At 48.4% G+C, this 60,948-nt stretch overlaps 2 protein-coding genes across 2 annotated transcripts; both read left to right on the top strand.

The window, feature by feature from the left end:
- Positions 1 to 244: 244 nt before the first annotated feature.
- On the top strand, positions 245 to 27,367 carry sv2a (synaptic vesicle glycoprotein 2A). The gene is made up of 13 exons (XM_076043305.1): positions 245 to 369; positions 11,814 to 12,587; positions 19,442 to 19,622; positions 20,210 to 20,361; positions 21,503 to 21,636; positions 22,231 to 22,320; positions 22,837 to 22,944; positions 23,246 to 23,334; positions 23,923 to 24,087; positions 24,409 to 24,542; positions 25,522 to 25,728; positions 25,930 to 26,089; positions 26,781 to 27,367. The coding sequence occupies exons 2-13, from the start codon at positions 11,984 to 11,986 to the stop codon at positions 26,962 to 26,964; spliced, it is 2,208 nt and encodes a 735-aa protein (XP_075899420.1). The 5' UTR covers positions 245 to 369; positions 11,814 to 11,983; the 3' UTR covers positions 26,965 to 27,367.
- Positions 27,368 to 32,329: 4,962 nt separating this feature from the next.
- bola1 (bolA family member 1) lies at positions 32,330 to 34,031 on the top strand. Its single transcript, XM_076043306.1, has 2 exons — positions 32,330 to 32,485; positions 33,192 to 34,031. Exon 2 carries the CDS (start codon positions 33,208 to 33,210, stop codon positions 33,658 to 33,660), a length of 453 nt encoding a protein of 150 aa, XP_075899421.1. The 5' UTR covers positions 32,330 to 32,485; positions 33,192 to 33,207; the 3' UTR covers positions 33,661 to 34,031.
- Positions 34,032 to 60,948: the final 26,917 nt, after the last annotated feature.

Genomic DNA, 60,948 nt, shown 5'->3' with positions numbered 1-60,948 from the left:
GACCTGCAGGTGACTGTGTAAAAAAAAACAAAAAAAAACCCAAAGCGAGCGACATTTGTCTTCACTGCAACCCCCCCTCCCCCCTCCCAATGAGCCCCGCCCACTTCCATTTCAGCCACGGTTGTGTCTGCTGCAGGAAGAGGGGGAGGGGGAGGTGGGAAAGGGAGGGGGCGGAGTCTCCATCCTGGAGGGATGCTGTGTAGTAAGGAGGGAGGGGAGGGGAAGGAGGAGAGGGGAGGGCGCAGCGGCGACGTCAGCGCGCATCACACTGGACCTTCTCCGCTCCAGGTACTCGGGGTGACTCCCTGCACAAGAGGCGCGCCGTCCCGGTCACTTTAGAACCGGACCGAGCTTCCCGCCCGTTAGAAGGTAAGAACCGCCTGAAGGTCCGCCTGCTCCTTGGCTTTGATCCCAGCTCGCCCTTCAAACCGTTAACGTTTCAACCCCCCTCCCCCTCCCCCTTCCCCTTTCCCCCCCCCCCATCTATTTTTACAACCGGAAGATGCGCGTGCAGGATTTAAATCGACATTTTCCAAAGATTTGTTTTTCATTTCCTTGGGGTGGGAAAAAAAGAGAGGCGATTTTGCGCGCTGATGCCGATGCTGATGAGGCGATGACCCCTAAAGCGGCGCCGCAAGGGGGCAGTCTTAGGAAGGGGTCGGCTAATTAGTGGTGATTATTTATTTTTTTTTAAACCTTTTCTCCTGATAGTACTAATAACAGTAAGATGTGTGGCGACGTCGTCCGTTTGCGGATTATTTGGGCTTGGATGCGACCGCGCTGCGTCTTCCTGCGGGAAGGTCTTGTGCGTTCGGCACCATCATCGTCCTTCCAGCTGGAGAGGAGGAGAGGAGGGGGGGGGGGGGGAGGAGGAGGAGGAGGAGAACAGCTTACGAGTGTTTTAATGTCATTGAACGTGACACGATCGGCTGCCAGCCTGCTCGTCCAGTTTGTTACGTTTATGGACTCCAGCTTTTGTTGTTATTCTGTTGTGCAGGGGAGGTGAAGGATGTCCTTGCCCTTCTCAGCCAAAAGCTTCTCTCCAACCCCCCCCCATCTTTACATTACAACTGAACATCTCTCTGCTGTGCATGGTGTGTTTAAGGGGGGGGGGGGCAGAGCTCCTCTTCCTCATCCTCTTCCTCTTCCTACTCTTGCGTCGTGCACCAAAATGACCTTGTAGAAACCCAGCAGGGAGAGTGTGATGGAGGGGGAGTGATGATGGGCACCCCCCCCCCCCCACCTTCCCCCCTCGCCTCCTCCTCATCCTCCCTCTGTGTGGTGGTGCTTTGCGGTAGTTCATGTCACCACTTTGCCCGGAGAGTGAGAGTGATTACGCAACACACTCGGACCGTCCCGACACTGTTTTAGGAAGAGGAGAGTCCTGCTGATGGCCTCTCTCTCTCTCTCTCTCTCTCTCTCTCTCTCTCTCTCTCTCTCTCTCTCTCTCCTGTCTCTCTGTGTGTTAGAACTTGTGTCATGTCAAGTCATCTGGCTTTCGTCAAAACTCTTACCCAATCAGTGGCCCGCACGTTGCTACGTCACCCTCATGGTCTCAGCTCTGCTCGCTTCGAACCCCAACGAGGCAGCTACCAAAATCGTAGCCGAACCGTACCGTACCGAGATGTTACCTAGCGAGCCTAAGGAAAAACTCCTTTACACAGCTGTTAAAAGAGGTCCGGGTGAGACAGCAGCAGCAGCAGCAGCAGCAGCAGCAACAGTTCCAACCTGCAGGACAGCCTGATTTATGGTGTGATTTATTACCGGCCTCCAGGCGCCTAATTGGCCTGAATCAGGACACAACACGAGCACCTTGGCGAGAGGCCTCTTGAAGCACTTCCACCAACTCAGACGCTCCGGACCACTGACCTGAAAGGTTTTCCGTTTTCCGGCCAGTTCTCTGCTCTCTTTTTCGCGCCAAAACGCAAAGCTCTCAGTGATTTGATCATCCCTCAAAATATCTCCTCTGTCCAGATGTCCAGTAGGCGGCATAATGATTAGCCCTCTGCTTACGGCCTCCTGCTAAAACATCAAGGCGTCAGCACATGTCAGTGGGCGGAGCCAACGTTTGGCCGCTGCTGTCAGTGCCTCTTGTGACATCACAGATTTTCGGAGGTGCTCGCCTTGGCTTGGAGGCCCCTTGAAGCTGCAGGTTTAGCTTTTCTCTGTGGCGTCAAGCCTCTCTGTTGCCTCTGGGGCAATCACCCCTTCTCCTACTTAAAACATTTAAATGCTCAGAGAGTAAAGTGATGCATCGTATTACTTCTGCCTGCGTGTCACATGATAACCAGTGTCGTTGGGGTCAGTCCATAAAAGTAATCCAACTACTTACTTTAATTCAAAAGAAAGATAAAGTAACAGTTGCTCAGTGCTTTGGAGTGAACTTTATTAAAGTGCTAATTTTGCAATTCCAAATATTCTCGTCTTGTTTTTTTTTTTTTTCTCAATAAATTTGTAGCTTGCAAAAGATTTTGGAAATTTATAATTACCAGTTTTGCCACAGTGATCCCGTTACATTACTCCGTTACTAAAAAAAAAGAAGTTTAATTACAGTAGTGGATTACTTAGGAATAGATCACTCGCCAACACTGATGAGAACAGAGTGGAGGTCTTTCTTGGTCATGGATGTGTTAATGGTCGTTTTAAAGGTTGGACGGATGAAATCAGGACTCCCTGATTTCCACAGTTTATCTGATTGATCGATGGATTGATTGATTTTTATTTAGCCGGGGGTTCCAGAACGGGGCAAATGTCTGCAAATCACTGAGTTTGAGGGTTTCGAATGCAGGTGTTTTGGAAGCAGTTCTGCAGAACATTAAGAAGAAACTGGATGCTGTTGCATCTCAACACGTCACAGTGGTACCACACAGTTTGATATGAGTTTAAGCTCATTTAATGACCCGTCGCACTGTAACTTAACTTTCCTTCGTTGTGGCTGTGATCTTGGACCGAGTCTGGCTGTTGTACACGACGGGACTCCTATTCTTGGATCGTTAGCACGCTGGACACGCTCGGTTCAGCAGGTGGCCCTTAAGGCCGACCCAGCTGAGGCTGCTGCAGCTCCAGCGGAGAGGCAGGAGGCGCTGGGGAACCTGTTCTCATTTTCTGCCCGCTTGGCCCCTGCTGACTGGACCGAGCCGGAGTCGCTCCTCTGAGATTAGCTCCTCCCCACGGCTGTCACTCCATCCGACGGGCAGCTTGGGGAGAGGCGGCCGCAGCGTCCCGGGATACATCAGAGCTGCTTCTTAAATGAAAAAATAAAGAAAAAGGAAATTAAAGAGCTGAGAGGAGCAGAGCGCAGCCGTCCTGATCAGCTGTTAGCGCAGCTGTTCCAGCATTTAGCTCGAATTAGCCTGGCGCTGCAGCCAGGGTGCTTTATTTATCTATTTATTTATTTTTCTTTCTCCACACATCTGCACTTTTTGGCCGAGGATGTTGCCACTCAGGAAACGCTGCTGAAGATTCACGGCCGCGCTGAGGGAAAATCAATGGCCTCCTGTGTCGTCCCGCCACCGTGGCGGCGGCAGGGGGGGAGGGTGGGGGGGGTTGGCCGGAGTGGCAATTAGCATCGAGCTCATAACTCACTGCGCTAACAGAGCAGAGCGGTTTCTAACGGAGGAGACGTCTGCCCAACTGTGGCCTGTCTCTCTTTTAAAATAGACGCAGCTGATCAATATTCTGTGGCGCTTTTCTTCTGCACTGAGCGTTTGTGGCATCTGTCACTGTCAGACGGTCGGATTTCTAAAGCCTGCAGAGGTAGAAACCAGCTGATTTGTTTGTTAATCGTTTGTTGTTAGAGATGCAGAAAAATAACGACAGCAGAGACCAGGAAATGTAGATTTAGTGCAGTTTGAGGTTTTCTGTCGAGCAGCTTTAGTCGTTGTGGAGAGTCTGGCAGACCTTGAGACACTGCAGCTCTCACCTGCATGGAGCTCCGCCTCCTCCCGTTTCATCTTCAGAGATGCTGATTGGTCCGGTCAAACTCCTGCCATCGGAAAAAAGGCTTCGGATGTGGTTCTGCTGAGCTTTGAGCCTTGCCGACCTGTCAGCAGTCCGACGGTGCCGGGAGCATTACATTTGAAACGGTGGCGTGCAGTAATAGCATTTGGACATCTTTTGGAGTCTGGACAAAAAAACAAAAGACAAAACATCTGGAAGAGAAACAGCTCTGACTCTGTCAGGGATTTGTAGACGCCTGCAGCTCGGCTCCTGAAGCAATACAATAGAGATGAAAGGTCGTGCCCTTGTCATCCAAACTTGATCAATTTGCATCTAAATTAAATATGAATTGATGGAAATGTTTTGTGAATTCGATTTTTTTCTCAAGCTCGCAGTTGATTGCGGATGTAACGCTGCAAAATTTGCCAGATTGTGCAGGAAACACATGACGTCAAAAGACGCTGATTGTTGATGGCTGTCCTTGTGGTGTGAGACGTGGCTCGGCGCTGCAGACCTTTGACCCGCTCCCGTCTGGATCCTCCTCAGACCATTTTGCATCCAGAGCAGCCAAGATGGATGCAGGCAGCTGACGTCAGCCCTTGTTTGGCACCGTGTTGCCAGCCAGCCGGCCGCCTGGGTGCCACCAGGGCGATGGGCCGAGTCATGGCGGGGGGTGGGAGGGGAGGGGATGTGTGGAGTGGGGAGGAGTCACGGCCCGGGGAACCAATCGCCTCTCTGTGCTGTTCCAGCCGCTCGGCCTGAAGTCATGCAGCATCGTGCCGTCGCTCTGTGCTGATGTCACAGCGAGGTCGGTGCAGACGAGCTGCAGCGATGATGATGTTTTTATTTTAGCAGCAGCAGCAGCAGCAGCAGCAGCAGCAGCAGCAGCAGCAGCACCTCTGTCCTCGCAGCCAGAGAAAAACAAAGCGTGAATAATGGATGGATGGAAAATCTCCCCTCAGAGACTCAGACCAGAGTAGTCGAGAGATGATGGATGATGGAGGAAAGAGGGAGGAGGGGAAACTGCAGCTTGATGTGTTGTGGGGCAGGAGGAGGAGGAGCTGTACAGGGTCAGAATTGTGGCTCCGCCTCCTTCTCCTGGAAGGATGTTAATTGGTCGGGTCAATTAAGAGGCCTCGCTATGTGTCGCTGCTTCAGAATTACACTGCCGCTGACACAAATGTGTTTTACTCAAAACTCCAAGAGATCAATAAAATAAAATCAAAGTCTGACTTTAATTATCCGAACAACCCTAAAAACACAAAGTTCCCGAGACTCTGTTGCTGCGTCCTGTGACTAAATGAGTGCACAAATATTTTTTTCTTTGCTGACGTCGCACACTGGAGCTCAGTGAGGTGAAGACGAGGTTTCCTGGCTTGGTGGAAGTTTGGATCGGAACAAATTTGCAGCTAATCCGTCACAGACAAAAAGCAACGTTAATACTTCCCAGAACCAATCCAGACTTGTGGCCCCTGAGCCAGGCCCCCCCCGCCTCCCTCACCCACCCACCCACTCCCCCTCCTTGTGAACCCAGTGGTGATGCTGCAGAACTCAACATCTCCTGAGCTGCGTTGCTTTAACGACAGAGCTTTAATTAGCCTGTTATCACAGTGTTTCCAGTCTGCACCACCTCTGACGGTTGAGTGTGTGTGTGTGTGTGTGTGTGTGTGTGTGTGTGTGCATGTTTGTGTGCGTGCACGCCCTCATTTAAAAGGAACATATGGCCGGCAATGTAATCTTCTCCTCCTCCTCCTCCTCCTACTCCTCCTCCTCCTGGGCTCTGCGGCGCTCCTGCTTTTATCACCGGCGTTGCTGTTTGTTGACCCGGGTCTGCTGGGGAAAATTTTCAAGCGCGGCGTGCACGTGGGCGGGGCCGACAGGACCCACAATGCACTGCTCCCAGTGCACTCTTGTAAAAAAGCACTGAGATAACAGAGGGCCGCCCTCTTCTTTGTCCTTCTTCAGAGTCTTTGTTTGCATGCTTTGTGCCAGTTGGCGCCTCGTGTTTGTCAGGACTCCCCGCTGTCGGTTTGCACCTCAATACTTTCTTAATCCGCCGGCATCACGGTGGGAATTCCTGCTTATTTTAAGTTGCGGTCCGGTTGCTGTCACTTTTTCCAGCCCATTATTGTATCAGCCGCTGTTTTTGCTTCCGTTAGCATGTTGTGCTACTGCTTTCGAGACACGCCAGCAGTTTGTTTCAGAGGCGTCTAAATCATTTCTTGGTGACTTGTTTGCGTTTCTCACCTTTGACCTCTGGGGAAAACTTCATTCCTGTGCCAAATCATTTCCATCCGCTCTCATTAAACGTCTGTATGTTATTCAAGCAGCCTCCCAGTGTGTTCTTTGAGTCACCGGGACCCTCAGCCGCATGCCATTCATCAGCTGCCCAACTTTGCTGTGACTATTTCACAGTTTTTTTTTTTCCCCGTTGGGCCGACTCTGGGCAGAAATGTGTAACTGCTGAGCGCGCGTCACCAGCGGCTCGATCCGCGTTGGAAGTCAAAGACGGCGGCGGAGCGTCGAGGTGCAAACGCGTGAAAATGCTAATCTGCGACGCGACGAAAGCCCGGCGTTATATTTGGAGCCGTGAGTCATCGACGGCGGCTAACAGGCAGGCAGGCTGTTGATTGGATGCGACGGAATATTTTTTCCAGCCTGAACCCCGGATACTTTTTCCACCTTTCAGACACACAAAGAAGAGAGTGAGCTGGTTAACTTGTCTACGGCTGAGTTTTACTCACTCACTCTCTGTTCTAAAGCGGCTGTGATGCTGCTCTTTGATAAATCAATACAGTGTTGCGGCACAATGAAGCGTCTGTGCAGCCCAAACGCCTGCGTGATCTCAGTCCCCCGCTCTCTCTCCTCGTTCTCCTTCGGCTCGTTAGCCGTTGGTTTTTAGCCGCTGTCGCTACGAGGATGTCGCTCCGTCTCAGCTGTAAAAAGCTTTTCGACTCCAGAACTTCAGAGAACTCTTGGTGCTCCTCACAACAGCTGGACGAGACGTCTTTCGGCACCATCCTGCGAGATTTGGGATACCTGCGGCCTTTTTAGATCTTCTTTTTTTGACCCGCCGTGCAAGGAAACCAAAACCAGATAGAAATGATAACGGTACACAGAACTGAGTCGCGAACACGGAAACACGAGTCTGCCTTTTTTCTCTCTCTCTCCCCTGACAAACAATCTCAGCAGGACTGAGAGTGGAAACGGAGACGACAGAAGACCTCCCGCTGTCCGAAAGATGAGAATTCTGATCCAAGCAAATGGGTTTTAGTGTATTGAAGCCTTAAGGGTGATAAATGGACCGCCAGCTACCGCTGCGTCCTCCTCCTCTTCCTCCTCCTCCCCCCTTCCTCCGCCTCGTCCATCTCCTCAGACCTGGACGGTCGCTCCTCTCTCCGCCTGCCAAATCTGTCTTCGGCTTTAATGGACCTCTTGTTTCTTTTTTTTTTTTCCCAGTGCAAAAAAAAAGAGAAAAGTCCTGATGGAAAGATGGAAATCTATTTTTTTCTCACTGTAGCAGACGCTGTTAATGTTGTTGTTGGACGGTGCAGTTGTTGAAAATGGCTGTCAGTGAGGCCATCAGAGGGACTTTATTCTCTGGTGATGATGGAGGCTTCTTGTCACAGCAGGAATGATAATGTGGTTTAGTGTCTCCGGAGCCCTGCCAGACGGCCGCAGCACCGTGTTGTGTGCAAACACCACTGTACCCACTCTTCTCAACCTTCTCATTTAAAATTTAGATTTTTCTAGTATGAGTATGAGTATTTAATACATGAAAATTATTATAGGGACCAACAAAAACTGAAAAAAGCATTTCTTTTGACATATAAACTCATACATGTGAGTGTAATAGAATACAAAGGTTTACGTCAAATATATTCCAGCTCAGCTTTCTGCTAATCAGTCCATTAAGCTCACATCAGGACTTAGCATTAGCATGTCTTCCCGCGGCAGACTCGTCTGTTCCGCTAGGCCCTCTGCCGTTAGCGTGCCGCTAGCTGGCTAGCTGGACCTCACTTTGTGTGGACGCTGCCATTGTGGTAGTGCTGCTGCTGCTGCTGCTGCTGCTGCTGCTGCTAGCTGGTGATTGTGTGTTTTGCGTCTCCCCTGCTCGCTGGAGGAAAATGTGATTACATAATGAAGCTATTCATCAGCAGCACACAGCCGCCGTCTGGTGTGGGTTTTTTTTTTCTCTCTCTCCCTCCAGTCGACTGTTATTTTGTTATTAACTTGCTCTTGATTACAGAAGCCAGTTAGCAGAATCACTTCATTAGTCAACTAATAAACTTTTACGCCACAAGCTCGTCTGATTTTTCTCCTCCCTATTTCAACACTGCTGGGGCAGCGCTAGCGCCGCCGCTGTAGCAGCAGCAGCAGCTCCGTCGACCCCCGGTGAGGAGGTGTTTGTTATTCATAGGCAGAGAGAGAGAGAGAGAGAGAGAGAGAGAGAGAGAGAGAGAATGAGAGAGAGAGCGAGAGAGAGAGAGAAAGAATGAGAGAGAGAGAGAGAGAATGAGAGAGAGAATGAGAGAGAGAGAGAATGAGAGAGAGAGAGAGAGAGAGAGAATGAGAACGAGAGAGAGAGAGAGAATGAGAGAGAGAGAGAGAGAGAGAGAGAGAATGAGAGAGAGAGAGCGAGAGAGAGAGAGAGAGAGAAAGAGAGGGAGAGAGAGAGAGAGAGAATGAGAGAGAGAGTGTCGCTGGACAGCCACCCTCACTTCAGCCTCCTCCACCTGAGAAAGGCTAATCAGATGGTGATGGGAGGCCTCGCTGCATTCAGATGGGACCCGAGTGTCTCCTGTTATCTGGGCTGTGATGGCGGTCGGTGGGAGGGCGGGACAGAGCAATCAGCTCGTCGCCGTCAGAGGAAATGAAAAACGGCTGTGAGTCACAGGGCGGAGATGGACGAAAAGGAGACGCCAAGTAGTGCAAAATCTGAGAAGGATCAAATATTAACACTTTGCTGTATTCTAACAGCCTGTAGGACTGTTGGGAATGTTTCAACTGAATGTTTGTGTTCGTCTTAATATATCTTCACATGTTTGATGATAGCGTGCTTGCATGGCTGCAGGGGTGGAAAAGCGTCGCTGGAGTTGAATCCTAATGTTGCACAGCAGCTGCTTTAAAATTCCATTTAGAACCAACAGTATCCTACTTGCTGGCTAGCTGCTAGCTAGACTTGACGGACGATGTTTTAAAAAGTGAGTCTGGCGTTACTTTTGAAGTTAAAAGGGTGTCTTTGGGCCAATTTGAAAATTGCCTGCGGTTTTCACATCAGTAGAAAAAAAAAAAAAAAACAGCAAACAAATTGCTTGAAAGTGAGAGATCACAGGAGAAGATGAAGAAGAAATACAGGAAGTGGCTGCAAGCCGAGCTAACTAGCTTCTCCTGACTGGATACAGGCGTGGATTATGGGTAATGTTTTGTCTACCATGCCAGCCAGGTTAGTGTTAAAGCATTGCTTGGGTCAAATGCATTAGTTTATCATCCTTACACTTGAAAAAAAGGTTCCTTAGAGTTCAGAGTTCCTGATACCTTTATCCCTGTTCCACATGCTGTATGTTTCTGAGGCGTTGCTGCGTCTCTCTGTACAGTCGTGACCAAACAACCGAGCCGACCGTCCTCCTCCTCGCTGTTCTCAGGTTTCACTCGGCCCTCAGTGTGTAAACTCTCAGCTTCCAGCGGAGCCTCGGGTCGACTGATGTCATCTCGCCAAACCATCTGTGTCTGTTCAATACCCTGGAGGCTGCGCAGGAAGCTCTCAGACCCCCGCCTTTCTCTTCTTCCTCCCCCTTTCCTTCTCCTCCTCCTTCCCTTCGTCTTCTACTCCCTGCTTCGTTGCCTTATCATTCACTTAAGGAAGAACCGTTTGTTCTCTGAATGAACAACAGAGAGCAGCCCAGCTGTTCGCCGGCACCGATCCACACTGCGCTGCCCCCGACACGGTGTCTGGTATTAGCGGCGGCATTGATTCATCGACGGCTGCAGCACAGCTGCGACATCGAGGCGGCGTCACATGCAAAACACCCAAAGGTGGTGCGAGGCCGTGCTGCAGAGCTAAGAGCTCGATGTTGTGCTTGTTGTCAAGACCCAAACGAGCTATTTGGTGACTGTGGCTGTTTCCTGTTCCAGTGTATCCGCATCAGTATGGTAGGATTACATATTGCCAGGTGAATGGAAATGATAAGGTTTAAGGTTTGGTCAAAAAGATCTTTATTTTGAACTCAAGGTAAAAAAGGAAACGACGAGGCGACTTAGTGGAGGGCGGAGCCAGCCGTCCTCAACTTGTTCCCCATTTTGCTTTCAAATCTGTGTAATGACAGGCTTTATCAGACATGTTTTACCTTTAACCTGCAGTTGGATCTACAAGTCATTATCTTAGAGTGATGTTAAAATTCCCAAACTTGGTTTTATTTTGAAGAAAGGCTGAATTTCTGCATGGAAATATATGAAAACCCCTGAAATATTGGATAATGCAGTTTCTGCAGCTTGGGTGTTTATCCTCAGTTCAGCCGACTGGCGTTGGTGTTACAGGCACGACTGCAGTCTGTTCAAAGGGTTTTAAAGGGTGAATGAAGATGTGGTGGGGGGGAATCGCCGTGTTCTTGCTGCAGAGGGAAGGACTCCCTCCCGTCTGCTGAGTCTTTCTCTCATTTGTAGGAACTCGCAGCCCCCCCCCCCTCCCCATACAGTCTGTCACCGCCGGTTAGGCCAGCGAAGGCGTCATCGTAGCGACAGACGTGTCACGGCAGGAGGCTGGTGGCCTGCTGCTGATGGACTTTTGTCCCCTCCCCTCGTTCCCCCCCCCTCACTATCCACCTCCTCCCCCTCCTCACCTCCCCTCCTCCCCTCCTCCCCTCTACATTAACGTTGATTTACTACCCACCTCTGCTCGGGAATTGCGGACGTCTGTTTCTCCGCGTTGCAACTTGACCTGTTTCCTCTGCAGCTTCAGGCTGTAATCACCGCCATGAGACAGGCGAGCCGGGCCGAGGGAGGGAGAGAGAGAGAGAGAGAGAGAGAGAGAGAGAGAGAGCGAGAGAGAGGGAGAGAGAGAGAGAGAGAGAGAGAGAGAGAGAGAGAGAGAGGGAGAGAGGGAGAGAGAGAGAATGAGAGAGAGAGAGAGAGACAGAGGGGCAGAGAGAGAGAGAGATGGATGCTGCCACTCAGATCTCAAAAAGTCTTGAAAAAGTCTTCCCTCAATGTATTTTTTCATCAGCAGGAGGAAGTTCCCACATTGTGCCCACTGTCTGATCTGATCTGTTCCTCTCTGAGCTGTTGTGCTCAAAGAATTATCCATAATTTATCCCCATTATTTAGCGCTATTTAGCCCCGTGTTTGCAGCCTCCTGCTGCAAACTGAGGCTTTGTTGGACTTTGCACGCTTGTAAAGGAACAAACGGTAAGGCAGTGTCAGAGGGCGGGGCCAACACCTGACTCGGGGTGTGGTCACAGACCTGGTGAGCTCTGTCAGTACCCTGTATGACATCACAAAGGTCTGGGGAGACACCAGGCAAGCAATGGAAGTAAATGACTTTTTTTAAAAAAGCGAATTTCGTCTACTATGGAACCTTTAAGAAGGACATGTACGACAAAAAACAAGGTATTTTCACCAAACAAGAACACAAGGCTGTTAGAAAATGTCTGGTGTGTGTGTCGTGTGTGACCTTGGATGTGTCCTTGAGCAGTCAACGCCGCTGAGTCACTGCAGGCTTTGTTCTTCACTCAGGCCGTCTGAAGGTCGGTCTCCTCTCACGTTCGTGAGGGATTTTCTCTCGTGTCAACGGGAAATGTTTCTTTTCTTCTTTGCGTCATTCTAACACAACCCCCCCCCACCCCCCTTCCCCCCCCTCGCTTCTCCTGTTTTTCCAGGAACTTGCGTCTGCGTGCGCGCGCGCACGTGCGCCGTCCATAACCCCCGACGCCAGCGCCGGTGCGGTGGAGCAGGGAGCTGTCCGTGGTGCTGAAATCCCCCCCATGCGCTTGGCCCGCCGCTGATCTTCCTCCCGGTTTCCTCCCCGACGAGCAGCGACTGAGCCAAGATGGACGACGACGGCCGCTACAGGGACGGGCGCTCGGACTTCGTCCGCGGCGCCAAGGACATCGCCAAGGTGGCCAAGAAGCAGGTGGGCAAAAAGGTGGGGCGGGGCGCGGACAAGTTGGCCGACGAGTACACCAAGCGCTCCTACAAGCGCTTCGAGGAGGAGGACGACGACGACGACTACGCCGGCGCGCCGGGCAACGACGGCGGCTACTATCGCAACGACAGCCGCGCCAACGACGACGAGGGCCACAGCGACTCCACCGAGGGCCACGATGAGGACGACGAGATCTACGAGGGCGAATACCAGGGCATCCCGCGGGCCGACTCGGGCAAGGCCGACGGCGGCGGCGTGACGGCCCAGGCGCAGCAGTTCAGGGACCTGTCGGCCTACGAGGGCGAGCGGCGGAAAGACCAGGAGGAGCTGGCGCAGCAGTACGAGACCATCCTGCAGGAGTGCGGCCACGGCAAGTTCCAGTGGACCCTCTACTTTGTCCTGGGACTGGCGCTGATGGCCGACGGCGTGGAGATCTTCGTGGTGGGCTTCGTGCTGCCCAGCGCCGAGAAGGACATGTGTCTGTCCGAGCCCAACAAGGGCATGCTGGGTAAGAACCTCGTCCCCTTGCTGCAATGCTGTGCTTGTGGTTTGCGAGTTGCTTGTGCTTACGTGTTGAGCCGGGATTGGACCCACGCGTGGGAAAGGGTCAGGAGATGTCGGATGCAGGGTGATGTTTTGTGTTTTGAAAAACACAAGGATGATCAATAGAATTTAAAGGTCCAGTGTGTAACATTTTTAAGGAAGCCCGGTACTTAAGGAAGCTCACCTGACAGCGTGGGTAGGAAAACTACTTTTACTGCAAGTATGCACGACAGCAGGGGTCACCAACTTCTTTGGCACTGAGAGCGACTTCATGGTCCTGAGCCGTATGAAGGGCTACCAGTTTGCTAAAATAACAAACTCTCTGAGTTATACATTATTATTAATGATACTCTTCTATGTGAAGACATTTATCAAGCTCGTGAGTTCCAAATAATTATCAAAAATGACTTCACAAGGTTGGATAAAATTGAATTTTAGACGCAGCTCAACCAGCTGGGAATGGCTCCACAACACCCCAGAGACCCTGAGAAATGGGTATAAAAAAATAAATATTGCGTTGGACACTAGTGTACAGGCTAAGTTCTAAAATAATGAGCAATTTTGAATGAAACTTTGCTAACCTTGGATATTGTGAAGGATCGCAAATGAGATGCTAGCTTGTGGTCTGCTGCTCCGACCCACTAACTTCCCCTGCGGCTCGTGTCGGAGGATAATCTTCTCCTCCTTTTCGGGGTAGAAAAAGGGCGACGAACCTGAAAGGAAGGAGACACAAAAAACACACGTTGGAGGAACCCACGGGTGGCACAACTGGCTGTAGCTGTCACGAGCCGCCACCCGAGCTATAAATCAGACTTAAATGTGGTCTGTGGCGTTCGTGGCGGCGGCTCCTCTGCGAGCTTGACGCCGCAGCTCGGCGTTTAACCGTCGCCTTATCTCAGCCATTACCTTTATAGCCCTGCCGCCAGTAATTGCTTTTTCACAGTCTCGTTGGCGGAGGAACTACACCTATTTAGGATTCAACGAGTCGTGTGGCTCGGAGCGCCGCAGCGGAATTTCAATCGAAGTCCCCCAGTCGATCCAAACACAATGTTCTGCGCTTCAGCACCTTTCCAGCGGAGCCGCGCTCCTTAAGAGTCCCCTCACGCTTTGCCTCCTGCTGCCTCCTGGGTGTCGCCCTCTCGCTGTCGCCGCACGGCACCGCGGCGTGGGCGAGGACCTCGCCCTGATGGTCGCCTGACCCGAGAGCCAGAAGAACAACCCGGGTCCAAACACGACTCGCCATCTGTCACTGGCAGCCTGGGCGAGGTTCCCTGTGGGAGGGAGGATGAGGGTTTGCGAGGTGTGTTTGGTCAAACCTGCTTCGGACTCATGCAGGAATGAAGGTGCAGGTTACTTCCTGTTTGATGAAGCTGCCGTCAAGTCTGAGGATGATAATACCCTTCAGCTCATTTGTCTGGCGCATAATTGTGTGAACCCTTTGCTGCTTTCAGATAGCCGCACCCGCTAGTTAGCCCATCGTGCAAATGAGTCGGTGATCACTAATGACACTGTGCGGTTGTGAGGAGGAGGTCTGAGTATCAGGTGTCTACCTGAGCGCGACCTGAGCCTGACTTTGTTTGCAGCAGAACCTCATCAGAGTCGATGGCGCTCTCCGCTGGAATCATCTCTGGCATCATCTGGCTGCGGACGCTTTGCGTCAATTGACTTCACGTTACATTCACAGCTCCATTTGTCATCCATCCATCCATCCATCCATGTGTAATCCCCCCCCCCAGAAATGTGTACGTCCATGCACGGATCAGTGTCTGGTTTACCGTGCACGCACGTGATTGGATCTGTATCCGTCTGCTCCATTGACACAATAAAGACAGATTAGCATTGCGCTAATTTCCTCCACAAAAAAAGGTGAAATTGGAAGTGACTTGCTTGGGCAGATGAATCATAGTTTGTGTTTTTTTTTCCCCCGGTAACATAGTCGTGTAGTTCGTATAATGCATGCAAGCCAGTGGAAACCAAATTGAAAAAAACACTCTGTGGCATCTGTTTCTGTTGTCTCCCAACTGGTCCCATGGCACCATGTTCTGCCAGCAGCGTGCATGGAAACCACGGCTGCTGCTGCTGCTGCTGCTGCTGCTGCTGCTGCTGCTGCCGCTGCTGCTGCTGCCGCTGCTGCTGCTGCTGCTGCTGCTGCTGCTGCTGCTGCTGCTGCCGCTGCCGCTGCCGCGTCCCAGTTCAGCTGCGTCCTTGGAGAGCGTTTGCACTCGTAGGCTGACGACGACGTCACATCCAAATCGACGAGGCCGCCCTCATTCCAGGACTCTTTCAAATATAGCTGACAAACGATGATGTCAAATTTCAAGGCTGTGCCTGCAGCAGGGGTGGATCCCAGAATGCATTGCAGCCTGGCGTGGAAGTGACAGCCTGCAGCAGCAGTCGGGTTGCGACTCTACGACCCCACGGAGGACGGAGAGAGCGCTGGACTGTGTGGGCAGCTGCAGCGCCCAAAGCAACCTTTCCTTTCTTGAAACATGGGGGTTTAGAAAGCTGGAAAAAGCTAAACAAACTGAACTTGTGTCACTGCTGCTGGTCGACTGAAAAAGGAAAGAACGAGGCCTCTTGAAGATGGATGGAAATCATAAATGTGTCGTTTTTCATGCATTTTCAACGTGTGATTTTTGAAAATTGAAGCCTATTTGAGCACAAGCAACAACCGCAAGTCACCGGGAAATGCGGCTAAAGAAGGAAAAACCCAAAAAAATATTTTTATGCAACAAACACAGATGGACGAGGGATTCGGTGGGGAGAAAACTGCAGTGTTGCAGTCAGCGTCCTGCTGCAGCTTCCCTTCCCTCCGCTGTTACGCAACACGCCTGACTCATGCTGGAGAGGCTCCGTGGCTCCTGCCTCTCCGCGTCCCATGATTCCTAGTGTTCTCACCCCCCCCCCCCCCCTCTCCGTCTCCAAATGGTATAAACGTAGCTCCTGGTGCCAAACACTTGCGTTGTGTTTGCACTGTTGTGTTCAATGCCGGACGTATCTGCTTCTTAGCCCAGAGGCACCTGCAGGCAGAATTCACAAGCGGGAATCTATCCATCTATTATTATAATAATGATAACAATGATAATAATAATAATAATAATAATAATAATAATAATAATAATAATAATAATAATAATAATAATAATGATAATAATAATAATAATAATAATGAACTCCATCAAAGAATGAAAGCGATGTGACAATGAAAGAGAGAGCAGCTGAAACGTGCTGGTTGTCATTGAGTCGTCCTTGTTGCGCGGCTGCAGCGTGGCCGTGTGAAGCGAGTGGCTCTTCTCCAAGCACCAAGGAGAGTTCTGAAAAAAAAAAAAAAAAAAAAAAGAGCCGGATCAGCATAAGCACTTATAACGTCAAGTACATTTCCCACTGTTCAGGCTTTAGGTGCTCTGCCGGCAGCTGCAGGGGTGATTGAAAAAAAAAGAAAAAAAAAAAGAAATCTCTGTGCCGTCGACAGAATGTAGAGAAATCCCATCCAGTCAGTAAGGAAAATGTCTGTTTATAGGATTCCTGCGGATCAATGAAAGACCAGTGCTCAAAATGAATCAAAACAGGGCAATAACCAAACACAGCCATTTATCTAATTTAATCAAGCTTCTAATTTTAAGTCTTTTTTTTTTTTAAAGAGAAATTATAACGAGCGTTGTGTTTACTGTATTTGTTCCGTCTCCTGACACGGAGATCTGAAAACATTTCATTTTCTTCACTCTGCACACTGACGGCCAGGATCCTCCGCGTGTCGTCGATTCTCCTCGACCTTCGTATGAACTCTGAAAGCAGAGCAGTGATATCGCAGGCGGAGATGAAGAAGGTCGCCTGTTAAACCCAGTCAGTTTCAGATCTTTTCCTCGCAGGTTTGGTTGCCATGAAAAGAAAGCGCTCTATAGATCTTCAGAAAGCGGCGCATAGCACATAGCCCTGTGTTTGCAGCCCCCAGCTGTAAAACTGATGCTTGGTTGGACCTTCAGTGTGTTTGGAAGTGGTGAAAAAAAGAGAGCAGCACCAACACACCTAGAAATACATCACGGCATCTTCTCATTCACCGACAGCCTGTAGAACTGGATTACAATGAGAAAACATTGTTTGTTGTTGTTTTAATCCTGAAATATGCAAAGGTGTGAAAAGCGGACCGTGGAAAAATGTAGGTGTCAACAAGGGTGAAAGTATTTTTCCTGCGAGCTTCTGTCTCTTCCACCAGAGCCACTTATCTGAAAACAACACCAAGTGAATGCGCCTTTGTTACTACACTCGCACCATAAACAGCACAGAGACACGAGTGGCTGCTGTTAAAGGACAGCGATGGCCTGAAGGTGCAGCGGGTTTCAAACCCTGGACGCAGCAAAGTCAACGCTTTTTTTTTTTTTTTTTTTTTTTAACCCCCTGTGCTGCAGAAAAAGAATGCATTTCATCAGCGGGTCTTGTCGTGGCCGAGTTTCCTCCAGTGAGAGACGGCCGGAGAGCCGCCACCTCTCGCCTCATTCAGGAAGCCCTGAGCACAGTGGCAGGAAAAAAAAACGAAAAAAAAAAACGAAAAAAAAAAACCCCAACAAGCAACAACAGCTATTTATAGCGGCAACCTCCATCCTGCAGCCTGCAGTGGCGCTGCACACTCTTTCTCTCCTCCATCTCTCTCTCTCTCTCTCTCTCTCACACACACACTGAAGCCTCAGGGAGCGCCGTCACCGACCACCATCCTCCCCCTCCTCGATCTGTCTTCTTCATTTTTAGCTCTCTCTAGCCGCCTCCCCCCACTTCCTCTCCTAGGTGGCGCCACGCTCGACTTCTCTGCTCTTCTCCACTGTGCCGTCCTCTCCTCTTTTTTTCCGCCCCCTGACAAATTGTATCTCCCTTTCACCCCGATGCCCTCCTTTTCATCCTGGGAAATGCTAAACGTTTTAGTGCAGCGCAAAGATTAGCAGCAGCAGCCGTCGCCACGAACATGGATGTGGACCCGCAGCGGGAGCAAAAGGTCGTGGCTGGATTGGAGGGCTTCAGTTTGCCAGTGAGAAGAGGCAAAGTCACGTGACCACAAGTTTACGTGTTTTGCTTTTAACCGGAAACATAAAAAAAAAAAACCCTGAAAACAAATTTGCTCCCTCTTTCCAAACAAACAAGGTGCTTAAGGTCCCACATGATTCAGAGCTTTATCCAAGAGTCCAGTGACGTGCATGGTGTGACAAGAGCAATCACCCCGTCTGAGGAAAAGCAAGGCATATTTAGCCCTCTGCTTGCAACCGCCTGCCAAAACATTGGCCACTGCTAAAGCTGCTGCTCGCTGATAATAACGGAGGGTGGAGCCAACACCTGTGACTGTGACCGTGCGCTGTTGTGAGTGCCCTGTGTGACATCACAACGGGCTGATTTCCAGAGCTGTTGTCTTTTACTGCTCTCTGTGTGCAATCAGGATGTTTTTTTTTAAATGAGGAAATAAGAGAAATGTTCAGTTTTTGCCTCCCTCATAAGACAGACGGGTCGGTAGCGAGTAGTTTCTCCTTCCTAGAGAACAGCGAGAGTTCTGGGAAGTGTTTTTCTCTGTGTGTATATGTGAGAGAGAGAGGAGGGGAGAGGAGGGGGGGGGGACTCCCTCCCTCCCTCATCCTGGTCACTTCTCATCCCCCCCGTCACCACTTCGCTGCCTGTCAACGCTGCTGCACTGCGGCGACGGCCGCTGACTCGCAGCTCTCTGGTTGAGCCGCAGCTCTCATCAACCTCCTGACACACACACACACACACACACACACACACACACACACACACACACACACACACACACACACACACACACACACACACACACACACACAGACATGCGTTTGGAAACGGACTGACAAAGAACCCCACCTGGGTTTTTTGTTGGTGTTTTTTTTTGTTGCAGAGAGCCGCTATCAGACAGGAAACACAAAGACCTTTTAATCTTTTAATCTAAAATCAAGAGAGACCCCCAACCCCCACCCCCACCCCCCCCATCCCCATACATTTTCCTCCCCACTGTTTCCAAGGGACACAGATTCATCATCCTGTGTACTTGGCCCATTCACTGCCTTGTGATTCATTGTCTTTGGCTCAGTGACTCATTCACAGTGTTTAGCAGCGGAGAAAGACACTGTTTTGGTCTCATTTGCCACTGCGAACGGTCTCAGTTTGTTTTGACGAGGCTGTCTGATGCCCCCCCCCCCTCCTTGTGGGTTTGGTCTGCCGGCCAAGGTCAGCCAGTGTGTCTGTGCATTCGAAATGATTCACCTTTGACGTGCGAGAAAAGTGAGGATGGCCTTTAAAGAAACACAGATGTCAGGGCTTCACACACACACACACACACACACACACACACACACACACACACACACACACACACACACGCTCTATATTGATTTTTTTTAGCGATCTCAGCTCACACTGTCAGCAGGACAACAAGTGCAAAAGAGCAACTGGTGTGTGTGTGTGTGTGTGTGTGTGTGTGTGTGTGTGTGTGTGTGTGTGTGTGCCCTTGGTGCCGCAGAGTGAGTGATGGGAGGGAGGCTGGGTTGGGAGCGCTACGGCTCTCTGAGTCATTTCAGCGCCTTTCCATCGAGCCTGTTTGCTATTTTTCACCCGCTTTCACCTCCTGAGCTCCTCCTCAACATCAAGCCAATCAGACTTCAGCCAATCAGGCTTCAGCCAATCAGGCTTCAGGGAGAACGAGTCGCTCCGTCTGATGACGTGTGGCTCAGAAAGAAAACCTGCTGCACTGTCACGATTCTGTTTAGACTCAGCTGGCTTTTAGGATGGTCAAACTCTCTTCTCACCGTGCCTTCGTCCTGTCTCCAGGTCTGATCGTCTACCTGGGCATGATGGTGGGCGCCTTCGTCTGGGGCGGCCTGGCCGACCGCATCGGCCGGCGGCAGACCCTCCTCATCTCGCTCTCCATCAACAGCGTCTTTGCCTTCTTCTCGTCCTTCGTCCAGGGCTACGTCTCCTTCCTGTTCTGCCGCCTGGCCTCCGGCGTCGGGTAAGCGGCAGCAGATTGATGACTCACCCGGCACTCAGTCATCCTGACAGCAGGAGGAGGAATGTCGCCGGTCCGAGGACAGATGGAGAGACTGGGATCGTATGTCAGGAGGGGCAAACATCCCACACACTGCCGCTGCGCACCGTGCCGAAAGATTCTCCCTGTCCTCAACACGCACAGAGGAGTCTGTCTCTCCTAAATGTGGCATATGGAGAACTACACAATATCCACAGTTGGATTTCATATCATGGGTCATTCATGAAATGCAGCTATTTCATTTCTTACTTGCCATTAATATCATTTCTTCAGGTTCGGTGGGCCAGATTGAAAAGCTTAACGGGCTGCATGAGGCCCCCCAGGCAGTAGTTTGCCTACGCCTGGTCCGACACGTTCAGACCGACCAATCAGATTCGTTTCAGGACAAAAATCTGCAGCAAAGTGGGGAAGCAGTCCGTCAGTTTCGACCTTTGTGTCGACCGCACACTCTTGTCTGCTCACGTGACTCCAACTCCAATACGGGCGACTCTGCTGAGATTCTCCTCGGGCTTTTTTTTTTTTTTGATTCTTCATTTTCTTGCTTCCCGCAGCATCGGCGGCTCCATCCCCATCGTCTTCTCCTACTACTCGGAGTTCTTGGCGCAGGAGAAGCGCGGCGAGCACCTCAGCTGGCTCTGCATGTTCTGGATGATCGGCGGCATCTACGCCTCCGCCATGGCCTGGGCCATCATCCCACACTACGGTGAGGCTGAAAACACGGTCCCGACGGCCACGTGCACGGCGCCGCTGCCGCTGCGTTGGCTGGAGAGCCGCGCGCCTGCTGTTGTGACTGTAGCACAATGTGGCACCACAGCCGCTGAGCAGCAGCTGTTAGACAGCATTTTCATCATTGTCTCACACACACACACACACACACACACACACACACACACACACGGCTCTCTGCAAACGAGCATTTTCACGCAAACGTATTAGAAACGAGGTGACGCCGGCCTTCGAGAGCTCGGCCACAGACGTGTGACCGTTTCTGGAGACGGCTTTTTCTTTTCTTTTTTTTTTTCTTCTTGCCTCGGGTGGGGAAAAAAAAAAAAAAAAAACCCAACGCACTGATGCCCCTCCTGCCTCTGCATATGCAAAGTGTCAGGCGATGTAAAGCACACGCCTGTGCAAGAACCATGTGGGTGATGTAATCTCTGGGCGGCAGGGCCAATCAGAAGCAGGAAGGAAATGGAACTGGGACACCACCAGTGTTGGCGAGTAATCTATTACTCAGTAATCCACTACTGTAATTAAACTACGTTTTGAGTAACGGAGTGCAGTAACGGGATGACTGTGGCAAAACTGGTAATTATATCATAATTACTTTATCAAGTAGCAGATTGATGATGCAGCCGTGCATGCAGCGTCATTGACATGCGACGACGCACTAAAACAAAACAGCGACTGCATTTGTAGCTGGAAACACAAACATTATTTTGAGTTCGTCTCATCTAAATGAAAGAATATTGCGGGTTCGTTGTGTGCAGGGAACAAGACGTTCTCAACTGTTACCTTATCTTTTTTAAACTAAAGTGATAATTAGTGGTAATTAGTAATTGATTACTTAACAAAGTCGCTAAGGAAGTAATTTGATTACTTTAAAAGAAGTCATCCGTAACCAGTAGTTGGAGTAATCCCAACAACGCTGGACACGACGCTAGCTTGACGCTAGCTTGACAGTAGCTTGATGGCAGCTCCTTGTTAGCAACTGCTAAGCCTGCAAAAGGGAAGCTGCATTTAAAAAAAAAAACAAAAAAAACAAAAAAAACATAAAAACAAGTTCTGAGTGCACCTGCTGATGTCTTTAACCTGTTTTTTATTTATTTTTTTGCTCCCACCTCCAGGCTGGAGTTTCCAGATGGGCTCTGCCTACCAGTTCCACAGCTGGCGTGTCTTCGTGCTGGTGTGTGCCTTCCCCTCCGTGGCCGCCATCTCCGCCCTCACCACCATGCCCGAAAGCCCGCGCTTCTACCTAGAGGTCAGTCAGTGTCCCGTCATCACGTCTTTGACTCCCGGAATGAACGCAAACGGCCGTGACAGCAGATCAGACTCACGGTTGTTTTGCATAGTAGCTACTGATGTCGATGACCTTCCTGGTTGTATTGTGTGTTTAGTGTTAGAGCTGCTGCTTGAAATGCAGTGGAGAGAGTCAGTTGATAGTGACCCTGACTGTAATATTCAGTATTATTCTCACGTCTGAGTTTAGGCCTATTCCTTCATATTTAACGGCTGACCTACAAAAACTCACGACTATAAAAAAGAAGATAATGCACATTTTTGGTGACTAGAAGTGAAAATGTGAAAAACAGTTAAACAAAAAAGTGTCAAAGCAAAAATATAAACGTCTGAACATTTACATTTACATCCAAGCGTCTATATTCAAACCCTGACCTCTTGACCAAAGGAATGAACTGCAGCGTCTGCTGAAAAACTGTCCCTTTCTTTGTTGTTGTTAAATGTTGAATTTCAGCAGGTGAGCTGTGTTAAAAATGAAACATTTAAGGTTTTAATCGGGGTGGGTTAAGCGTTATGCCACCTGCTGGCCAACCCTTGTGTTGCAATCTCTCTCCAGAACGGGAAACACGACGAGGCCTGGATGATCCTGAAGCAGGTCCATGACACCAACATGAGGGCCAAGGGCTACCCAGAGAGGGTCTTCTCTGTAAGGGCGCGCAGCACAAAACACACACACACACACACACACACACACACACACATGCAGTCTGTCTGCATGCACGGTACAGTTCAGCGCAGTGCAATACTGCAGGTCTGCAGCTGCATAAATTAGCATATGAATGTTTTCTTCATTAAGGCAGCGTAATATCTCAGAGCTCCAGCCGTTGCTGCTGGTTAATTGTCGAGGGAAGCAGAAGCTGCACAGCTTTGCATGGGAAATAAGTCACAGTGTCACAGCGTCTTTCCACTTTCTCTTTGCTGTTATGCTTAAACCATTTCAAATGTTTTCTTTTTTTTTTTTTCTTCTTTTTTTGAAACTGTTGACACAACAGCAGCATATCAACCAGCGATGAAAACAGATGTAAAGTTTGGAGCTCTTCAATACTGAAGCATATGTCTGTCAACACGAAGCAGCAGGGAGTTTGTTTCACGATGCCTGGCGAGAGGTGCGAGCGTTGGGAGAAGCACTCACCGTTGTGTCGCTCTGCCTGCGGCTGTGCAGGTGACCACCATCAAGACGGTGAAGCAGATGGAGGACCTGGTGGAACTGGGCGACGGCGCCGCCTGGCACGAGAAGTGGAGGATAAAGCTCACCACGCTCTTCCACCAGGTCAGCGCACACAACAAGCTCACACACCATATTCTCTATTTTCTCCCATTTCAATTTGAAGTCTGCGAAAAATGAAAACAGCTTTCAAACAGCAGCAACGTCGACTCGGCTCCGGGTTTGTTTGTTTGTTTGTTTGTTTGCTTGTGATTATTTATTGGTGGGACATTCCGGTCTCTCCGCCGGTGGCTGGGCTTGCGGGGGGGGGGGGTTCTGGGATGTGGACGGTGGGAAGAAACGCTGACAGGCGTGTCGGTGTGCGTCTGCCGTGTCTGACTGCGGCTGCATGTGTGTCTCCGTGCAGGTGTGGGGAAACTTCCAGGCGGTTTTCTCACCGCAGTACCGCCGCACCACCTACATGATGATGGCCGTGTGGTTCTCCATGTCCTTCAGGTGAGACGGGGGCGCCCGGATTTGGGAATCGACGTGGTTGTGGTGGAATTACAGCTTCAAACAAACACTTATGAATGCTGATGAATGACCTGAAACACGCCGAAATCCAACTGGACAGCAGGAGGTTGTGGCCATGCAGGAGTTTTTGCAATCGTTTCTGACAATCAGCAAATCTGGTGCGGATTTGCTCGCTATTAGAGTCACATCCTGGTCACTGATGCGACTTGGCTGAGTGGCAGTGACCTCCGGGTGCTCTGAGTGCAGATAAAGCCCCCCCCCCCCCGCCCCAACTCTCCACATCAACCCATTTTCGGCACAGTTAAGATCAGAAATATGAGTCTTTTGATAATGAGTCTTTTTGATAACAAGGCATCTCGTTAGCAGCCGCTAGGCTAGCATTCACTAGCTGCATCTCTCATTAGCGCCACTAATGAGCCTCTTTGATAGAGGCATGGTTGTGTGTCTGCAGGCCTCTTTAATCAAGGCAATGCTGTCACTCGTCCTCTTCCTCCTCCTCCTCCTCCTCCTCCTCCTCCTCCACTTCCTCTTCCTCCTTCTGCTCCTCCACCTGCTCCTCCCCTCCTGCAGCTACTATGGCCTGACCGTGTGGTTCCCCGACATGATCAAATACCTGCAGAAGCAGGAGTACTCCTCGCGCACCAGGGTCTTCGTCAAGGAGAAGGTGCAGCACGTCACCTTCAACTTCACCCTGGAGAACCAGGTCCACCGCCAGGGGGAGTACTTCAATGACAAGTGAGTCAGCAGCAGCAGCAGCATCAGCATGTGGACTCTGACCCACTGCGTACCCTAGGCTGGAGATGTACAGAAAACGTTGCATTTAGCCCTCTGTTTACAGCCAGTGGCTTAAATCTGAGGCTCTGTTGGGCCGTCCAGCCTCAAGTGTGCCACAGAGAGTGTCTGAGAGAAAGTCACATGACCCACCAGTGACTTCTCACGAAAGGGTTTCAGCTTTTCGCGACGTTGCACGCCGTTATAAATGATAAACTCAATGTGCAAAACCACACACGCGCGTCTTCCGGCTGACACGCACGTTGCCGCTCTGCCTGTTTGCAGGTTCATGAACCTGAGAATGCGCTCCATGGTGTTCGAGGACTCGCTCTTCGAGGAGTGCTACTTCGAGGACATCACCTCCAGCAACACCTTCTTCAAGAACTGCACCTTCATCGCCACGCTCTTCTACAACACGGGTGAGCAGGCACCTGGTGCCGGTGGCACCTAGCTGCTGTTTAGTGACGGTGCCTCCTGTCAGCCACTAGGGAGCAGCGTCTCCCGCGGTTCTGTCTGCTGTGTCTGTCCGTGAAAATGACTCAATTGCATATTTTTCCACTCTGAAAAAAAAAAAAAAGCGACATCTCCTGGCAACTCTCCTTTCGATCCTCCGATCTCCGTGTGAAACTCTGTTATTGATTTTTTTTCTCTCTCTCTCTCTCTCTCCTCCCATCAAGAGGAGAGAGAAGATGTCTTAAAGCGGTGACAGCTTCATTGCTTTGTCGCACATCCCCATTGTGTAACAACAGGGGAGGGGCCGAGCTGCCGCTTTTGTAATTGAGATGTTACGACCGCAGCTGAACAGCTGCTCACTGGAGATGATGGCGGCCGCACCTTCTGCTCGCCTCGTTAGCTGCTTTATAACGAACACGCTGCAAATCAATCAGTGCAGTCAGAGGATCCCAGTTAGAACTAGAAGCTGTTTAATTGCAGAAAAAAAATCAACCCCACTGATCTCAGTGGGCTTCACTGGCCAAGCTTTGCACACGCAAGCATAGAGATTCATTTTTTTTATTCCCTAAAACTCTTGTTTTCACTCTCGTGTTAGTCAAGCATAAGTCGAGTCTTGTGCCTGAACTGGTCACTTAAAGGAGCTAATTCATAGCAACGGTTTTGGCAAACAAGCATCTAGCTGCATCACTGCAGCACCCACGCTCATCTCATGAGCAGCAGCTAGGCTAGCATTCGCTAGCAGTGTCTCTCCTCTGTCTTCTTCTCAGGTTTTAAACAGCAGTTTCAGCCTTGTAGAATTAAAAAGCATTAAAAAAAAAAAAAAAGCCTCTGAAAGGCTGCAGCTTTGCAAGGCAGACGTCCCACAGGTCAAATCGTGAGATCTTGTTGAACCTCCATCCCATCAACCTACCTCCCAATCCCGTTCCTCTCCTCCCCACTCCCCAGATCTCTTCAAGTACCGGCTGGTCAACAGCCGACTGATCAACAGCACCTTCCTGCACAACAAGGAGGGCTGCCTGCTCAGCGACGTCAGCGACGATAACAATGCCTACATGGTGTACTTTGTCAGCTTCCTGGGCACGTTGGCCGTGTTGCCGGGCAACATCGTGTCGGCGCTGCTCATGGACAAGATCGGCCGACTGAGAATGCTGGGTAAGGGCTCACGCCACTCACGGGAGTTCAGCAGGTGCCAAGGGCAAAGGTCAATTGTACACAATGTCAAATAAAATCATCTTTTCTCCCTTTCTTATTTTGAACAACGACCATATATGCAGTCAAATAACAACTAGCTAACTTGTGACTTTTTCCTCCCACTCATGGATTTTTTTTTTTTTCTTTTTTGCTCGTCTTCAGCGGGCTCCAGTGTGATCTCCTGCATCAGCTGTTTCTTCCTGTCCTTTGGCAACAGCGAGTCAGCCATGATCGCCCTGCTCTGCCTGTTTGGGGGGATCAGCATCGCCTCCTGGAACGCCCTGGATGTGCTGACCGTGGAGCTCTACCCCTCCGACAAGAGGTAGGTGGGCCACGCAGGCGGCGAGGAAGGCAAACACGCCCCTGATGTCTCCCTGTCGCCACGGTCACTGCTGCTGAATGACGTGTTGAGTGATGCCACGTGGGTCGCCCTGCTGCCATTGGTCGGCTCGGAGGGAGGAATGACATTGGGGGTTGTAGTCGCCGTGTGTAAAGCTGTGGGTTGCCTTGTTTTTCACCCCAGCTTTGAGTTGGCTCCATTATTCTGTTTTCATTTGGTTGATCATTGCATAGTGTTTTCTGACAGTGAAAAATCATTGTTGTAATGCCTGTAATGTTGAAACACTCGTTGAAACTAACATTTGGAAAGAATTATAGATTATGCAGCTCCATCTTGTGGCCGTTTGTGGTCCCTTCACAAAATATGGTGTTTTTATTTTTTTATTTTTTTTAATTGGGTCTTTATTTTTCATTCTGGAATCCAAGCAGTCTCACATGATTCATTATCAAAGTAACTCTATAGTTGTAGTAAAAAAGCAGCATATTTAGCCCCCTGTTTGCATCCCCCTGCTAAAACGGATGCTTTGTGGGCTGTTCCCACCACACGTTGGTAAGGGGACATAAAAACCAAGGCGCTCTCTGAGGGCGGAGCCAACACCAGGCTGGGGGTGTGGTTACTAACGATAGACAGATCTTGATCTCTGACTCTTTCCTCTTCGTCTTCTTCCTTACAGAACCACCGCCTTCGGGTTCCTCAACGCGCTCTGCAAGCTCGCCGCCGTTCTAGGAATCAGCATCTTCACCTCGTTCGTCGGCATCACCAAGGCTGTGCCCATCCTCTTCGCCTCAGGGGCGCTGGCGGCGGGCAGCTTTCTGGCCCTCAAACTCCCCGAGACGCGCGGTCAGGTGCTGCAGTAGTGCGGCGCCGTGGGCGGCTGCAGCAACGGCGGCGTGTCGAGGCGGGGCGGGGCGGGGCGGAGAGTTCTGGGCCCAACAGGGTTTTTTTCTTTGTTGTTGTTTTATTTTGCCCACACTGTGAAGGGAGCAGCCCTGCGACCCCGTCCTTGTGGTGAGGGAGAAGCTTGTGCACACACTGACACAGAGGAGTAACACACACTCACTCACACACACACACACACACACATATACACACATACATGCACACATTTAAAAAAAAAAAAAGTCTGCTGTAAATATTTGTGATGGGTGATTTGTTTCAAAGACACAACAACAGTAGTTGAGATTCCACACAATATTAGAGCCGCTGGCAGTACAGGCAGAGATGTGAGGAGCAGTAATTCATGTTAACATGGTCAGTGAGAGTGTTGAAAAAAACATAAATGTTTAAATTTAGCTTTGGTCGATATACACTGACTCTGTACTGGACTGAGAGCAGAAATGACCGCCAGCCGTCGTCCCGGCGCCCCCTGCAGTCACCTCCATTCTCCTCAAGTCTTTCTTCGTTTTTGTTGGACATGAATTGAAAAAAAAAAAAAAAAAAAAATCAATCATTCTTATGCCTTGATTTGGAGAATTTCTGACTTTAAAAATTCCAAGACACGCCGCTCTCGGCTTCCTGTCAAAAAAAAAAACAAAAAAAAAAACAGAACAAAGACCTTTGGTCGTCGCTCTTTTATCTCCCAGAGGTCTTTGTGTTGGTGACTGCCATTTTTTTTAAAAAATAGATTTTTATGACATTCCAGGTTTGCTTCTGTTATTGTTGTTGTTGTTAGATTGTGACCGTTAAGGCCCCCCTGTCAATTTCTTTGCCCTTTAATGCATCACAAGATCTCAGTGGGGGAATTGTATTTCCTTTAAATGAATAATAATAATAATGATTAATAATAATGATAATAATAATAATAATAATAATAATAATAATAATAATGATAATAATAATAATAATAATAATGCACCTACCAAGCACATCACTCTGTCCCGCCCCCTCACCTTATGAGAAATGCCTTCTGGGTAACCTTCCCTAACCGTATGTGTGTCTCTTCTTCTTCTTTTGTTCTCTTGCGTTTGTCGGGGGAGTGTGTGCGTGTGTGTCCAATTGTACGACAATTTGAGACGTTTGCAACGTGCACAGCTGCACTTTGCACAAGTGGCTTCGAACCGAGTTCCTCGTCGACCTGTCATGCAGTCGTTGCGGTAATCTCACGTATTCCAGCCGTCTGCCCAACTCAATCATGCTGTTACACACAGGGACACGACCGCACAGGAAAAAAAAAAAGTGAAACAAAACAAAAAAATGACCCTGTGAGTTTGAACAGTTTTTTCGTGCAGACGCAACTGTGTGCCGGAGCAGCAGATTTAGACTCCAATCATAAGACCTGAATGTTTTCAATTATAATAATAATAATGTGAGTGTTTTTCATTAGAGCAAAAGTAAAAACTTGGTGCAATATTGCAAGGACGTTGGCCTCATTTGCCCTTTTCACTCTCAGCAATCACTGTTCTGGCGCCGATTTGCCAGCTGAGCGCTTCACCAGTTTCAACACAGCCTGCGATAAACTAATGTTAATAGCGTAGCGGGAAACGCCAAACCCCATAAGAAATATTAGCAAAGCACAATAGATATGTGAAACTCTTCAGTGCAGATAAATCACTGCAATCCTCCCCCACACACACACTGCACACTGCACACTGCACACTGCACACTGCAAAGGTCCCAGGGTGACAGACAGCGACTTTGTGTTTAAACTGAAAAAACAAACAAAACACAACACACAAAACACACATGTTTTGGCCCCAAACTGCCATTTTTGTAGGATAGCAGCCATATGTAGACGGTTTGAATTGATAGACAACCCATTGCACTGATTGTACACTGTTGTGTACATGCACAATTGCCAGGCGCGCGTCTCCCGAGAGCACAAAAACCAAACAGAATATAAAATTAAAGGAGCGTTGAAGACACACCCCCAGCCCCGAGACCCCACCCACTCACCCCCAGTCTCGACTCACACTATGGCGTCCAGTTTTTCACCCGTGAGTGTGCCATCTTATTAATTATTGCCAAATATTTTGTACACGGCCTGAGTTTACATGTTATGCGCCACTGGGTTTGTGTTCTAGATATTAATAGGTGTAAATAAAAGTGTCTACAACGATAAGAGAACTCTTTAACCCATTTGACCTTCGTGTCTCTGACAGATTCCAGCTCTCAATCACGCAAAGGCAACAATATCTGGACTAAATCAATGGCGGGGAAGAAAATTCACAACTCATAGTAAACAGTAATAAGAATCCTCTCAGTGTCCAGTCGGTCACAAGTCAGAAAGCAACAACAGAGGGCAGATCTCCTCCTAAAAGCACACCCACACTGACATAGAAAAATGCACCTCTGTACAAACGGTAAAAACAAGGGGCATCAGCCGTCCGTCCTCCTTGAATAGACGTTGTCCGGTATCTCCAAGGAAAATAAGAAAGATGTCAAGAACACGTGTTTGTCCACCATGGAATGCTGTTAAAGTGCTAAGCTGTCTCAGAAACTCAGTCGGGACTCTCTGTCTCACGTCTGAACTGTCTCCTCCAGACGAGTATCTCAGCTCACGACACAGGGTTTTTTCTTTTTGTAGGTTTAAGTTGCCGTGTGAGCAACAGAAATTGTAAAAAGTTACAAAGTGGTAAAAAAAAAACAACAAGTTAACAAAGCAATAAGTGTTTTTTTTTTTTTTTTTCTTCCCTCTCGACATTCGTCTCTTCCGCTCGTTTTTGAAGCTACTGGGAACCGGAGCACATTGTCAGACGCCGGCCGGCCTTTTACCACGAAAAGCAACAAAAAAAAAAGATGCTGTCTGCTTCGTAACGACACAGGACTCGGCAGCAACACAGCGGCGCGTTTGAGTCTCCGAAGCTTTTATCAATAAGATTGCATTGCCCATTAATTAAACGTAACGAAGAATTTATCACCTTTGTCATTGTACCGTGCTGTAGAACCTGTAATTGATTGTTTGTAAGCATAGGCACTGTTTGTGGAACCATGAATAAAAAATAAAGCATATAAATACATATATAAATATAAAAAAAAAAAATCAAGTGTAAATGAAAAAAAAAACGATGTATGTATGTTGTCTCTGATTTTGTGTATTTTGTAAATGAACAATAAAGTATAAGTATATACATCAATGTTAAATTCCAGTTACAAATCATAGTTAGCCTAAATGTAACAGCATCAATGTAAAGGTGTGTGTGTGCGTGCGTGCGCGCGTGCGTGATGAGATTTGTTTTTCTTATATTATCAGAGTTTTCAATTTTTTTGGATGAGGTTTGCGCTGAACTGTGCAACTGAGCCTTTTGGAACCACAGTGAATAACAAGGAATTATGACGAATAAACAAGTGGGGAAAATGATTAACAAATCAATTTTTTGCATTTTATTTGCTCATTGCAGTAATTTGCTATATTAGAGCTTCTGTTGTCAGGTGTTGGTGCCGGTGTTGGTCAGAGCCGAGCAGGGTCGTTACCGGGGAATCGGTCCGAGGACGAGACGGAGGCAGGGTCGGAGACGGGCTGTTGTCAACCGGGGAACGAAGGAGTACAACAGGGAGGCAGGCGCTGGATTACTGGTGCAACGCAAAACAGATAATGTGGCAACGGGGGAACATGGGAGACTGGTTAATAAAGGCAGTGCAGATCAAAGGCGAAGATTGTTGGCTATGCCTGTTAGCTTGGAGACCGTGACATCTGTAATGTACAAAAAGAGTCATGTTGAAGGTGTGAAGCCTGATCCTTCATTGATAGCCCCTTCTATATCGCAACATTAAGATCCATTTGTTTTGAACAATTCTCTCTCTTTTTTGAAAGCTATGATTTTCATTTACATCCCATCTTCTCTTTCATGGAACAGACATGGTCATACCTGAAGCTCCGCCTCCTCACAGTTTTGGCCTTGAGAAGTCATGAAAAAGAAGACATAAACATAAAAGTCAACTTTAACTTCAAAGTTTTCAGTATTTGCTGCTTTTGATTACAGCGTCATATCATTTTTTTTCCTCCAACCCAGCTCAGTTGAAAGAAAACCATCGTGCAAGACACCAGTAATCAGTAACGTGGCCACACCATTACATGGATATCAGTGGAAAAGTGAACTGTATTGATCCTCCACCGTCTGTCGTCATGTCTTCCTGTGTGTCACTACTCACGCCAGCGGCTGCTCACCTCACATCTGCACCGACAGCAGAAGCTGAACCCTGGGACTCAGCCGTCACTGTGCCTCTACCACCTCTGTCACCAGCAGCAGTGCACGGCCACTGCGTGGAGAGAAGCTACTTGAAACTGAGGCTCCTGCACCAGAGGAGGGTCAGACTCCGCCCCGGCCTGGACTGTCTGAGAGCTGAAACTCAGCCGGCGGGACCCGAGACGGTCCGGCTTCCACCACTGTCTCTCTGCTGGTCTCACAGCCTGTGTCCCGGCGTCCTGTTGGTCATCAATTCACTCCGGGGATATGAGGCCATTGGTGCTCAAGTGACCTTTGCCACCACTTTGAGCATGGCTGAGTGTGACCTTGCTACGGCCCAGAATGGGGCATCTTCGGCCTCTAAAATGGTCATCAGAGACAGAATAATAGAGGTTCTAACTAGTGAGTACCTCGATCCCATCTCAGCACCGGTTTTGGCAAAAGTGGCAGCTGTTTTTGGTGAGCCGGTGAGAGAGGTGAAGTCAATGACTGCAGAAGAAGTCAGCGCTGTTTTCGGCAACGCTGGAGGATTTTCACCAGGAACGGTGGATCATCTAGCAGAACTTCCACCCTTGGTGTTAGCCGTGTATCATTTTGGTTTTTTCTGCACCCTCTTTGTTCTTCTGTCCTCAATACCTCTGGTCATTTTGAGTCTGGAAAGGCATCGCAGGATGCTGCTCACCTCTTTTTCCCTGAACAGTAGAAGAAAAGGACAAACAACTACCAGATCTCGAGCAACAATTCCTACATTTTTCTCCAGAGTAGGAGAGACAATTGTAGCATATTTTCACTCAGTCTCAGAAACAATTTGGTGTCTTTTTGGCTGGCTCTAATAAATGCTAGTATTTGTTGGCATCAGTAGACGAATTTCCCTATACAGCCTCACTTTAATAATCAACCAATCATATGTTATATACCAGAACTAAACGTATTGCATAAATTTATAACAAATCCACTTTTTTTTTTAAAATTTTGTATAAAACGTTAATTTCAGTACAATCATTCCTTTTAAACTATAATCTAAACTGCATTGCATGAATTTATAATTGCTGTATTTTGAGGAGAGCGTCGTTGCACGATAAAAGAGCATCCTGAGGGTGGCAGTAATGCAACATAGGCCAATTGCCTTTAATGATTAAAGCATCAGCGGTAGTAGAAGAAGTAACTCCTGCGTAAGCCAATCAGGAGCCGAGATTGGCCCCTCGTGACTTCGTCTTCAAACAAACTTCCACTGGCTGTCGGCTGCGACTCCACGGTAAGTTTTCAGACTGATTATTAACACTAACCCCGTGTCGAGGTCAGCGTCATGCTGTGCCCGTGTGCCAGTTCAGACCGTCGTGTTGCTTTTGTGTTTGCCTCGACGTGACATTGTTGTCCCGTTCAGCGAGGTGATATTTACTGTCAGGGCTAGCGGCTAACGCTAGCAGTTTTCTAACAGTATGACACTTGTGATGCTAGCTGTCACTTCACCTTGTCCGGCGGCACCGAGAGGCGTCGCGGATCGTACTGTGGTGATCTGCAACATTTCAGCTCGGATTGGCGTCATTTAAGGGCCACTTCCTCAGTTTCCCCGCGTGTAGTTCGTAGGTTGTGCAAAGTAGGGTTAGCGGTCTGTGACCGCATGATGTAACGCAGCGGTTGAGTAACACGACATAACAACCGTTTCGGGTTTTCCATCTTCGCGGTCATTTGTCACAATTAGCAAACTTATACTCGAAATGTACGAACGAGCATTGACCAAATATTTCATTTCTTGACGAGTACTTCGGCTCGTGCCCCGTGCACCCCAATTAAAGGGACCGTATGTGACATCATTCCGCCGCTAGATGTCGTAATTTTAAACCAAATGCTCGCGGTGTCAAAGGTAGGCAAATGTTAATAGTGAACAGCTAGATCAAATAATGATGATGATAAAGGTCTAGAAATGATTTGAGCAGTGCCTCTCTTTTTTTTTTGCATAGGTTTCCCGCCACACTGATGCTGCCCAGTGTCCTCCGTCGTGCTCGCCCCGTTTCTACCTCTGCAGCCCTTGTCCGTCCTCTGGCCCACCACGCGCCCATGATGGACCCAGACCCGAGCCGGCCTGTCGAAAAGGCCATCAAAACCAAACTGACCAACTCCCTGAAGCCGCAACACCTGGAGGTCCAGAACGAGAGCCACATGCATGCTGTGCCGGCTGGCTCCGAGTCCCACTTCCGAGTCCTGGTGGTCAGCTCCCAGTTCGAGGGCCTGCCACTGATCAAGCGCCACCGTCTGGTCAATGAGGCTTTGAAACACGAGCTGAGTAGCTGCGTGCACGCGCTGTCCATCCAGGCAAAGACTCCTGAGCAGTGGGAGAGCAACCCGACACTGGCCAAGAGCCCGCCCTGCATGGGCGGCTCCAAGGGGGATCACACAGTGGAGGAGAAGCTAAAGGCTGGAGGAGAGTGAAAGGCAGCACGCTGAAGAAGTTTTACCTGCTGTCTGATGGTGGATTTTAATTATTATCTTATTTTTTTAAATTCTTCTAGACTTTATCAATTTAACAGTTGTGAAGATTCAGTTGGCATTAAAGAGTTGAATACAGACTCGAATTCCACCAGCAATCTTCACATAACCGCCACTGCACGAGCTCTCCGTCACTTTACGATGGAAGAGGAATAAATGGTGTATTTATTTGTTTGAAAACCTTGTTTTGTTTGAACTCTACCTTTTTTTTTTATTAAAGTAATCCTCGAAACACATGTTCTGTTTATTGAAAATAATTTAGAAATAACTGTTGAGTTTGTGCAGAAAATTATTAAAATGTCTCCAAATGTGTAGCTGACCGAATCAGCCTGTGCTTATCACCGTTTGAAGAGTTCTGCAGCCGACCTTTATGTGTATGTGTTTGCCTCTTCTGAACACCACCCAACACAACTCTTGGACTCACCCTCACCCTGAAGGTCACCAGGGACCAAGTGGGGAGGGAGGTCAGGAGGAGAAAGGCGGGGAAAGCCGCAGGCCCGGATGCCATCAGCTCCAGGTTGCTCAGGCAGTGTGTGGACCAGGTCAGTGAGGTGGTCCAGTACATGTCCAAGGTGAGCCTCAGCCAGGACAGTGCCGGTCCTGAGCAAGACTTCCTGTGTGGTGCCGGTTCCTAAGGTAGACCATCCTAGTGAACTAAGCCATTACAGAGCTGTTGCCCTGACCTCTGACCTCATGAAGAGCATGGAGAGGATCGTCCTTGGCCACCTCCGCACACTGGTGAGCTCTATGCTGGACCAGCTGCAGTTCACCTATCGTCCTGGCGTCGGGGTGGATGATGCCATCATCTACCTGCTGCATCGGGGTCCTGTCTCACCTGGAGTCCCCCAGGAGCAGAGGCATGTTTTTGACTTCTACAGTGCTTTTTTCATAGTTTTTTTTTTTTTTTTTTTTTTTATAAATAGGTGCATTATTTGCGTTACTTTTTGTAAACAAAAAGTGGTTGTAAAATTCTTCTTCTTCGGAATGATGTAGTAACTCTTTCACTACACTGGGGGGCAGTCTGTGCACACATCGTGGACAAACTATTGACCCACGTGAAAGCGGATTTACACCTTTTCATTATTTTCCTTTCAGACGGACTTTAATCGTTAAAAAAAAAAAACGTCATATAAGAGTAAATAAATAGTACAGCTAACAACTTGTAATTAAATATAGATTAATTAGGTAGAAAACAAATGTTAATAGAGACATCAATGTCAAATGTTTTACATAATAGTGAGGGAATAACAATTAAAAAAAAAAAGTTTTCATCGGCATAAGTAAACAGCACCAGTAGAGGCTGGAACTCCAGAATGTTCAGGAGTTGCGTGTCTTCTGAGAGTGACGCACCTCCTCACTGCCAGTTTACATGAGCCTGTGGGTGGGCTTCTATTTATGTCCTTGGGTTGTGTGTGTGTGTGTGTGTGTGTGTGTGTGTGTGTGTGTGTGTGTGTGTGTGTGTGTGTGTGTGTGTGTGTGTGTATCTGTGTGTGTCACTGTGAAGGTCTCCCCGTCCTCCCCTCAAAGCTGATGATGGCCAAAAATCATTCCCCCGGCTTTTGACAATGATGGGCCAACATCGTAGAAATAGAACAGAGAGAGAGTTCCCTGTCGCTGCACTTACACTGAAACCGCTCCATCTGTACGCTGTGCAAGTTAAAGCTAAGTGTGCAGAAATAAATACAAGGAAATGATACAAAGTCATTGTCTTTTCCACATCACCTGTATCAAGCATTATTGTATTGCACAAGTGGTGGAAGAGGTGTGAGGTTACATAATGATGATTTTGGTTCGGCGCTCTTGTGGCCCCGGGGATACAAACGGTTTTCAGGTCTGTTTGTAAGGCTCTCGATTCCTCTGCACCTCCTGCTGCTGGAGGGCAACAGGGCAAAACACTGCGTGTCGGGTAATGTGTAACAACACCGCAGCAGCAGAGGACGAATGTGACTGTCCAGATTTGGAGGACACCTTCAACAATCTCACTTTTAAGCCCAGACTTGACTCTATATTTTTGTGAGGTGCTACGCAGGCGCGGGGCTTTTCAAAAGCTATTCAGAGTTCTTTGTTGGCTCATAAATGACAACGAGCCTGCGGTGGAATGTGGCGTCTCCTCCAAAGGTAACGCCTGTCGACTTCTGCCCTCTGTCCGTCCGTCCGTCTGTCCGTCCGTCTGTCCAGCGCCGGCCTGTCAGGCCCTCACAAAAGGCCCCCGGTGAGCAGAGGGAACAACTGGTGTCACTGGTTTGGTTAAAGGAAAAACAGCGCGGCAACCACTTTATGACCCCGGCTCGGCCCATTAAAGACGCCGAAGGCCTGAGGGGGGCAGGAGAGGCGAAGCCGCTGCGGTGGGGGCCCGGCTGCACTGCCCCAGGAGCCGCAGACTGTCTCTGCCGAGAAGATTTACGCCTCACAATTCCAGGTGCTGTTATGATGGAGAGTGGGGTTGAGGTGGGGGTGCCGGGGGGTGGGCAGAAAAAAACAAAACATGAAGTCGTCAAAGGCCAATGAGGTGGAGTGCAGAGACTTGTCCTGCTCTTTAAAAGTGGTGGAGGGTTGGAGGGTTTTACATGAGCGGGTAGTACATCACCTATTTAGTGAGCGGCGGTGGGACAGCTAAATAACAGGGTCGGCCAGGTCGCCCTAATGAATTGTGACTTGTTTTGGCCAGAGGTGGGATTTGCAAGTGCAACAGCTGAGCGGCTCCTTCACTTTGGCGACGGGATTCTGGGATGTGGGTTTATGCCTCCGCTAAATGGATGTGACAAAAGTGACTCAAATCCCGCTTCTTTTTTTTTCTTTTTTTTCCTGATAAGTGCAACAACATCAAGTTGTTGTTTATCCTCCAGCGAAGATCGTTTTAAATAGAAAAAAAGTTTGTTTCAGGTTTGAAATTTCTCTGTTTTAAGTGCTTTATTACCAAGATGTCACCAATTTTCTTTGCTGCTGGTCTAAGAATGAACTGCGTCTTTGTCCTGGCGGTGAACTCTGGAAACTTTACTTCTTTTGCTAAAAGACGTTTGCCCTTTGTGATGTCACAGAGGACAGGGACATCTCTCCTAGGTTAGTGACAACACCCTCAGCCAGGTGGCCACTCCTCCTCATTTTTTTCCTGCACTTCCAAAGGTGAAAGGTCCAACATAGCAGAAGGCTGTAAACAAAGGGCTAAATGTGTTGTTTCTAAAAATAAAGCCCCAGGCGTCTTCAAACGTTGTTCAGAAATTGGACATGAACAGGTGTTGTCACTCTTTTAAAATTTACTGTGTCGATGAGCAAACACTATTTAGTTTAGTTTAGTTTTTTTTGCAACTCGGTGTGATGCAGTCAAAGGCCCCAGTTAATTTATGTTCAGATTTTTATTTTTATTTTTTTTGCTTTTCACAAAACTAAAGAAACTAAAAAGCTCAAAAATGAGTTTGGTGAACTGATGGCAACTCTGAGATCAGAAACATGAAAAACATGAGTATTTTTTATATTATAAATTATATTTACATAAAGGGCGGTCACATGGAAACAATAGCTGCTTGTCCCAAGTTTCACATTGAATCCTCTAAAAGTGAGAAAATTCTCATCTCAGCTATAGCGCTCACAGTTCATCAAAAATCAGCCCTTTGTGATGTCACAAACTGCGTGCATACCTTCATTGACAAGACCCCTCAGCTTGGCGTTAGCTCCGCCCTCTGAGACCACCTTTTTTCTGCCTCCTTCCAAACACGTCGAAGGTCCAACAAAGCATCACTTTTAGTTGCAGGTTGTAAACAGCGGGCTAAGAGTCTGTTTTCAGGAGGCCGATAGATCTCCACGGATGTGTCCAAACATAAAGTTGAACTTTATCCAACTTTACTTTCAACAAGTGTTTATCAATCTGGCGGATAGAAAGTTGACAATTCACCAATTTCTTGGTGCTTTTTCGCGTGTTTAACTCTAATTTGACACGAGATGCTGCGTCAAGCCCACCGAGACAGTGTCACAGATGAATCACATCTGTCTCAGTCCAATATCAACCTCCTCCTCCTCCTCCTCTTCCTCCTCTTCCTCCTCTGCGGTTGATGATGGATCAGTCCCCAGTCAGCGGCCCTGGCAGGTCAGTGGGAACCCACCTTGGCAGCGCCGCTCCTGCGTCAGAGCCCCCAGACAGATGGTGCCGGCCTGGGCTGGGACCCCGAGCCGGACAGGGTTCCCGCGATGAGCAGCCTCTGATTTACGCAGTGGCTCCTGACTGAGGGTTCTCCTGCTGCACAGCTGACCTCTGCTGGTTGCAGGGTCAGCAGCCCTCGGCAAGGAGGAGTAGCAGTCGTAGGAGGAGGAGGAGGAGGAGGAGGAGGCCTCGGACAAATGTGTGTCTGAGAAAGGGGGTTGGTCCATCCCGGGGGACCTGGTGCACCCCCTCCCCACTGCCCCCCCCACCCTGCCGGTCAGCTGCAGGGTCTACGCAGCATGTGTGCGGAGACGGCGGCCTGTGAAACACGTTGTCTTTAAGAGCCTCCCTAAAACAACAGTCATTAGCTTTACTGTCGCTCACGCTGAACCCGGTGTCGCAGGCAGAATTGGTTTCTTTTACTGGGACGCAGTCAGACTGGGGCCCGTCTGCCGCCATGGATCGTTCGGCCAGGACGGAATCTGCGTCAGATGGGTTTTTTTTTTAAAGGCAGCGTGTCAACACGCTGTGCACGCATGTGCTAACCAGCAATCTTACTGCTGGTTTGTAAAGCACTGAATGGTCTCGGACCAAAATGTATGCTCGATCTAATGGTTCCCTATGAGGCATCCAGACCGCTGAGGTCATATGGGACGGGTTTGTTGTGTTTACCAAGAACAAGAACCAAGCAAGGCGAGGCAGCATTCAGCTATCGTGCTGGTCAGGAAATACAGACTCTCTGGCAATATGTGGTCAGATATCTTACACATCACAGTGGGAAGAGAATGGCTCCCTATTTATGCCTCTAGTGGTCGTCTGCTCTAAGTGGAATAAATTATTTTTGAATAAATTAAAAATTAATTGATGAACTCAAAATAAAACTTCTGCCTGGTTGGCCACAGGCTATTTTTGGTACCCAAAATCACCGCTGTCGCCCCCTTGCGAGGGGCAGAGGAACTGCAGGAGCTAATAATGTGGAGGCAAAAAACATGGTGGCGACGTGGCTTCTACTTGAGAGACTCCTGAGTCTTTGGGACTCTTGGGCGACTCCTTCAGCAGAACCTGGAATAATGTCTCATTTTACGCCTGCGTGTTTCATTTTACTACAGAAAAGTGTATTGTGGCTGCATCAGGCTTCCTTCGGTTGTACGGCTGAGCCGCCGTAGTGGTGGCAGCTGGGCGAAATACCATTTTTCTTGTGAACTATCTGGAGAAGTGAAGCCCTGCTAATGTCGCAAGCTTATGTTTAAAGATATGGATCCGGAAACGGGGGCCGCGGCCGCTCTTCCCTGGAGATAAACCCGTCGCAGGCTGCGTGTTGTAAAAGCTTGAGCTGAACTGAAGGAGGCTATTAAAGCCTTTTAATTGGAATGCCTCCCCCCGCTCCTCTCGCCGTCCTCACCACCAACTAATGAAATGAGTGAATAGTCGGCTTGAAAGGGAAGGACAAAGGCAGAGATGGAGAAGAGACAATATCCTTGTGTGGGAGAATTAGTTACACTCAGTAGTCTAAGTATTCAAAGCACACAGGCGAGAAAAAGGAGAGGAAAAGTGGGGGGGGGGGTTGGTGGGTTGTGGTGGAGGGGATTAAGTGAAAAGTCCACACAGGTGGGTTGCTGAGAGGGAGGGGTGGGCGGGTGGTGGGGTGGGGGGTCACATGACAGGACGTTACCTCGTTTGATAAACACCAGCCGGGGCCCACAGGAAGAAGGAAGGGAGGTATTTTATAGGCGGAATTAAGCGCCCCGCCACATCAGGTATTCATTATGGCAAATCTCCCAGGTGTGCACGATGTGCGAGCGCAGTCAGACGTGCGCGCAGGCCGAGGTTTGGTGCACAGCAACACCGACAGTAGCTGCAGCTGACACTTGGAAAAACACTTACAAATCAGAACCTGAGGTGGTGTTTTTAATTCTGCAGTTTTTCTGTTTGTTGGTTTGTTTTTAGAGCCTTTATGGCATCAGCGCATATGTGACTTTTTTTTTTTTTCATTTTATTTTGTTGTTGTTGTTTCTGTCACAAGGCACCTGAAGACACTTCAAGGTGGCAAGAGGGGCTTTGACACCAAGAATGAGGACTTAAAGGCAGATTAGGTGCAAATGAGGAGGCTTATGTGCTGATTATGGCTGTGAGGAGGAACTCCTGAGATAAAATGACCTCTCAGTGAGGACAACAAAGTTTAGCATTGCACAGTTTATATGTGTGTGTGTGTGTGTGTGTGTGTGTGTGTGTGTGTGTGTGTGTGTGTGTGTGTGTGTGTGTGCTTCTCATCTGATTTGGGAGTCAAAAAGGTAATTTTTTATTCTTTTTTTCTTTTCTTTTTTTTCTCTCTCTTTTTTTTTTTTTTTTACATAAAATGTTACTTTTAAAAAAATGTATTCATGAACTGAAACATATTGGTTACTGCAGACACTTTTTAACCAAAAATAGTTCCGGGTCAGTCGTTAACCTGAGACTTGTTCCTGCAGCTCGTGGCTGTTTATGCAGAGTCCTGGGTGGATTAGACAAGTCCAGACAATGATGCAGCTGGGTTTGGTCACCAGGTTCCCATACTAAAGAAAGGTTGTGTAAACTTTGCCCCAATGCTGTAAAGTTTTAATATAAGTAAATTCTGATATAAAGACTGTGCCCAGTTGGAATCCACACTGCAATAAATAAAATAGATTTGTTTTATTATTATTGGCACATTTATAGCTGTTGGGGCTCGACGTGTCATCATGGTTAAAGTCAGAAGAAAGCTTCAGATTAGGAAAATCAGCGGAAGCCGGCCTGCAGCTCCGATCAGTCAGTCACATGGCGGTGGCGGGAAGTCATGAGAGTTTTTCCCTGGGGGGGGAGTCAACGCACGGGGCTGGTTGGGCTGGTTTCCAGGCCAGAGTGCACAGGCCGAGCGAGGCCTTCGCCCTGCACACTCCGTTACTGTCACACAGCCCCCCCGACCCTCCCGCTTTCCCCTCTCCAGGCCATGAACCAGAGAGGCCAGCATGTCAAGACAGATGGGCCACAGATAAGACTCTCTCTCTCTCTCTCTCTCTCTCTCTCTCTCTCTCTATCTTCTTCTTTATCAACTTTCCTATCAGTCCCTCTTTTTTTTAATCCCCCTCCCGCTGCCCCCCCTCCAACCTCTGATCTTCCCTCCTCACTCACCCACTCCCTCACTGCCCCCCTCTTGATCACCACCCCTTCATCTCCACTCATCTGTGACTCATGTTGTCTCCTGCGCTGTGATTCCGTCTGCACGTTTTGACCGGTCAGCCCGGTTAGCCTGGTTAGCCTCCTCATTTAGCCTAGCGTTGGCTCGCCGCTGAGAACATTCACTGCTTTGTCTAGCAAGGAGCCTACTTTGGAGAGGGGTGATAAAAGTCGGTGTTTGGTTGGACAAACCGTTCAAACAGACGAGTCCAGACTTTATATTTATTTATACTTTTTTAAATTGTCATTTTTGCCACCACAAAGCTTACCTTAAGTTAGCCAGAGTTGGAAGTCAGAGTGAAAATATGCTGTCCACCAAAAAGGCCACTGGATTTAGTTTCTTCTGCTTGAACTGTTTGCTTTAGCAGTATCAACGCCCGTGACACTAGCATTAGCCGCTGGCTTAGATAGCACCTTGCAGCAGCAGTTGCTTCTCGCTCTCTCAGCTTTCCTCCCACCTCTTTATCCCAAACAGGAAGTACGTTGACCACGGAATCAATTGATCAAAAAAACCAAACAAAGACAATTTAACAAATGGTGTCTGCAAGATGTCGTCAAGCAGCGTCACCTTCAGCCTGTTTCTCTCTCCCTAAACTCAGTGCGACCTGGTGGAAACCTTCGGTCAACGACCCTTGGAAGCACCTTTTCACGTGTGGCCGAGCTCGATGAAATTCCCACCCTGTGGCATTCCCAAAATCCCAACTCTCCCGGCAGCCTCTGCGGGGCGCCGGCCTTTTCGTGGCTGAACCCTGACACATGACTTTCTCTACCTCCCTTCACGCTCCGCCTTGGATCACATGCACGGTGCCCCCCGGAGTCCTGGACGGCTTATGTGATGATGTTTACATCTCGCTTGCGGCCTGGAGCCTATTAGCGTGCGGCTGCGGTGTGTTCCCGCCACTCCTCTGGGGTATTACTCACCGCCGGTGTTTTCAATGGAGGGGTTGTAAGTTATTCAAACACCAGCCTTGAGGATATTTGTGGGGATTTTTTTTTTTTTTTTTTTTTGAATGACAGCCGGCGCTGCCGACGCATCCGTCCAACACATGATATTCACGCAGCTGCTTTCACTGCGGCTGCAGCATCAGATCCCGCCACCGTCGTAAAAAGCTCCACTCTGAACGCGTGTGTTTGTCATCATAAAGCCAAAGGCGGCGTTAACAGAGATTGAGTGCGTTTACGGGCCGAGCTTCGAATATCATAAAACGAATAAAAAAACATAAAAATGATTGGCACCAGGTTTTTATGCTGCAGGCGGTGGTGTCGGTTTGCACCTGCTGCACCAAAGATCACATGAGAAAATGGTCATGGACGATGTGTTTCCCATCAGCCGTGGCCTCTTAACAATTAAAACACACAAAAGGTCCTCAGTTGCTTTAAAGCAAAATATGTTTGATGAGACGGCTGATTATTGGAAGAAGTCAGGGAACGCACAGGCAAATGTGTTTGCTGGCCGAGATTTGAAATTGAATTGAAATTTTACCTTTGTGTTGTTTTCAGAGAAGTTAATTCTTCTTTGGACCAAATAAAGTCAATCAGCATTTTTATAGTTCTAGTTTTTATTTATTTATTATTATTATTATTATGATTTATTTATTTTTTAATTTATTTTATTCATCAACTATATGTATATATATATTGAAATAATATTCATAATTTGATACTTTTTTTGTACTTCTACTGGTCTACTGGTCTGATGGGCTTCATGGGGCTCTTTCAGAAAGAACCAGAGAATGACTGGTCAGACACTGACCCGATGATGATTTGTCTCATTCAAGTGGGCAACAGAATGCAGAATAACCCCGCTTCTTCTTGGAATCAAAAACTCTCAGACCAACAATCTCGAAACTCCAATTTCTCTTCCTCTCTTTTTCCAACAGTCAGCTGCTGCTAATCTCTCCGACAACACGCGGCACTTTTTTTTTCCCTTTTTTTTTTTTTTGTTGCGCCGGCCGGCTGCATCCCATTCCCTTGTAAGCGGGTGATTCATTGATGCCACCTCTATAGGCCCGTCCTATATGAACCTATAAGCGATATTGTTGAAGCCACGGCCAGAGGTCACGGGGGTCGGCCATATGCGAGGGCCAGTAAACGCCGGGTTAATCTTCCAGATGTACCGGCCGAGTCGGGAGCGCCGCTCGGACTTCCACCAAAAACGTGATCTATTGTCCTGGTTGTCAGCGGTGCCATGATATATTCCGTCCCACACTCGCGGACAAAACGTACCCCGGCGATTATACAAGCGGGACCATTGCCCGCCCCCCCAACACAAGGCCGGCCCGGTGACTGTGGACACCAGGCGGCTTGACCCCGGGGTCCCCGGCTCCTTTGTTTCCACTGACCTCTGTTTCTCTTACCCCCCTCTGAACCTAAGACCACACCCCCACACCCCCACCAACCCACCACTCCCCTTCCCCTCTCTCTCTCTCTCTCTCCCACACTTTCTTCTCACACATACAAATAAAGAGATGGGCCCCCTCCAGTTTATTTTATTAGCGCTTTGAAACCCAGGCCTTTTACAGCGGAGTGGAGGAAAGAAAAATAATAGGAAGGGGCTTTAATTAGGAGAGTTATTAGGGCTCAAATAAAACAACGGGGTCAGGGGGAAGAGCTAGGTCAACTGGGAGTGTGTGGCCTTCAGTATGAGGACTTTGTCATCTTCTGCGTCTTCGAAAAAAAAAGAAGAAGAAGAAAAAGAAGAGGGGCAAAGCTCGAGGCGACACGTAAGAGCTTAAAGGGTGTCGCACACGATGCTGGAGTGTGTTTTTGTCAAGGCGGCGGGTGGCGCCTCTAAGGACGATAAGTAGCTGATCAACGCAGACAACAATTAGTGAGTTTCCTCAGAGCCTCTCCATGTGCTTTTTGAGGAATGTAGCATTAAAATCGCATGGAGACAGTGACATTTTGAGAAATAAAAAAAAACAAACTGTGTAAAACAAACAAGCAAAGAATTTGTAAATAACCGAGATGTTTCTGTCTGCTGTTTGTGTCTCAGAACAGCTGATGACCTACAAGAAGGACAAAAAGAAAGTAAGTTTGCTCAAAATCTCAACATTTTATGGAAGCTCCACCGCTCACAAAATGAGTTCCCAACCAATTTGAATGGTTGCTGGTTTAGTTGGTTGGAAAACAACTCATCTTACTCTCAGCGTTTCTTCGAGACAGAAGTAGCCGAGGAGTGAACCGCTCCCCTCCCCCTTCCTGTCTGACTTGTGCACTCGTGACTGTGCTGAACAGGTGAGCAGAACCTGGCGTCACCGCGATGACAGACAAAGAACAGGAACGAGCCAAAGTGTGAGAGAAGTTTCTGACCCTCAACACGGCGAACACAACCGAAGGACGACCTGCAACATTTCTGAGCATGTTGGACGAGGGCCTGCAGGTGTATGTGTGTGTGTGTGTGTGTGTGTGTGTTTGCCAGGTGTGTCACCTTTTGTGATCGGCCAATCTGTGGGTGTTTCTACCCCCCCGCCCCCCCATCCCGTCCTATTTTCCTTTGCTCAGCTTTTAACCGCCCTTCCGAGTCACTCGTCCCTCCGTGAATCATCCGTGCTGTCAACCTCTCCGGCTCTGCGCCGGAGCGGCCGCTCCCTGCGGCTCTCTCGCTGTTTACCAAACACGCCAACCGCCTCTTTGGCCCCTCTCTCGCCCTCGCACCACCGCCTCCTCCTTCCCCTCGCTGCCGCACATCCACCGCCTTTGTTTGTGCTCATCTGAGGGGAAAATGCCCAGCCCAACTACCGGCAGGGCTGCAGTGTGAGACAGGAGGCCTTAAGTGGTGCTTACCGAGGAGGAACGGGGATGGGAGGGGATACCGGTACCCTCACCCCCGCCGGTGGTGTTGGAGCGTGTGAGAAAGGATGCGGAAGACCGAGGGGGAATCCCCAGAACTTGGCACCGACAACGTGTGACGGCGGAACCAGTAGCGCGTCGCCACAGGAAATGCGTACGATGAACAAACATCGGGGATCGAGTTATCATCTCGTCTAAATTTTCTGCAAAAACAAACTGCTGCTGGGTTCCCATGACACCCACCGCCGAGCACGACACGGCCTCGACGTCACCGAGTGGGAAGAAGCTCCAACGAATCGCCGGATTCTATGGTTGCGTGTAAAAACACACAACAGACTGCATGAGATTCGGATTAAAAAATTAAACAAACGGATTGTCTGAGGCGGGCGATTCATTTTTCCCAGAATTGGGTGAGCGGTCAAAAAACAATATTTAGGATTAAAGCCTCCCTCTCTAGTCGGCCCGGGCCGGTCCGGGTCGGGCCAAGCGAAGAAAAAACAGGCAGCCGGCAGATGTGCGAGGCAGATGTGTGTGTCTGAGACGTGTGTGTGTGTGTGTCTGCCGGCCGGCCGAGGCATAGGTATTATAAGTGGCTCGCTCCGGTTTGACCAAGTAGGTCAAGAGAATCAAGGCGGGAGTTGAAGGGGCTCGCAGAGCTGTGAGGGGAAGGTCAAGCATGAAATCCCACCCTCTCTGCCGCTGTGACCCCCCAGGGAGGAACCCTGGGTGGGTGAGCAGTGTGGTGTGTGTGCGTGTGTAGTTGTAAGAATTTGTCAAATTGAATCCGTGGCTCTGCGAGACAGGGAAGTACCAGTGGAGATGCGGCCATCAGGTCTGTCAGTGAAGTGTATGGAAACCGTATCAGCGGGGGGGCGACACCAAAATGAAAAAACAGACAAATAACAACAAGGTGAAAGAGAGTCTACACACACTGCGCCTATCAGACAATGACTGAACTTCTTCACTGCGCTGCAGCAGTTTTTGTCACCACGCTACCGTGAAATTGACGCCGTCATTACGTCACAAGTCATTAACCGGTGCGGCTTCATGTCTTAAACTGTAACAAGATAGTGTAACAACCCCAAAGAAGCCACTCCTGCTACAATAATGTGCATCTGAAGGACGACATCACCTTGAAGAGTAGCGTCACCTCAGGCTCGGTGTCCAAATTGTCAAAAGCAATACAGATTGGACGTGTGAACTGACCGTCGACCCTCAAAGAATCTTCCCAAAGTCAGAGCCATTTTACTCACACTGTCAGATTTTTATTCTTTAAAACCTGGACTCCAGTTGAACCGTGTCTCTGGCTTAATTAACCTTGCTGCAAAAAAAAATGCCTTATTTATCTCTCTGTTTACAGCCTCCATCTAACGCTGATGCTCTGTTGGACCTTAAGCATGTTTTGGAAGATCGGTCTCACGGAGTGGAACCAACGCTGTGATCCTATTATTAACTGGAACACAGCAGGATATCATCTGTGTGACAAGAGAAATTCATAGAGTTCCCGCAAACCATTAGCCAAACACCCGGGGAAGAATGCAGAATTGTTAACAGGATCGGTCCGAGCACAGAGCCATGCGGATCTCCACAATCTCCAGACCTCACTGTGGTTCTGCATGAAAGCTCGATTACTGACCCAGACTAATAGGTGTGACTCAAACCTTCGCACTGTTCCTTTAATGCTATATTGTTAGCCACCAAGATAATCACCAGCAGCAAAAAAAAAGAAGGGGGGAGGATTTTTCACCACCTGCCGATAGAGTCAGAAAATCCGTTTTGTGAGCATAAATACAGCCGCAGGTTTTAACCCTTCCTGTCGGCTCCCTCTTGTCAGCCTGACATTTGATCTGCGTGATGGGCAATTTCTCCGAGTGTCTCCTTGTGTGAGAAAGTGAACGATCGGCCAGCCTGTCACACCCTGTCGCCCTCACGTCAACTGCTGCACAGTGGCTGGAGGATTTTTTTTTTCCTTTCTCGCCATCTCTCCGCTTCAGCGCCTGGAAGCTGCAAACACTCCCTCCGCCACTCAGCCCCTCCTCCACCACCTCCCCCTGCTCCTCTCCCTCCGTCTTCTCCGCTCAGTACCTCTTTAAAACCTGTTTCTCTTTCAAAACCAGCGCCTCCTTTCACACGTTTTGTGCCCAGCATTGTTACGTGGCTGAAAGGTCTCACGGAAATCGCTTCTGCTGACGCAAATGTCATCATTTTTTAATCTCAAAATTAGCAAAAAGCGAGGACTGAAAATAGCCCCTCTGCCATGCTCTAATTCCAGTCACATGGAAACATAAAGCCAGAAACATCCCATTTATCATCTGACAGCTGTTTTATTAGCAGCATCTGTTTTCTGTTAAAAGTTTGGACGTGTTGATACAAATTCCTAGCGACATTATGACAAGAATTTCCCTTGTTGCACGACAAGATGCCTCATGTTCTCACTGTATTGTCAGTGCAACAATTAGAGCTGCATCATGATATCACAAGATTTTAATGAACCCTAACCTGGAACTCCCCCTGACTTCAGGATTTTAATTCAATTTTCTTTATTTGGATTTTTTTTTAATGTCATTCTTTGTATTCCATCACCAGTCGGCTTCCATCTGGTTGCGACGGAAGCAGAATCGTGCTTCATCATGTTTGAGCAAAAATGTTTTCGATAAATTAAAAGTTATACAAGAAAAAAATAAATAGAACATTGGATGAATTGTTGTACACTGGTTGTAAATGTTTAATTTGACATCTGATTCAACCTGAATTGCAGAAAAGAGCTGAAGGCGGCCTTACCTGACCCTTAGCTGAGCCTCTGCCTTTAACGGCCGCTCCCGAGTCTCACGTAAGCAACCGTAACTGCACGCGAGAGGTCAGTTGCTCTGGTTCTGACCGTTAGCTTTGCTAGCTGATGGTGTGTGAAAGTGTGCCCGCCAAAACTCAATTTTCAAGTCCTTTAGTTTGGGGACAAGACAACCGGTTTAGTTTTGCCCTGTTTCTTTCAATATATATATATATGTATATGTATATATACATATATATATATATGATTTTTTTTTTCCTCGAATTGCAAGGGGAAGCAAACACACGACTGAAAGTTCCTTTTCTCACGTCTCATTCCAGGCATTCATCAAGAAACTTCCTTGCCAACGCTTTCACACGGCTTAATTGCCGCCCCGTCCGATACTTTTCTCCCCTTCTACGGCGGTGATGCATCATCATCACCAAGACATGCGGGTGCATAGGAGCAGAGAGGCTGATTTCCCCTGTGAGGAGCTCGGGCTCCGACCGTTGCGGGTCCAAATAATGAAGAGCCGAAGGGCCAGTAAGTGACAGCCAGTAAGTGATGACTTGCGTTTCCCTTTAACGCGCTTTACATCTGTCAAAGAAGAATGTCCGACTCGGTCTCAGTGTTTTTCCTCTCTTGAAGTGAGCGTTTGTTGACCATTAGTGTCATGACCTGGTTTGAGATGGGAAGCCTGTGAAAAAAAAAAAAAAAGAAGAAAAAATAGAAGCCACAGCAGCCACAAGCCGTGTGGAGGCTCTGAGCCTGCAGTGTCACTCTTTAAGTCTGACGGCATGTTACAGATATTTAGCAGAGTTGTCTGTCACCTGATCAGCAACAACGTCGATCCAATTTATTTCAACAGAAAATACCTTTTAAAAAAAAAAAATGGAATGTATGAAAAGACCATTCGGTTTCCAGAGTTCACAGCAGCTCCTCTTAAAAACCAGCTGTGTTTTTGCAAACTAAAATCAAACTAAGACGGTCATTTGAGAGATTTGGCAGAATCCTTCCTGGAGGGCAACGTGCAACAATCTTCTACCGTGTTTCTAAAAAACACCAAGAAATGAATAAATAAATAAATAATACAAAAGAAAGTATTTTCAGACAAAACAAGGTCCGCCCCTCACCTCCGACACGGCTGTTTGTGCGTAAACACAGCCGGACCTTCTGCGTATGGAGGAAGGTTACTTTTTCTTCACACATCACACCTTGTCGCTGTGATCGCCGCATATCTGGTGACACATTCAGGCGGAATGTTAAACTCCTCATTGTGTCAGTGGAATCCTGCTAATGCAACCATCAACTCTGACAGCCGCCGAGCAAGCATGAGCTGCAATCAAAGGGCCCCTGCTTGTTGGTCCAACACAATGCAGGTGGTGGTGGAGGGAGGGGGGATAAGGACTGATAAGATGTGATAAAAAAAAAAAAAAAACCCTCCCCACCTCATGTACAGTGGGGGATGAGGCAGTTTAACACTCTGAGCAAGGTCTTCACATGAGTCCTTTAACCTCTCTTTTTGTTTCTGTCCTCTAACTTTTTTTTTTTCTTTTTTTGTTCTTTGTTATTTGCATTTATAGTTTTGATGCACTTGCGCTGGAGATTATTCTAATTTGGCTTCTCGATATGTTGTTTTCCGCCTGCTGTGATTGATTTGTCCACTTGTCATTTTAGTTGTTCCCCTTTTCTGTGTCTTACAACATGGGCATTGGGAAGGACCCGTAAAAAAACCCCGGCCAAAAAGTTATTAAGCAAAGTGATCGGTGGACGACTGTTGGCACGTCGCATCGCTTCAAATGAAAAGACTTTTGGAGGGTCCCCACTAAAAGTGTCTGTTGGTGTATAATTGAGGCGGAGGCGGGTCTGTTGGTGAAGCGACTCACCGGGCAGAAAGACGGTGGGCCGGCCCGGGAGTCGCGGCTCCTCCGGGGGGTCGCGGTCCGAGAGGATGAAACCTGTCATTAGGGAGGTGAGGGGAAGAAAGCTCTCAGCGGGGGAGGCCATTGTCCCGGGGGCGGGCGGATTGGAAGGATCTTTATCTTTAGAGCCTCAAATAACACAGCCGCCAGCAGCCATTGTCGCCCAGTGAAAGGGCCCAATGGGGGAGGTTACGGGGGGTGAGGGGGCAATTCCGAACAGTGGTCAGCAGGAGAAAGGGGTCTCCGGGTGAGGGTTGGGGGGGGCGGGGCTTTTATGCGCTTATTTCCCTTGTCTGTCGTTGACAACTGATCCAGAACCAGTTTCCTCTCCTGCAAGCTCAATGTATCAAGAACAAACATTCTCAAATTAATTTTCTGTCTTTTCATGCATCATCATCTGTTTTTCTATCAACTTTTTTTTTTTTTTTCGGAGAGGGAGTGGGGTGGGAGGGGGTACGTTAGCGAGTAGGTTAAATGGCCAGCGATTGACATCTCTGCCGGCGCTTGCTGGGCAAAGAGTCGGGACCTTTCACTCGTCCAAAAGTGTTTTAAGGGGGACGGGTCAGCGGGCAGAGAGTGATGGGAGTTGTGGGGAGAAAAGACCAAAGAGCAAAGCCTTCCTCAGCTGCGGGGGTCACCTCACCGACACAGCCCCCCTGACGGCCTGTCACATACCCCCCACCCCCACCCGCCCTGCCCTGCCCCGCACCCCCAGCAGCAGACAACAAATAGGACACAATATATCCGGGTGACAGCTTAAGTTTGGGGATTTTTGTCCCCCTGCGCTGGTGACAGGCAGCCGTGCACCTGCGACAGAAGACACAAGTTAATAAGGAAGCTGTCGTTGCCGAGCGCCAACGCTTTGGAGTTCAGTAGGAGCAGGACGGAGGCCTTTTAACATTCTCTTCAGGTTTTTTTTTAATTTTTTTTAGTACAAATCCAAGTCCATCATAAGTGCCCACTAAATGGAAATCTGTACGTCTGTAAAACTCTGTAATGGTCACATGGATTATAAAACGTGAACATTAAGTGACGCATGCCTTGCAAGTAAACAGTTCATTCACTGTCGAGGATACATTTTGAAAAAAAAAAAAAAAAAATTAATTTGCTTGTTCAAACTCAAACGAGGCATCAGTGGGTGAAGCAGTACACACACGCAGGTCAAACTCAGCAGCAACTCACAGCCTGAGGAAAGAATTCCTCCTTTCTGAAGGTTTCTCCAACATGTCACGTTGCTCTGCTGGCTCTGCCGCAGCCTCCGCAGCCCTTCTGGCCCTGGCCGCTAATGATGTATACTTTGCTTTTATACGCCAAAGCTGTTCCCACAGCCCGAGCAGCTAATAAACCGATCAAGTGGACCAATTACTGACTCCATTAGAGGGCCTTCATCCACTACCGGTGCGCTGATGACTTTAGGGGCCCAATAAAGCTGCTGGGTTGTGACCTTCACGTAAAGGGTCCCCGGCAGAACGAGAGGGTGACAGACGGGGGTCAGCAGCATCTCACACTTGTCACGTTGCAGCGTGAAAGCGGGATCACATCTTACTCCTGGATCCGCAGGAGAGGAGCGCTTAATTGAATTGTTTGAATGTTGGAAGAGTGGCGGTGTGGCAAAGAGTCTGTATTTAAAAGAGCCAATGAATGACAAGAACTTAGTTTGTTTGCTATTATACCCCAATGTCATTTAAATGCTGATTCTACAACATGCAGGAGGAAACTTCAGCTCTAAATCCTTCTGTTAGGTTTTCTTTTGGGGGGGGGGTGGCATTTTTTGACGTGTAATTGACGACGACAGCCAAAATGGGACAGGAAATTGGTGAGAAGCATGTGGAGAGGGCTCGTGTGGGCTTTCAGCCGAGGCTGCTGGGAGTTTGGACCTTGCTGTCCCAGTGTGGGACACCTGATCTACCGACTCGTGTTGGTCTGACCTTTGAGTTTCTGAGCTCGAAAGCCTTCAGTGATTAATATCAACTTTTAACTTCCTACTTAGACACCTCAACTTTTAAAGTTATTAATGTTACGATGACATTATTGAAATGAATATTCGTTGTGAGTAATCCGCAGTGTAGTTTAAAGGTCCCAAAATTTGAAAAATAAGTGACGTAGCTCATATTTTCCAACAATAATACATTTTTCTAGTCAACTTTGCAGAAAATGAGAGAAATCCACCTTCTATGGGTCTTTTGCTTGCTCCCCTTTTCAATCAAATGAGTGACCACACCCCCTGCCAAGCGTTGGCTCCGCCCTCTGAGACTGCCTTGCTTTTGCTTCCCATCTAAATGCAATGAAAGTCCAACAAAACACCAGCTTTTAGCAGGACGCTGCAAACAGAGGGCTAACTAGGTGGTTGACATTATAACAAGCCATCTGGAAAAATGGGTGGAACATGGCCACTTGATTCAATTAACTTACTTTCAACTTGTTGTTGTTGTTGTTGTTGTTGCAACGTGAGAAGTCACCGACCCAACGGCAAAAAGTTGTTTGTTTATGTGGATTTGCATGTGTATTGCTGGCAGTTGTGTATTGACCTGGGACTTAATGAGAGGAGTCACGTTAGAAAACTGGAGCAGTGTTCCAACCTGCAGGGGGAAGAGGAGGAGGTGGAGAGGGTGGAGGAGGATGAAGCTGAAGAGGAGGAGGGGAAAGAGGAGCAGGAGGAAGAAGAGCGTGAGGTGGAGGAGTGGGAGGAGGAGGAGGAGGAGGAGCAGGAGGAAGAAGAGTGTGAGGTGGAGGAGGAGGAGGAGGAGGAGAAGGAGCAGAAGTTAAGAGGAGAAGGTGGAGGAGGACGGAGCTGATGAGGAGGAGTCGGAGCAGGAGGAGGAGAAAGAAGAGGACGAGGAGGACAACGGCAAGGGGGAGGAGGAGGAGGAGGAGGAGGAGGAGGGAGAGAATGGGGGGAGGGCAGGAGGAGGAGGAGAGGGGCGGGCCTAATCACTTTCCCTGCTGACTTCACAGGAGGGAGGGAGTTAAAGATCACAGCTCCGTCGGCACGTTGCAGCCGTCCTCCCCCTCCCCCTCCTCCTCCTCCCCTCTGCCTCCACCCCCCCTCTGCCCCCCCTCCCTCCGCTCACCTCGGCCTTTTGAAGCGGGACCCCCCACCGCCCCCCGCTCAGCCCACGGGCCTTTAGAGGGAGTGATGGATGGACGGCTTCATAAGGAGTCAGCGTCCATCCCTCACTCACAAGAAGTCTCTTTAAGCGACTCTTTTCATTCTCTGTCCACCGCCTCCGTCCGCTCGCTGCCCGACTCTGGTGATGCAAGATTAGATTATAACATTTTTCCTGTCATCATCCCTTTTTTTCTCTCTCCCTCTCTTTTTCCCTCCCCTCCCGCTCCTCTGTCTTTCTGGCCAATGAAGGAATGTTTCTCTTTCCGCCCCCCCGCCTCCTCACCCCCGCCCTTCCTCCCCGAGGTTTTGGACAGATGTGGAGGCCTTTCCTTTCCCAGCATTCCCTGGGGAGGGTAGGGACAGGTCTTAACACCCTCCTGGAGGAGAAAGGAGGGAGCGGGGAGGTCAGCTTGTTGTCCGAAGGGTCACATATTGGGAGTCAAGTGATGCATAAGTAATGCTTTGTTTGGACTGATCTGGGGGAAGGAATGTACTGGATTTGGCTGTAATTGGGTTATTTTTTCCTTTGAAAGTGCGTATGAAACAAAGACCTGGGGGGTTTCAGAGGGTCACTGTGTGACGGCAGCCTCTGTAAAAAAAAAAAAAGTGCTGGTAAAACTGTCAAAGATGTACAATTTTCTAAAAATGTTAACAGGATTCATTCTTAGGCTAACTCTACTCAATTGTAAAATTATGCCTGATTTAAAGCAAAATTCCTTTCATGTTTTTATTTTGTCATTTAGTCATCTGTTTAATCTGATTTCCTCTTGGGAAAAAAATATCCTGAAAGACTTTTAAAGATTTAGACACAAGTCCAAAACGGGATCGATTAACTTGTTGTGATTTCCTGTGTTGTAGGTTGGAAATTCCCCTTTATATCAATCAGATACTTAGCTTTAGTGCACATTGAGTGTGGAATATTGATTGGATGAACTCTGGCGAACATCTCAAGTCTCCTTCTGAATACTAATTATCATGATTATCATGAAACGAGAGCAGAGACAAGAATCAGGACTAACGATGAATTCTGTTTCTTTTTCTGTGAATATGTCGGATTTCCTGTTTTCTACCGGCTCTGGAAACTGTGCGCTGAAATTTGCAGTTTTGGAAAAGAGCCCTTTGTGATGTCACAAAGTGCACTGGTAAAATTCCAGAACATGAGAACTTCAACGTCTCTTTTTTGTGTTTCCGTCTGTGTGCGGCAGACGCACACATCTATCTGCGGAGGAGAACCAGGGTGTTGACTGGGTCCCCCTGCTCTGGGCGGCCTGCCGCTCGGCCTGCGAGGAGCCTCTCAGGCCCCGCGGCCTTCGCAGCACGGGCGTGAAAATCGGCTACATTTAATCAGCCACGGTGGAGGGTTTTAAGAAAGGGGATCAAGGGAGCTTTGTCTTAATGGATTGGCCACAGTTTAGGGCTGCGGAGCCAGTTAAAGGCACATCAGCCGCTAACAATATGACTCGAACCACATGGCCCGTCGCCGAGACACGCACACATGGGTCTTCATTCCACGCCGGGGAAGGGTTCACACACACGCACGTCGCCACTGCGGCAGAGATAAAGAGAGTCACCTGGGGTTTTTTTATATTCAGAATTGGAATCAGAATTTGTTCATCAGTGAGGGAAAATCACTGCATCATCTGAGTGCAAGTTGATCAAAAACAGTGGTCCAGCTGAATTTGCGGGCATTAAAATATAAGTCACTTGAAGCGACGTAAAGCTTTGCGACATGTTGGCCGCATGATCCTTCTCATTCAAACCGTCTGGGCACCGCAGCTGTGCAACGTCAAACCAGAACAGGGAAAATAAAGAGCATCCGCGCAATTAAATATGTCCAAAAAGAACAAACAAACAAGCAAACAAACAAACAAACAAACAAACCCTTTGGAAGGCAACCAGGCCAGGTGATGTGAAGAAGGTTTATTTATGATAATAATATTGTTTATCCAGTTAAAAAGATCCATCAATATAATAAATTAATATTAATACGTTGTTTATTGCCGTTGTTTTCAAATATATTCTCTGAATCTTTCTAATGATTTTAGAGCGAAGACTCTCTCAGTGTCAGTGAAGTCAAAGGAGTGATTCGTCGTGATTCACCTCATGGAGCTGCACAGAAGAGATTCCCTCTGAATCACTGGGCAGCTTCTCTGCCAGAAGGCTCTGCGTGGGTTTTCCGTCAGTGCGTCTTCAAAGCTAACGTCTTCCAGCCGATCCGGCCTGGCAGCCGTCCAGCCCGCAGACACCCGTGCACTCAACTTTGGCTTCTGGGGGGGAAAAAAAGTTGGCTGTCAGCGCCAGGAAGTCAGGTTTTAGGAAGTCATGTGACGCGAGTTCATACAGGGAGCAGGTGGGGGATTAAATGGTCAAACTCAGGACTCGCTCTGGCTTTTTTTTTTTTTTTTTTTTTGTCTAGATTTTTATGTCTTGATATTTTCTTGTTACTATTTTCTTTTATCTTTCTCTTTTTGCGCTTGTCAGGTTAACAGTGGCATCGGGTCTGGGGAGAGAAACACATGCTTTTGGTTGACTTTTATTTTTGCTAAAAGTTAATCCATCAACCCCCATAGCCGGGAGATTGTCTGAAAATATTAACCCTAACCCTATTATTGTGGATTGTTTATTAAAACATACTCCCTCACCGCTGCCACTCCCTCCTCCTGACACACGCACACACACACACACACACACACACACACTCATCACAGTCACCGCGTGCACTGCACATTCTTTGCATCATCATTTGAAACTGTGTGGCCCTCAATTATTACTATTTCATTTCACCAAACTGGATTTGTACAGTCGGAGCCCAAATTTGATTTTGATTGATTCTCCAGTCAATCATTTCATGCATGTTCAAAAAACATAAAAAATTAGGGGATAAGCCGGCTTTTGTCTGCTGGGAGCACATCAAATGACCCACACGCACACTGGGACGATTCTTCGGCCTCGTCTGTATATTAGAATTTCAAGCTCACGGCCATGGCAATTCAATTTTTACCAATACAGTGAGGCCATAGATGGCGGAAGGGTGCACTCAGAAAAAAAAGGAGAAAAGGGCCGGCCGCAGTCAAACAAAGAGGTAAATCAAGTGGCTTGACACATGCTCGGCAGACAGTTTGCCGTTTGTCACTGTGGGGCTTGAATGGAGCGACGAGCAAAAAGTCGCGGACGCACATCGGGGGAATCGGGCATTGCTCAGATGCTGCACAAGAGGCCTTTTGAGACAGCTGCAACACTGATTGCATTGTGTGAAGGCCAATCAAAGAGGGGGGTGTGGGGTTGGGGGGGGGGGGATGACGAGAGCAGTCACGCCGGACACACACAATGCACAAGTGGCAGCGGTCAGATGGCGGAGGAGGAGGACGGGGGGGTGGGGGGTGGGGGGAGGAGGAGGAGGGAGGGGCGGCGCTCCGGGGAATTTAAAGACGCGTTTTGGATATGCAGACGTATGGGAAAGTCTTGCACACACGCCGTGCGTCATTGGGGGGGGGCGGGGGGGGGGGGGTGCAGGGTGTAAACAAGTTGCAAGCATCCCACTGAGTTTGATTCCATAATGCGTGTTGCCGGAAAAGTGATTCTGCAGAAATGAGACGACTGGCGCGGCATCGCGTCAGATCAGAATTCACCGCAAAACACTGACGTTGGACACAGACTGAGGGGAATTCATTCTTTTCATTCTTTTGTCAGGACCCGCTTAAGAAACTCACCTCACACCTCGACAGAAGGCATTAGCATTAGCATTAGCATTAGCATTAGCATAGCATCATATTTAGCATTGTGGTGAAATCTAGTTTTTAATTCCTTTCAGTTTCATGATCTTGTACTTTACTCTGACTTTCTTGCTTTCTTGAATATTTAAGAAGGTGATATTGATTAACATAATACTACTACAACTACTAATAATAATAATAATAATAAGAACAACATTGCTACTTTCATGTACTTGAATGTAAAATCAGAATAACCTGATCTGATAAACTGTTGCTCCTGAGTGTGGAACTCTGATTGGTTCACAGGCAAACTGGATGAAGACTCTGAGGCAGGTGAGGCTCCAAACGTGTATGTGCGTGTGTGCGTGTGTGTGCATGTGTGTGTGTGTGGCGGAGGCAGGTGAAGACAAATAACAGAAACACACGACATACACTCGGTCTCCTCCTTCTCCACCGCAACCTGACACTAGCAGGTGAGGACCAGGAAGAGTTGGCCAGTCTTTGTATTTGTAATGACGGTGGGGAAGAAGAAGACGGTCACGCTAACGTGAACCAGCTGTGGCGTCGTCTTCCGGAGCTTCAGTCGTCCCGCTGTCCTTCAGCGCAGTCGCACGACTTTCTCAGCTCCCCGTCAGAACCACTTCTCATGTCGCCCCTAACGCAGAGCGTCGGACCTCCAGTCGTCCCCAGATGGGAATCAGTGTGTGCGTCTCTACTGTGCGTGCGTGTGTGTGTGTGTGTGTGTGTGTGTGTGTGTGTGTGTGTGTGTGTGTGTGTGTGAGAGTGGCCGGCCATGTGTGGGAGGGCTGCTGCTGGAACAGGGGATTTTTTGTGCCGGGGAAGAGAGAGGCTCGGGCACTTCATCTTCTCTTGTGTGCACTGCCAAAAAGGCCAGAGGTCAAAAGTCAGGGCGATTGGAGAATTCCGCGCTGCATGCCGGCAGATCAGGTTTCAAGGGGTGGGGGAGGGTCACACGGATGGCCCCTGGAGGGGATAGGTGCCTGTGTGTGTGTGTGTGTGTGTGTGTGTGCTCACACAACTACATACATATATATATATATATATATATACATATGTATCCATGTGAGCGAGCCGGGCCCGCACATGCACAGTTACGTGTTTATGTGTGAGCTTGTTCAGGCAGCGCCTTTTTTTTTCTTTTTTCTTTCTTCTTTACTGCATCTCACAGTGGCTGCAGCGCTCTGAGCATTTGGAACTTTCTCTTGATGTTTACTGCTTTGTGGGAGACGCTTTGGAAGAGACTCGGGCGTCGGAAGGCAACACCTTAACTCGCTGACCTCGGTGTCACGCCGGCCACAGCTGAAAGACATCTATTCCAAAAATGTCTCAGATCCATTTTTGGGTCATTTGACAGCCAGCAGCTCCCTCGGCCTGTCACGATGGGTTGAAGGGGCAGGAGGGGGACGGAAAAAAAAAGAATAATAGTAACGTGATTGTTGTCAAAGTTTACTGTCATGCCAATCAGCAGCAGTTCTAGACAATGGCTTGGTCTCGTTAGGAGGGATGAGATAATAATGCATCAAGGCCTCTGTTTTTAAAAAGCCTCTGCTGCTGCAGTGAGTGTCAGTCTGTGAAGAGGCTCATTGGGTCAATCATGAAGAATTCAATCCATGTATTCACATGTAAGGACTATTACTTTGTAAGTCCTCAGGAACCTGTGATACCCGATACCATGCATGTGATGCAGTGCAAAAACAGCTTTGCTCCATGTGACCTGGAGCAGTGATTTCAAACTCCTCTGCAAGAAAACAGGCTTTGCATTTCTTCTTCTTCTTCTTCTTCTTCTTCTTCTTCTTCCTCTTCTTACTATTGTGTGCAGGAGTAAGCCTGCAAAGTTACCTTATATGGTTCCTGGGCTGACTGATGTAGGGATTAAGGAGAACAGAGGAGCTCAGACCTTGAGACTGGGTGGAGGAAGTTTTAAACCGCAAGGTTTCCTGATTAAAGCCATATTTCATCCAGTGGAGCAGCCTCTGGGATGGAAGTGGGTCAGGGAAGTGTTAGGAAGTGCAGAGTGAACATCTGACTGAGGTGGCTGCCACTTGGGGGAGGTCTCAGTCCCCTTTGTGACATCACGAGGACGGAATAGTTGTTTTAGCATGACCTTCCTGACGAGTGGCTCCAGCAGAAGGAGTGAAAGGTCAACAGGAGTCTCCTCACAGTGATTGCACAAAACTAGTTTTTATATTATGCGTGTTAAATTACTCTTAAACTAACAATGGCTCACAAAGAAGCAGCGGCTGCTCCCAAAGAATTTTTGACCGCTCGATGAATCATCAAGTCTCTTTGTGGCCGCACTGCCCTTTTCATCGCACTCACTCGGTGAGTTTTTAAACGGCCGACTCGACCGCAGTCGATGCAGCGCGACGCACTCTGGGGTTAAACATTTAGCAGCCGTCCGAGCGGCTTCAGAGGCAAAGCAGCTCAGAGCTTTTTCGGCCACAAGTGGCTCCCATTGTGCGCCTTTGTGAGCGATCATTAACGAACATGTGCTCCGGGGCCTCCGGTGGCTCCCGGGGAGCCCGGACTGATTGCCACAGCTGTGTTTCTATTGTGTTTACCCACGGTGCCGAAACATAACACAACAACCCCCGGCTTGGACTATGTGCTGGAATTTATTATGTTTACTTTCCAAAGCGTGAAGAAGAAGCAGCAGCATTTCTCCGAACGGGGGAAACCTGAAGGCGGATAACGAGCCGCTTTTTCTTTCTTTTTTTTTTGTTTTCCTTTCACGAAACTGAAAGTGATTTATGCTTCTGTGATGTAAAACGCTTCTTCGGGGGTGACGATGCAGCCGTGTGACTGAGCGGTGGGAGGAACGATTGCGTTTCACCCAAACAGTTTGCGCCTGAGTGACATTTAGATCGGCGTTCAACAGCGCCACATCTCAGAGACAAGTTGTGGCAAATCTGGACGTATTTCTTTTGCAAAGATGAATTCCCTCCAAATGTCACGAGCCCCCCGTTAACACTCCTCTGGGCGCTGCCGCGTCTACGCGGACGGCGGCAGCTCGCAATGCGTGACAAACGCCGTGCGCCGCACAATGAAAGCTCTTTGTCAGCCGTTCCGACGTGACAAAAGAAAAACTGAGCCCGTTTTCGCTCATGACACTTTGCGGTGCCTTATATTGTGCCTCCCCACCGCCACCACAATGCAACGCCTGTCCAATTTTTTTTTGCGCCGCTGGCTCGGTGCAGTTTTTGGTGGTTTTTGCGGTGGGCAGAGGAAGTGCCGTGCTCGGCCTGCAACGACAACAGCCGTCAGAACAAGACGGCCTCTCTGCATCTCTTCACTGTTTTCAGTCACATCAGACACTGGACGTGTTGTGTGCCAACAAGTATGCAAATGACTTTGCTGGTGGCCATTGGACAACCCTCCGACTGTTTTTTCTTTCCATGGCTGAACTGGGGACAATGTGGATTGCAGCAGCGAAGGTTCATTTTTCTTTTTTATCTATTTATTCCCTTCATGAAGGTGGACGACATAATTTGTACATACACACTCTGCACCTGCAAATCAACACCTCCATTATTGGAAAGGAGCAGCAATAAGAAAACGTCTTTTTTATTTTTTTTATATTTGTCTTGGTCTGATAGCCCACACAGTTGATTTTCAGCTACACACTGACTTTGAATGTAACAACAAAGCAAACAAAATACACTAATACATGTTTGTAAGCTCAACAGAAAAAAATCAGATCAATAACATCAAGTTTCAAGTGCACGTTAACATTTTTTCTGCTTTTGTACATTTGAAAAAAAAATTTTGATTAATATCTGTGCAACCTTTTAAATCCATATGTTGGGAATTCCATATTTTCACATCCACATTTGTTTCAGAGCGAACCGAGCGACAACGAGGTTCAACCACGGCGTGGCTGTTTCCTCATTGTTTCCAATGAAGAACTCAGTTTGTTGAAGCGAGAAGTGCTGACAGGTCTGGGTTTCCGTCACGATCGACTGCAACACGTCTGCAACGTAGGAAAGCCTTCTTTTGGTATTTGTATCAAAAGACCAAAGATTTCCTAATCTGATTTCCAAATTTGGTTATTGTGACTTTGGAATATTGATTGATATTGATGTTTGTTTCTTATTTATTTTTTTATTTTTTTGGGGTGTGGGGGGTGGAGGGGAGGCCACCCTCATTGGAAGTGAATACAGTTGAGTTATTGTATGGGTTTTTAACACAGCTCCCAATAAAGTCTTTCCACATCATTGTGACTCTGCATGACATTTTGCATGTATCTGCCCTTGTCCTGTTAGTCTCATGAATGATGATGACGTGTGTGCACCTGCAAAAGCAGCACTGTGCATGTTGCACATCATGGGGTGGTTGCATCACTGTTGATGACTGTTGGTCAAAGGAAGATCTTGTGTTTCGCTGTGTCGCAAGAAAGCAACAAACAGACTCCCACCTGAGTGGAAATTGCTGCTCAAGTATTCTGAAGGTATCAGATCCTCCCTGCACTCCACTTAACCCCCCTCCCCTACCCTCCCCTCCTCATTCCCTCACCCCCTCCACACACACCCTTTTTTTTTTTATATGACTAATGAAGGTGGTGGAGTGCCAACCAGCCGCTG

The sequence above is a fragment of the Nelusetta ayraudi genome, unplaced genomic scaffold (genome assembly GCF_046127955.1).
Source record: "Nelusetta ayraudi isolate G7.1 ecotype Tasmania unplaced genomic scaffold, CSIRO-AGI_Nayr_v1 ptg000074l, whole genome shotgun sequence".
Taxonomy (NCBI): domain Eukaryota; kingdom Metazoa; phylum Chordata; class Actinopteri; order Tetraodontiformes; family Monacanthidae; genus Nelusetta; species Nelusetta ayraudi.
The sequence above is the reverse complement of the archived record's forward strand: the minus strand, read 5'-3'. Positions and strand labels throughout refer to the sequence as shown.

What these genes read in the sequence shown, in the direction of transcription:
- sv2a (XM_076043305.1), top strand. Translation starts at nt 11,984, where the DNA reads ATGGACGACGACGGCCGCTACAGGGACGGGCGCTCGGACTTCGTCCGC. An exon ending in CGCCTGGCCTCCGGCGTCGG is followed by an intron (nt 19,623 to 20,209) that starts GTAAGCGGCAGC and finishes TGCTTCCCGCAG; the next exon opens with CATCGGCGGCTCCATCCCCA. An exon ending in CGGCCGACTGAGAATGCTGG is followed by an intron (nt 25,729 to 25,929) that starts GTAAGGGCTCAC and finishes GCTCGTCTTCAG; the next exon opens with CGGGCTCCAGTGTGATCTCC.
- bola1 (XM_076043306.1), top strand. Translation starts at nt 33,208, where the DNA reads ATGCTGCCCAGTGTCCTCCGTCGTGCTCGCCCCGTTTCTACCTCTGCA.